Source organism: Physeter macrocephalus, chromosome 11 (genome assembly GCF_002837175.3).
Source record: "Physeter macrocephalus isolate SW-GA chromosome 11, ASM283717v5, whole genome shotgun sequence".
Lineage (NCBI taxonomy): Eukaryota > Metazoa > Chordata > Mammalia > Artiodactyla > Physeteridae > Physeter > Physeter macrocephalus.
The window spans coordinates 140,163,754-140,235,842 of NC_041224.1; the positions used below are offsets into that span (position 1 = coordinate 140,163,754).

General features: G+C 42.9%; 1 protein-coding gene and 2 long non-coding RNA genes across 5 annotated transcripts in view; all 3 read left to right on the top strand.

Moving 5' to 3' along the window:
* The first annotated feature begins 26,044 nt into the window (after positions 1 to 26,044).
* Positions 26,045 to 28,833, top strand: LOC114487152 (uncharacterized). Its single transcript, XR_003681940.1, has 3 exons — positions 26,045 to 26,091; positions 27,048 to 27,126; positions 28,045 to 28,833. It is a non-coding gene; the product is annotated as an uncharacterized lncRNA (long non-coding RNA).
* Positions 28,834 to 43,196: 14,363 nt separating this feature from the next.
* LOC114487171 (uncharacterized) lies at positions 43,197 to 56,473 on the top strand. Its single transcript, XR_003681982.1, has 5 exons — positions 43,197 to 43,356; positions 45,982 to 46,147; positions 46,358 to 46,446; positions 55,417 to 55,628; positions 55,968 to 56,473. It is a non-coding gene; the product is annotated as an uncharacterized lncRNA (long non-coding RNA).
* Positions 56,474 to 63,800: 7,327 nt separating this feature from the next.
* DACT1 (dishevelled binding antagonist of beta catenin 1) overlaps positions 63,801 to 72,089 on the top strand; it is a 13,260-nt gene continuing 4,971 nt past the window's right edge. The window contains exons 1-4 of one of the 3 annotated variants that reach the window (XM_055088473.1): positions 63,801 to 63,845; positions 67,100 to 67,232; positions 68,321 to 68,476; positions 71,590 to 72,089. The exon at positions 71,590 to 72,089 is cut by the window's right edge and continues 4,971 nt beyond it. In XM_055088473.1, coding sequence (XP_054944448.1) covers positions 71,688 to 72,089 — 402 coding nt within the window. In that variant the 5' untranslated portion in view covers positions 63,801 to 63,845; positions 67,100 to 67,232; positions 68,321 to 68,476; positions 71,590 to 71,687. Of the gene's footprint in view, positions 63,846 to 64,560; positions 64,906 to 65,187; positions 65,266 to 67,099; positions 67,233 to 68,320; positions 68,477 to 71,589 lie in introns of those variants that run through there. The other 2 variants (XM_024116861.3, XM_024116863.3) reach the window with 2 other exon arrangements.

Sequence of the window (72,089 nt, forward strand, 5' to 3'; positions counted from 1 at the left end):
TTGATAGTAAATATAGCCTAGAGACCTGGGTAGCTGTATAAAATCCATTACTAAATGTTCAAAGGGCCTTGAGAAGGAGTTTCTGTATTTTGTCTTGGCCCTCTCAGGTTTACCTGGGTTATGTTAGCACAGGTAAGGTGTCATTTTACCACTTCCTAGTCAAATTTTGAAAATTTTTCCATTATTTATCTACTGTGGAACTTGATTTGTTCCTGATGTAGAAAATCATGGGAAATTTAATTAGCATCCACTGGCTGGATCGTGGTACTCCTGAGCAGTTGTCAGGAGATTCTCAGAACCCATCTTTATGGAGAAAATGTCCCTGTAATTGCCAATATTGTTTTTCAGAAGTTTGGGTTGATTGTTATGAGCCAATTATAGCGAGTCTAAATTGAGCCAGTTTTCCTTCCAAGTTTGGTGGGGATACATGTCAATTTGGTAGAACTCATAGTTGGGGTAATAAAAGCTGCTTGTTAGAATGTGAGTTAGTAAGGGCATTCATTGGTTTCTGGAAGAAGGTATTGTCTATGAGTATCTCCTTTAACTGACAGGTGTTTTTCAATATCGAATAGCTTTTAGTGAATCATTAATATCTTTACCATTTTCATTAAGGTATCTTAAGAAACCAAAAATCTCCTTTTTTTGCATAGCATCCCAAAGTTATGAACAGTTCCAAATTCATATATATCTGTTTCATGTTTACCATTTCTCCATTTGCCAGAGTGCAAGTCAGAGAAATTAGTTCATTCACATGGGCAGATTGAACATTAGGCAATGGAGCAGCTTTGGTAGCTGCATGTTCAGTGGTGACAGTGTATCCTGCTCAGGAAATGCCTTTATCCTTTTAAAGATAAGAGCCATCTACAAACAGACTTAAATTAGAATTGACTGACCTGGGCATTCTTATGTATATAGTTTTTGCTTTTTCCTGAAGTATATAATTTACACAGAAAAGTGCTCATCCTGGAGAGTTCAGTGAATTTTCACAGGTGTATACATACCTGTCTAACTACCTCCCAGCTGGAAATAGAACATTTCCTAGCACTTCAGAAGGTTCCTTTGTGCCCCCTTCCCAGTCCAAACATACCCCTTCTTGTCCAGAGGTAACCACCATTCTGACTTCTACCACCATCTGTTAGCTTTGCTTGTTCTTGAATTTCGTGTAAGTGGAATCATACAGTGGATAGTGATTTCCTTTTGGCTGCTTTTGTGCAGTATAATGTCTCTGAGTACATCAATAATTTGTTATTTTTATTGTCATGTGGCATTCCATTGTATATATATTCCACAATTAATTAATTTATTCTCCTATTGACGGACACTTGAGCTGTTGCTACTCTTAATTCTGAATAAAGCTGCTATAAATATTATTGTATTCTGGTGGACAGATGCACTAATTTCTCTTGAGTATTTTTCTGGGTAATAGGGTAAGCAGATGTTTATATTTAGTAGGATTTAGGCATTCTTAATCCCCAAGATGTCATTAAACAGTCATGGATTCCTCTACATCTAGAAGGGGAAGTGAGTGGTGGAATTAAAATGTGAATGATGTTAAGCTGTGATACGTGAAGTGCACAGTGAAGAATTTCCTAAGCTGTACAGCAGGTGACAGAGAAAAGCTGAGTGTTGCCTATAAGTATCAGGGATTGCACAGCACATGGAATGCAGAGTTAGTGCAGAAGTAAGCGCTCATCAGTCTAGAGCAGAAGCTTTGATCAATTAGATGCTGCTGCCCTCATATGCGGGCAGGGAGGGTGGGTTGTGACTCCAGATCAAAAGAGTTGTTCAGATAGGCAACATGTTTCTGGTGTGAACCTCTCTACTAAATTAACACACCTGTTAGGCAACCTTGTCTTCCCTGAACGATTAGAAGGGTTTGGCACAGTTAGGGACATGCAAAGTATAGAGTTGCTGTGGGGAGTGTCTACCTTAGGAAGGGTTCTGGATTCATGTTTTTAGTACTCTTCTTTGGACAATCCTGAATATCCTCTCAGTTGTTTTTGAGTTTAGGGGCTTGAATATAATGGAATAGTTTTTATTTTGGAGGAGGACAGAGAGTGTCTGCCTATAGACAGATCATGACCAAAATTAAGTAGTTTCATATTTTATAGTTAGTTTGTAATCATGCAGTTACAAGTTTTCAATTATGTAGACCAAAATTACATAGAGTTGTAACTTTTCTCTAGACGCTTTGTGTCCTTTTTCAGTCAATTTTATTAAGAGATATTTGAAGCCTTCCTGTGAACAACTTGGATCAGGAGAATACAGCAATAAATTATCTACCTGTTGTATTAGAGTGGATTCTTATGGGAAAATGGAATCATTAAGGTAATTTACTTGGACACTGAGAAAAATATGAGTGTGATTCCATAAGTCCTCAAGCCCCATGATATTTGCACGAGTCCTCAAGCCCCTCAAGTCCTCAAGCAAGAAAGCAACCGATTCTTCTTAACTACTGGTTGCTAAAGAATGCTGCACATATAGCCACTGCCATAAATAATTACTTGTGGAGGGAATGGAGAACAAGGTAGTATTTGGGTAGGAATATGATGAATCTAAGAATCATAATTCTTTTGATTTCTCTGAGGTCTGAAATCAGTAGCATTTCCCATTAGGTTTATTAATTAGCAATGTGAGCATTGCAAGGACTGGTGCAGTAGAATTAGCCCATGTTCTTAAAAAATGGCTTTGAATATGAGATCCTTCAGGTTTGAGTAAGTCTTGGGTAATTTAGGCAGGTGTTTATAAGGATAGATCTGAATCTTAATAGGGTCAGTATTAATAAGCATAGCCCTTAGCCTTTGGATATGGTTCTTATTCCTAAGCTATGGCCCTTCTAGGATTTCAGTGGAATGTTCAAATTGTTTACCGGGCTCCTCCCAATTGGAGGGACTCTGTCTTTCCAGTATTAGGCAACTGTTGACATCTCTACTCAGCTCTTTCATACTTCCAGCTGTTGCTCTCCACTGGATCCTTGGATTTTCACACAGGAGTCAGCTAAGGATTTGAGAGTTTGTATGAAAATATTGCAACCCCCATCTGTGGCTCCCTTCTTTATGGACTTTCCCTGACCAATATTCAGCCTTTCTGAGAACCCTGAACACTGGTCCTGACTTCCAAGCCCAGCAAAACTGCCCCTTTGCTTGAGTGTATCCTCCACGCGTTAGGAAGTACCCCGGATAAATGTGGATCTCAACAAGTGTGTTTTCCTTCTTTCAAGGTATGAATGTTCTCTTGTTCCTGCCTGTTTTTGGTTCCTCCCCAGTGCCTTCAAATGACTGGTTTTTATATTTTGTCCATAGTTTGTAATTGTTACTGGCAGGAGGCTTAGTCTGTTATAAATACTTTACCATTACTAGAAACTGGAATAGGAGCAGCAGTAAAATGGTGAGTGAGAGGTAGCCAGACCTTCATTGTTTTTGTTTGTTTTTTTTTGCGGTACGCGGGCCTCTCATTGTTGTGGCCTCTCCCGTTGCAGAGCACAGGCTCCGGACGCGCAGGCTCAGCGGCCATGGCTCACGGGCCCGGTCGCTCCGCGGCATGTGGGATCTTCCCGGACCGGGGCAAACCCGTGTCCCCTAGCATCGGCAGGCGGACTCTCAACCACTGCGCCACCAGGGAAGCCCAGATCTTCATTTTTTAACCTTCTCCTTCCTTCTGTCTCCCTTCTCTGCCATCAATCTTTCCACCACTGTCCCTCACCTAGAAAGGCCCTGGACCTCAGTAAGAAGAAAGGAACAGAATAGCCTATTGGCATGAAGGGGTGGCCCAAGAATTTGGGGAAGAAAGATGATCTCCCTCTGCATGTAAGTCTCCTCTCATCAATGATATCCTGAAAACACTAGAGTGGTTCCAAATCCGGCTCTGCACAGTTTAAAAACCAAGATGCACAGGCCCCACTCCACACCCACCAAATCAACAGCGGGTGGAAGGGCCAGGTGATTCTGGTGGTTAGTCAGGATTGGGAACCATTACTAGAAGAGGCAGGACTTAGATGTCTCCTGAATGAACGAGTGAATGAATGCATATGCACAACAGGCGATGGTGAGGTCATTCCCACAAGTTAAAACTGCCTGCTCTTCCACAGCCCTGGTCTCCAGTATGCTGAGTTGTTGAGGGCTTGTCCGAGTGCTGTGGAAAGTAGCAGCCAGAGTGTGTTTTGACAGTGATATATGATGCCTTGCTTCACGGGAAATAGTTCAGGAACAGCCAGGAAGTCTGAAGTCCACTGAGAATGTGTTAAATGTGAGGTGTCCTGTTAGGTTTCTCAGTCTCTCAACAGTCTTGAAATTTGTTTGTCCTTGTTCCAGTTTATATGCTCCTGAAAAAGGCCTTTTATTGTCCTGTGTCTGTCACTTAAAGATATCCTTAACTCAGGAAACAAACCTCACTTATCTTTAGGAGTGTTTTACTTGGATCAAAAAGCAGCTGAATACAAATGCTGTATGATGCCTGAAAAATAACACCCAGAGGCACAGCTCTAAAGCGACTTTGAAATCCTCCCCTTTTAATACGAATCTTTCTCCTTCGGGAGGATAATTTTTTGAGAGGTAATAATCTGGTTCTTGGCATCAACCTAAGACCCTCTTGCTATTAATTGTTGTAAACAAAGCTCTTGCTTGTAAGATGAACATACATCAAGTTTCAGGGACTTTAAGCTTCCCAATAAGAAAAGGGACAATTTGCAATGAATTAATAGCCTCATTCTGTGACCACATTGGAGGACTTTGGTTTAGGACAGGGAGACCATCCACCAAAGGGCTTACTTGGGGGTGAAAAGATGTGGTTCCCATTCTCCAAGTGCTAAAGATGGTATAAGTTTTCCCCTAACAGATTTCTAGAAGGTACATTGTTATATCTTCACTTTTACTGCAGGTTTATTGCAGTAACACTAATCAATGTGTGTGTGTATTTGTGTTGTGATTTTTCTCTTCTGAAACACAATCAATAAACCAGTTTTGTTTTTAGTTGGTTCTCTTTTTTCTTGCTACACATTTACATCTGGATTTTCTCTTGGAGTGTAACTTCCTGTGAAGCAGCAATGATGATTTTAAAGAAAAAATGAATAAAACACCTAGCATAAAGTCGTAGTCCTTTAATATACAAAAGTTTTTTGATACTTATTAATGATAATCATATGCACCATTTGGGGCCTTGTGAAATCATGGACTCTTCAAGCAGAGCTTGAATTGTACTTCTTTGCCACCTATTTTTCCAATAGAAAAAACAACTAGATAAAAAGTATCTATTTAGAAACTTTATCAACATATTTTCTTTTTTTAATTGAAGTATAATTGATTTACAGTGTTTCAGGTGTACAGCAAAGTGATTCAGTTATATATATATATATTCTTTTCCAGATTCTTTTCCATTATAGATTATTACAAGATATTAAGTATAGTTCCATGTGCTGTACAGTAGGTCCTTGTTGTTTATCTATTTTGTATAACATATTTTCTTTTTCATGTTAGAGTTTTCTAAAGTTTTTGCCCAGCATTATTGTTTTATTTGATTTACTCATCCACATAGAATAGAGAATTAATTAGAAGGAAGAGAAGTGGAGAAGAATTAAAATGTGTTTTGGGCAACCAAAGAATTTAAAATGTATACTTTAAACTCAAATTGCATTGATCCTTTTCATATCTATTTGGACATAAAGTTTATGAAGGGGCCCCTAAATTCCTTGTTTTTATAGGATTCTTCCTTAATCTTCTCCCCTTTTTTCCTTTCTCCCTTAGAATGCTAAATATCCTCCTTCTATGGAGACTAAATTAGGTGCATCTTGAATTCATTTCTTAGAACATAAGAAGTCTTTCTCTTCCCCATAAGCTGTCAGTACCATTTATATTTTAAATGAAAGGCAATGCTTTTCCTGAAGGAGGAACTCCAACTTTCTTTGGGGATTATCTAAACAATGTCACGTGTCCTCTTTTCTCTGCTCCATCTTCACGTGAGAAAGCATAAATCATGTAACCCAACAAATAAACACAACTGACATGTTATTTCTCTTTCTATAGAGACATCAGCTCTTTAATCTATTTCTTGTGAGCGGGCCTGCTTTGGAGGACTGAAATCCTAATGTATACACAATGGTATTCTGTAAGTAAGAAAGGAAACTCTAATGGAACAGTATGTTAGAGAAATTTAATGTAACATGACTACATGAATACCTCTTGCTGTTTTGCTTCTCTCATCCCGTTTGGCTATAAAAACCAGAAAGCATTCCTGCAGAAAGGAAAAGAACAGCTAGCTAAGAAAATCTAACCGTGAAGGGCTGGCAATGCTCAGTGCCAAGAACCTGAGACTTTCTTTCAAGCATGATGTTTCATTGTTAAGGTTTTATAAGAAGTTAGCTTTAACCTATTAAGAAAAGGGTGATTTTGAAATAGGGGGAAAGGAACAATTTTCTCCCATTCATTCTTCTCTAGTGTAAACAAGGTATGAGGCTAATGCTTTCTTGGCATAACATGAAGCTCTGAACTAACAAAAGAGTGCAATTAAAGCTCACCTGGCCTCAGAGGTCTTCTTTCCATAAAAGTTAAACTCTGATGATTGGCACTCAGTGGCCAAGATTGGCTCAGGATATTGGCGGCATATTTAATTGATACAGAGCAGTTCTACCAAAATAAAAGTCATTAAACCAACTGGAGGAAGCCTAAGAGAGGAGCAGCAGGGATATCCTCTTTACATATTTTTTTTAGGGGTGAGCCCTGTGGATGGGGTCTGCTTGTGCGAATGTTTGGTTTGTGAGCCTCTCAAAGCAATCCAGGGGTATCTTTAGGAGGCTGCTTCAGAAAGACCAACAACGTGAATCTTGTTCCCAAAGAAAATGGGTTGTGCTGTGATTTTTTTAAAATTTATTTTATTGAAGTATAGTTCATTTACAATGTTGTGTTAGTTTCTGGTGTACAGCAAAGTGATTCAATTATACATATATAGTCTTCTATACATTCTTTTCCATTATGGTTTATTACAGGATATTAAATATTGTTCCCTGTGCTATACAGTAGGACCTTGGTGTTTATCCATCCTATATATAATAGTTTGCATCTGCTAATCCCAAACTCCCAATCCCCCCTCCCCCTTGGCAACCATAAGTCTGTTCCCTATGTCTGTGAGTCTGTTTCTGTTTCATAGATAAGTTCATTTGTGTCATATTTTAGATTCCACATATAAGATATATCATATGGTATTTATCTTTGTATTTCTGACTTACTTCACTTAGTATGATAATCTCTAGGTCCATCCATGTTGCTGCAAATGGGCATTATTTCATTCTTTTTTATGGCTGAGTAGTATTCCATTGTATATATCTACCACATCTTCTTTATCCATTCATCTGTCAATGGACATTTAGGTTGGTTCCATGTCTTGGCTATTGTATACAGAGCTACTATGAACATGGGGGTGCATGTATCTTTTTGAATTATAGTTTTGTCTGGATATAAGCCCAGGAGTGGGATTGCTGGATCATATGGCAACTCTATTTATAGTTTTTTGAGGAACCTCCATACTGTTTTCCATAGTGGCTGCACCACTTTACATTGCCACCAACAGTGTAGGAGGGTTCCCTTTTCTCCACACCCTCTCCAATATCTGTTGTTTGTAGACTTTTTAATGATGGCCGTTCTGACGCATGTGAGGTGATACCTCATTGTAGTTTTGATTTGCATTTCTCTAATAATTAGTGATGTTGAGCATCTTTTCATGTGCCTCTTGGCCATCTGTATGTCTTCTTTTTTGTTTATGGTTTCCTTTGCTGTGCAAAAGCTTCTAAGTTTGATTAGGTACCATTTGTTTATTTTTGCTTTTATTTCTATTGCCTTGGGAGACTGACCTAAGAAAACATTGGTGTGATTTATGTCAGAGAATGTTTTACCTTTGTTCTCTTCTAGGAGTTTTATGGTGTCATGTCTTATATTTGTCTTTCTCTTTTTTTTTTTTTTTTTTTTGTGGTATGTGGGCCTCTCACTGTTGTGGCTTCTCCCGTTGCGGAGCACAGGCTCCGGACGTGCAGGCTCAGCGGCCATGGCTCACGGGCCCAGCCGCTCTGCGGCATATGGGATCTTCCCGGACCGGGGCACGAACCCGTGTCCCCTGCATCGGCAGGCGGATTCTCAACCACTGCGCCACCAGGGAAGCCCTCTTATATTTGTCTTTAAGCCACTTTGAGTTTATTTTTGTGTTTGGTGTGAGGGTGTATTTTAACTTCATTGGTTTACATGCGGCTGTCTAACTTTCCCAACACCACTTGCTGAAGAGATTATCTTTTCTCCATTGTATATTCTTGTCTCCTTTGTCAAAGATTAATTGACTGTAGGTGTATGGGTTTATTTCTGGCCTCTGTATTCTGTTCCATTGATTCATATGTCTGATTTTGTGCAAGTACCACACTGTTTTGGTTATTGTAGCTTTGTAGTATTGTCTGAAGTCTGGGAGGGTTATGCCTTTTATCTTGTTTGCTTTGGTCCAAGTGATTCCCAACTTTCAATCAATAGGGAGCAGGCAGTGGAGCAAGGCATTCTGGGACTCAGGTTTGGTGTGGTAGCTGCACTGATAGCATCTAGGAGAGCCAAGTTGCTTTGTGTGGAATAAATGAATCCCCTGTAACAAGCAGATAAAATGAACTCTTTTTCCCAATCCAAGGCTAGATAATGGGTGGTAAGTATGCCTCCATTCTACAGTGAGGTACTAGACCCTCATGGAGGACCAGCAAAGGGAGTGGTGATAACCTGACCCCAACACCCACCTCAAAGATAGAAAAGGCTGATGCTAGATATTAGAGAGAACTTAGGCAGTTGGGTGTGTTTTCCCCCCAAGCAATATATCACCTGAGCCACAGTAGCCTGTAATGTATGGCTTTAATATATTACCAAGGGAAAATGTTCCAATGGGGGTGGTGGTGAGTTTGATGGGGCCCAGCACAGGAAGCTTCAAGGAGACCACTTGGAGACCTTGTTGTGTCCTGGGAGTTTGAGGAACCCCCTGGACTATTGTCTCAGGAATGTAAAGGTGAGATGCTGTGCCTATTACCCTGATGCAGCAGAGGAGAGAGAGCGAGAGCAACTGTGATGTATCAGGAACTAGCTACACTTCCCACCAGGGGGGTGGGAGAAAGTCCAGGGATATGTGAGTGGTTTTTTTCTTGGACCAGAAGTGGGCAATGTGGGAGAGAGCCCTGCTGGAGACATTTTGCATCTTCCCAGAAGGACGAACTAGAGGGGTGATGTGACCCCCAACCAGGGTTGGGCAATGAAATTCCCTGGGGCTGAGAGGAAGAAATAAAAACAACCAGCCAGAGGGAAATGCATTACACACGTGAAGAGAATTATAGTCTAATGTTCCCACTGTGATCTCTGAAGAGCTCAGAAATGCACCACAAGAAAGGTGGTCAGCTTGAACCATTCACCCAATTTAGGGAGCATCCACTTCAGATAGCTATACAGCAAGAGGAGATCCACCCCAGGTGATATTGGTGTCAGTCAAGTAAGATCGTTTATGCCGCTGTCCCCTCCCCCTCCCCCATTCTACAACCTTTCAGGAGGCTGGGCAGCCTAGTGAGTTGGGGAGAGCAGAAGTGGGAGAAACAGAAAAAGAAATAGAGAGGAATCTTCCCCACCGCAGGTCTTCCTGCTGCAGAGGCCTGGTCTGTGAGAGGGGAGAAGGTTCGACTTTAAGCGCAGTTCAGAATTCTCACAGTAACACTGGGCATTTAGATTTTTGTGATTTGTTTTTTTGTCATTGTCAGTGATCAGAGGATTTTTCGTTAACTAGGAATGAGTGGATAGCTGTGAGTCCTGCTTATATTACTTGTGATTTTACTTATTATCTAAGAATTAATAGTAATATAATAATTAATCATGCTATTATGCTATTATCACCTAAGAGTGAGTGGATAAGCTGTGGGCCCACATGAGGTGTCATCTGGGGGTCAAGGAACAATGAGACTCAGACAGTGGACTTGAATGGGACTTGAACAGGAACAGAGGTGTGTTCTGGTTGACCAGCGCATGAGTCAGTTCTGCTCAATCAACATGCCAGGCAGAATTAGGAAATATTACTTTATAAAAGAAGATGTTTCACTTCCCTCTTCCTCACCCTGACATAGATATTTTATGCTCCTAAAGTGCATTTTGGGTAAATAAACAATCAAATACATGGTTTCTGGAGCAGCTAAAAACGTCATTAGAGAATTTAGTGTCCATGAAAATGAAGGGGAATACACAGCCTCTTCAAGGTTCACAGTCTATGTTAAATGTTACTTTGTCCAGGATGCAGGCATGTTTCATAGCGATCATCCTCCCGGTGGGTAAGAATCCGGAAATAAAAATTAATAGGACCATTTTTATGCAGTCGGAGAGACATTATGTGTAGAGCTATTGATGGCAGGCACATGGCCACTTTAATAAAGTCTCACTTTAAACATCCACCAACACTTGATGAGATCACTTGTAGGTTTTTTTTAATGGTGTGTTAAGTTCTAAAATATCCAGTTGGTAATCTGTTTCTGAAGTAGGGCTCTTCAGAGCACGACAAGGTAATCAGTTCAGAATAGCAAAACTCTGCTGGCTAGTGCAGCTCTCTGAGGTCAGGTGGAACATCGGCTCTTGAAGAATGTAAACTGGTGAAATAAATTGTAGATAAAGATAAACTCGTTCATGCAGGAGGAGGAAGGAGACTGACAAAGCTGCTCAACTCTTGAGAAGCATCATTTCTCAATGCAGTCTATGGAGTCTTTGGAAGGAAATGGTGATTAGTACAAAGGCTGAAGGGTGTCTGATAATTAACGTTTTATTTAGGTTCTTATTTGATTAATGTCTGCTCATCCACTTAACTTCCTGAGAGCAAGAACTCCTTGTCTCTCAGATTTAAAATGCTGCCCAGGCCTACAATCATTTGGCCTCTTTTCTTTCTTTTTCTTTCATTGTCAAGGGTATTTCCCTGGGAAGGACATCATCTACTGTCTCTCTCATCAACAACTTCCTCTACTAGGCCACACACGCTGCCCACCTTCGCGTGTCTCTCTCAGGGCTTGCGGGTGGGGGTAGTGGAGGGCTGTGCAGGCGAGGGGCTCCTACACACACAGGCCTGCAGCAGCTTGGACACACTCAGGAGACACTGGCCCTTTGCTGCAAATCCAGAAGTGGTAACTGACCTCTAGTGAATATCCCTTTTATTTTGGTTGGTCAGTTTTTTTGGTAGAACATACTTCAAATTGCAGAGAAATGTAAGCCTTCTTACACTGTATCAGGGCGGCTTCGTACAGTGAGAAAATAAAATGCAGAAAAGCGCCAGGGTTTACTCTTTATCCTGGCGCCCCTTCTTCTTCGTGTCAGCACTGACAACTCTGTCAGGCTACTCTCCATTTCAAGAATAGTAAACAGACTGTGGGTGTGTGTGTGTGTGTGTGTGTGTGTGTGTGTGTGTGTGTGTGTGTGTTAAGCCGGGTATAGCCCATAAGGAGATAGTAGGAGATATTGTTCACAGAGGAGAAACAGAGCATGTACCCTTAACCCTGTTCTTCATCCGGTGTCCATGGGTCCCCATTCTATAACTTCCTTCACCAGAGTTTGCTTTTTAGGATCTTTGTATTTATAAACTATCCCTCCAACAAGCGATGTTAAACTGTTTTTAAAAAGTGAACGACTTCTGGTTTTATATTTTGGTTGTTGTGTTTGGCATCTAAATGGGAAATTCAGGGCAGGCCTCCCTCCTCAGAATGTATACCTAGGGGACTGGGCTTTCTTCCTTCAGGGAGACTCATGGTAGAGAGACCTTTTAACAATTGTTCATCTTAAAATGCACCTTAAAAATTTCAAGTGGGCTTCCCTGGTGGCGCAGTGGTTGCGCATCCGCCTGCCAATGCAGGGGAACCGGGTTCGCGTCCCGGTCTGGGAGGATCACACATGCCGCGGAGCGGCTGGGCCCGTGAGCCATGGCCGCTGGGCCTGCGCGTCCGGAGCCTGTGGTCCGCAACGGGAGAGGGCACAACAGAGGGAGGCCCGCATACCACAAAAAAAAAAAAAAAAATTTCAAGTAACTTGTACACACACATACACACACACACACACACACACACACACATTAATTTTACCAATGGGAAGGCAGATTTAAAGCAAAAGTAGTGAGATCTTCTCATTCCTTCCAGAATGTGGTCCAAGGTGAATACATTAAGTTTAGAGCCTGGGATTTACCTAATGGTTTTCAGAAGCCAACTCCATAGCTTTGATTAATGCTGCTTTATAATACCAATAATGTTGTACCCCAGTAAATCATCGGAACATTTTCCCTTGGTAATATATTAAAGCTATATATTACAGGCTACTGTGGCTCAGGTGATATATTGCTTGGGGGGAAAACACACCCAACTGCCTAAAGGCCGTGTTGTACACACTTGGGTAGAATTAAGCCCGGCTACCTTTTCATGGAATCTGTTTGCAGCGTTGAGTGTGTTCAGAGAACTTTTGTCTCCTGCCCCGCCGTGCCCAACATTGAAGACATGCTCCTCAAATTTACATTGGTTCTTTGTTTCAAAGGACCAAAACTCTGCTCAAGTGCAAATGCATGTGAAAAATTTTGAACCAGTTAAAAGTATGGATTTTGTAGTCCTTAAAATTGGTGGGTTTGAATTACAGCTGTTTCATTCAATGGGCTACGTGGTCTTGAGTAAGTCATTTAGACTTTCTATGAAATGGGGAGTGTATATGTGTGCGTGTGCATGTGAGTGCCTCTGTGTGTGTGTGTGTGTATGTGTGTGTGTTGTCTACCTTGCAGTGTCACCAAGAGGATGACCTGAGATCCTGAGTGTAAGTGGACAGTCCAGTGCTGGGCACCTAGTCATTGAGTGGTAGCTAGTTTTGAATGTTCTAGCAGGGACCTCCTGACCAGCATTTCTACACCCTACTTGGATCCTTACCACAACAACTGCTTTATCTTGAGCTGCTTTGAGTGACTAGGTTTATATAGGAGTCAAGGTTAATGATCCAGGTAATGGCCTTCCATTTGGAAATGGTATGGCAGAGTTGCAGGGCAGTGCTAAGTACCCTGTCCAGCAGGCTCCATCCTCCCTAGACTACCCTCCTTGCCAGGCAGTAATGACCAGCTTAGCTCTGCGATCTGAGCACAGTGTGGACAGGATCTCAGGGAGAGAGGAAGTAGTGGCCATCCTAGTTCTTGTCCTGTGTTTTGGCTTTTGGTGCTAGAGGTAGAAGAAAAAAAGAAAACTGGAGAGACAGCTTTTTTCACCAAGTTCAGGTAAAATAATTTGGTTTCAAGCATCTCAGATCATCTCTGCTAAACTTTGGTCCCAGCTGAGGCTGCACTGGTCTGATCTCACAATCAGCAAAACCCACAGTTACCTTTTAAAAAATGCCCCACTTGGGTTGCTATAGAAATCTACCTATGCCTCATGTGAACAACTGGTGGGGTAAATCATATTTATTGTACATGAAACATATCAATAATAACACAAATAAGGAATTTTTCTATAATTTCACCTGCCTGACACAGCTACCACTTTCACTTTCCTAGAATCCTCTCCAAGCTTTACCCTATGCATACATAATTTTATATAATTACATTGTTGCATAATTACAATCATTAATTTAGATTAATTTTATTAGATAAGTAATATATAAATATATATGTGCTGTAAAAATGTAAAACTAGAATTCAATAGAGCTAACAGGGTAAGTCTTTATTACCTCTCTCCAATCAGTTTTTGTTTTGTTATAATTTTGGGGTTTTTTTCAAAAATGACATCATCTACAAGTGTTGTCTGTGACTTCCTTTTATTCACTTAATATATCTTAGAATTTTCCTTGTTGGTACCTAGACCAACTGTTACAGCCTTCCTTTTTTTTTTTTTTTTTTTTTTTTTTGTGGTATGCGGGCCTCTCTCTGTTGTGGCCTCTCCCGTTGCGGAGCACAGGCTCCGGACGCGCAGGCTCAGCGGCCATGGCTCACGGGCCCAGCCGCTCCGCGGCATGTGGGATCCTCCCAGACCGGGGCGCAAACCCAGTTCCCCTGCATTGGCAGGCGGACGCGCAACCACTGCGCCACCAGGGAAGCCCCAGCCTTCCTTTTGTATTTAACATTTTCATAAACTTTTCTTCACGTTGCCAAATGTTTTCAGAATTATCATTATGAACAATGAGTGTGAGTGGAATTGAGACCCACATGGCTTATTTCTGGGACATGAAACAATCTAGCCACAAAAGCCGTTATCCCAGATGAGCAGTGCTTATTTGATACTGAGTTGGTTGGTGAATCATAGAATGGCTCACTGGGAAGACAGTGAGCCTATTCCCATTTTACAGATGAGGCAACTGAAACCCTTCCCCACTTTTTCCTGAATGGAACCCAGCAAATCTGAGGATGAGGACCATGTGCTAAGAAAGGGCCTGGGTCCCTTATGACTTCTTTGAGCAGTTCTGTCAGCTCTGGGTTGCCTACCTCTGGACTTCGTATTACATGAGAGGAATAACCAGCTACTTGGTTTAGTCGCTCTAGCAGGGTTTCTATCACATGCAGCCCAACACTTTCCTAACTGATACAGCTGTGTTCTCTCATTTATTTATCCACTTACCATTTATTGACTTCTGGTCATGTGCCCACAATGTACAGATTATGCACATAAGAATAATGGTTAGCATTTATAGAACACTTACTATGGACAATGCTTGTGTCATGACCTTCACATGTCTTCTCATTTAGTATTCACAATAACACTCTAAAGTAGATATTGGGCTTCCCTGGTGGCGCAGTGATTGAGAATCCGCCTGCCGATGCAGGGTGCACGGGTTCGTGCCCCGGTTCGGGAGGATCCCACGTGCCGCGGAGCGGCTGGGCCCGTGGGCCGTGGCCGCTGGGCCTGCGCGTCCGGAGCCTGTGCTCCGCAACGGGAGAGGCCACAACAGTGAGAGGCCCGCGTACCACACACAAAAAAATAATAAAATAAAATAAAATAAAGTAGATATTATTTTCCTATTTTTACAAATGAAGAAACAAACTCAGAGAGATGAAATAACCCAATCAACAGCACTCATCTAGTAAGCTCCAAGCCTCTCTGACATTTAACTGCAAGAAACTGCACCCCATTTATCCTTTAAGGAATAGGGACCCAACAGATTTTTTTGAGAAGCCAAACAATATGATTAAATAAATCTTTACACTGTGAAGTATGTATGGTTATTTCCATTTTCAAATGAGATTCAGAGAGATCAAATGACTTGAATGCAATTAATTCAGTTTGACAAGCATCCACTGGGCACTGGGTTCTGGAGACTTTCTCAGGTGCTTGAGGCTACACAGCCAGATGAGGCAAAGCCTGGCTGAACTGAACACTGCAAGGGAGGCAAGACTTTTCTGGAATTAAAGCAGTTGCAGAAGTTGTGCTTTCTCCGGCTGGCATCAATTACTGCCTTTCTGTCAGCAGAATATTCCAGATGGGCTGGTTTCTATAAAATCCCTAGGGAGAATCCCAGGGCTTAGGTTCTGGGGGAAAGGAAGGGAGGAAGTTGGCAAAAGAGACTGTTTAAAAGGGCCGTTTTTCAGTCTTCTCAAATCAGGTACAAAATAATGAACTTTCACAGAACACTTTCTATTTGTTAATTGTTCATTTCTCCCACGCACAGAGAGGAGAGTGAGAGAAAGGCAACCTTTGCCATGTGATTGGACTCAGATCTGTTTACCAGATCAAAGCCCGTGGGTAATGGAAACTTCAGAGGGGGAGAGGGTGGGCCCGGAGAGCAGTGCCTGCAGCATCTACTTAGCTGAGTGCATCATTCTGTACGCTCTGGAGCTTGAACTGCATGGCTTGGAAATGCTAGCTCTCTTCAGACTTGTCACAGGAGGGTTCTGGGGCACTGGAACTGCTCAGGGATGCTGGATGCTAGGAATGTTTATAGAGTGAAGCTGCTGGATCACGTTCCTCTCCTATTCTGTAGACGTCTCTTGTTTCTTAAGGGAAAAGTAACAAGTTCTTGGTTCCCCTAACATGTGTGTAGCTAATTTTGAAACTCTTAACATTTCCTGATGATAAGATTTTTTTTTTTTTTTTAGTAGCCGACAGAAATTTATTTCTTCTAGTTCTGGAGGCTGGAAGTCTAAGATCAGGGTGCCGGCATAGTCAGGTGAGGTCCCTCTCCTGGTTGCAGAGTTCTCGTATCCTCACATGGTGGAAGGGGATGATAAACTTTCTGAAGGGCTCTCTGTATATCTAATGTCTTCCAGGGAAATATGGAACCTACACTGTTATGGACTGCATAATTCATATGTTGACTCCTAATCCCCACGGGGATGGTATTAGGAAATGGTGGGGTTTGGGGGAGGTGATTAGGGTTAGATTAGGACATGAAGTGGGGCCCTTGTGATGGGATTAGAGCCCTTATAAAAAGAGGAGGAGACAAGGAATCTCTGACTAAACCATACACTGTAAGAGTTTTACTGAGAGCCATTTATAATTCAAAAAATTAAGTATAAATGTAGAGCAAAAGGGAAGGATGTATCACAAACTGATATCCTGGTCATCTCCAACGAGGGAAGTGTGGTGGGAAGAGGGCCAGGAAGACTTTTACTTTAAATGTATTGTTTGGATTTTTCTTACAATGAGTCTGTACTAATGTGTTACTTCTATAATTAAAATATTTTTTTCTAAAAAGAAAAAATTCTTTACACAATACTTGTTAAAAGTGGTTCTTGGGCTTCCCTGGTGGCTCAGTGGTTACGAGTCCACCTGCCGATGCAGGGGACACGGGATCGTGCCCCGGTCCGGGAAGATCCCACATGCCGCAGAGCAGATAGGCCCGTGAGCCATGGCCGCTGAGCCTGTGCGTCCGGAGCCTGTGCTCCCCAACGGGAGAGGCCACAGCAGTGAGAGGCCCGCGTACCAGCAACGGGAGAGGCCACAACAGTGAGAGGCCCGCGTACCGCAAAAAAAAAAAAAAAAAAAAAAAAAAAAAAAAGTGGTTCTTGCATTTAGTTATTTCAGACTACGAGGATTCTCATTAATCCTTTAAAAGAACAACTCAGCATAATGCCAGGTCTTGAAAAGTAATGTTTTTAAATGACAAGATAGTTTAGGATTAGAATTCCCCTATAAAGTGCAGGTTGTTTGCACTGGGAATGAACAGATAATACTTTGCAAACAGTGGTTGAATGATTTGTGATTGCTAAGTGCCCAGAGGATGAGCAGTCCCCAGTGCATGCTTGGTACTGTTATTAATGTATCTTTCATCTTTTGTGCACTCTGCAAATGTTAACTGGTTCATTCTCAACAGTGACATGAATAAATTCTTACTGCAGTTGTAACCTGAGGTATAGGGAGAGGTCAAGGGGATTTTTTTCACTATAATTTTTATGGAGGTTGATTTAACAGTGGATGGAATAGTCAGGGTCTGGGAGACAAGACTTCTGTTTAATCACCAGCAGGATGACCTTTATGTTTTATGTCCAGGGTCTCTGCCTCTGGGCCACACTTGGGACACAGGCGTCGCTGGCGAGGCTGGGAGTCCCTGTGCCTGGGGTCCTGCCTCCTCGGGCCCACCATTGGTAAAGTGTTTTAAAACACCCTTTCCCTTTCAACTTGAGATTTTTACTTTCTGATAACTTTCTCTGTTTCCTCTGAAAACCTGAGAAAGGTACTGTGGCAGCTGTGTTATTTCTAGGTATAGTAACTTATGGCAAAAATGACCCTTCGTGGTGAATTGTATCTGCCCTGGGAGAACTAAGAACCTGAGGGGAAGCCATAGCTTTGGGCTTACCTGAAAGCAGTGACTCTTGAAACTGGGCAAGTTCCTTGACGGCACCAGGAAGCTATGCCTGTGGAAGATATTGGCTCCTGTGCAGCACGAGGGTCTAGATGGGGGCGGGGATCCCACACCTACCTCATGTGGTCTCATTCTCTTGTACTGGAACCCTGGGAAACCAAAGAAAAGAGCCCGTAATGGCTATGTGGATTGCTGCATGGATCACTCCTGGGGAACAGGAACACTGCTGCTGCCCTGCTGGCAGGATTTCCTGTCTTATATCCCGAATCCAAGTGTGGTTGACTGTGGTCTTATGCATCTGGATACTGAGTTGAGTCTAAGAAGCTGCCTGCCCGGGTAGGTTTTTCAGATCCACTCTGCAGCCATTTCCTGAGGTCTCGTGCCTCTCAGAGGGTTGTTAGGCATCCAGGCCAGGGCCACTTCAACTTCCTGTAAAATCCACTGACCTCTCCCCTTCTCAGACCATTGGGAACCTCTTATTCTGAATCTCCCCCTGAAGCCTTTTTTATATTCCCATTTTCCTTCCTACTCTTAACACTATCTCTTTGGCCAGTATAGTCCTTTAAATAAGATTGGAAGAGCCATTGCTTTCAATCATCGTTGCCTTCTGCCCTGCAAATATTGCTAAGAAAAGGAAATACAAAAGGCCACCTGTTAGGAATGGTGGGCAGGTGATGGAAAATAAAACTCTAATATGTGAAAAAGTCATGCTACCACACCTGTTAATATTAATAATAAAAACTCTTTCCATTATATAGGGATTGGTTATTTGCAAAGAGTTTCCACAGCCAGTCTCTCATTTCAGCCTGACAATATTATAAGGGAATCAGGCAGTGGCAAGCCCTGGGAAGGAAGAGGGAAGACTTGCTTTGTAACATTTGCCTATTTTCATGGTGTAAATGCTCACGCCATGGCCAGTTCCAAACTACCAATGACTTAACAAGTCTGAATTTTTGGATATTTAACAATCAGCTTGGGAGAGTTGATGCAGTCTGGCTCCAGGACACCACTGGAGCCAAGACACATATAATCACCCTAATTTAAAGGTGAGCAAAGCAAAGCTCAGAAATTTTGTCCAAGGTCACAGAGATAGTAAGAAGCAAAGCTAGGAACTTGAACTCACGTCTGCTATTCTGTGCCTTTTTCTTGCTGAATCAAGTCTGTCCTTCACGGTGTTGGAATAGTAAAAAACTGAGTCTATTTACCACCTGTGAGAAATACTTAAAAATCCCTTCAAATGTCTGCTTTATCATCAGTCTTACTTCCCTCCCTCACCACCCCCCTTTAAGGAAAAATTCTCTCAGTGTACAGAATCCTACCCTCCCCACTCATCTGGAACCACACTCCACCAACTGATTCCTCTGTCTTACATCTTTGAATCATCTCTTCCTCCCTCTTCTTCCCTCATCTATAACTCCTTTTGCAATTTCTCTAATCCAAGACTGATGCCCTGCCTCTGACTTGCTCGCCATCTACTTCTGATGATCATGCTTCTTTTTTTAAAAAAAATAAATTTATTTATTTATTTTTGGCTGCGTTGGGTCTTCGTTGCTGCGTGCGAGCTTTCTCTAGTTGTGTCGAGCCGGGGCTACTCTTCTTTGTGGCGCGCGGGCTTCTCATTGCGGTGGCTTCTCCTGTTGCGGAGCACGGGCTCCAGGTGCCCAGGCCTCAGCAGTTGTGGTGCGTGGGCTCAGTAGTTGTGGCTCGTGGGCTCTAGAGCACAGGCTCAGTAGTTGTGGCGCACGGGCTTAGTTGCTCCATGGCATGTGGGATCTTCCCAGACCAGGGCTCGAACTCGTGTCCCCTGCATTGGCTGGTGGATTCTTAACCACTGTGCTACCAGGGAAGTCCCTGATGATCATGCTTCTTGACAAAGTCAGACTTATTTCAGCACTTCCACTCCTGACTTAGGTCACTGTCATTTGACTTGCACCCCCAAAGTCCCCAAATCTCCCCTCTCAAGGCCAAGTCCCCGCTTTATCTCAGTTGTCCTCTAGTTTATCCTTCTTTTGCACTTGATACTCTAACGATATTCTCAAAACGCATTTCTCACTTGGTTTTCCTGCTTGGTCAGGCTCCACGGTTTCTCATCACATCTTTCTGAGTGATCCTCCTCTTGGGAAAGGGAGCCTCATGAGCATCTGGACAGAGCCTGGAGCTAATGCTTGATTATTCAGTCATTGACTCTGGCACCCTCTCTCTTCCATTTCTCTCTACTGTTTACGTCAAACCTGACACTTGGCAGAGCTACCTGGCTGCCTTTGGAACCATCACATTTATTTCACTTTATCTGCCCCATGACTCTGTGAAGATGACGCACCCACTAGACAGCATGTATCCAGATGGTATATGAAAGGAATACACCAGAATAGCCTGTGTTTCTAGGAGAAATCCAGAACAGGGAGACCTGACGGAACTGGCCCCTTGACCCACCCCTCTGAGTCTTATGGTCCCTGACTTTACTATTCTCATATACTTCTCTCGAGTCCTTTAGATTTCCACAGTTTGGCCTGTTGGAAAGAATATAGACTTTGAGATGAGAAGGATCTGGACTTGAATTCTGGTGCTGTCACGTACTAGCATTGTGGCTTTGGGCATGCCCTGTAACCCTTCTAAGTCTGTGTTGTCATCTGAAAAAGCTAAGACCCTGTTTGTAAGAAGATTGTGAGCTGTGAATAACGAATGAAAAGGGTCTAGCATGGCTGTCCCTCAACAAATGACAGGTCATTATCACTGTCCTTCTAACCAGGTTTGTGTTTGGTGTCTCCCCACAGACTCTCTCAATCCTGGCCACTCACATCCCAACCAATTTGGATAACACCCCTCCTGGCTTGATCCACTTTGCTTCTCTCTGGAGCACCTGTCCCACAGATGGCATTCCTATCCAGACCCTGGCCTTTGTCTCTTTGACCTCTACTTTATTCCCAAATTGAAGACATATAGGAAAGAAGTTTTCACTCTATTTTAGCCCAGCTAGCTTTGTCAATTTCCTAGGTTCTCCTTTGCCTGGTTTATGACATAGTAGGGCCACATTTTGGTTTGGAATTTCTAAATAATTTCATGTAAACTGGAATGCTTTTTAGGTGAGGTTTAATATGTGTGCAGGTCTATATTTGTCCAGGTTGGCTGGCTATTTCTTTGACTGTTTATTTGTCCTTTGAGATCTGTGAAAAACGATCACTTCTTGGTTTGGAAAGAAATACCTATCTCTTTTGTGCTCCAAACCAGTGAGTTTCTGAAAGCTAATTACGTTTAGCTCAAAGAATATTTTTGTATTGTTTTGTTTAAAAACACATTTCCCAATGCTGAGTACTGAAAAGACACCTTCTCAGTAACTTCTGTTTGGGGGATGAATTAACAAATATAGAATTTCTACCTTAAATATGATATCATCTGTAGTTTTGCTTGTTTGTACATTTGTTTATACTTGTACCCTACTTAGGACTAGAAAATTGTGAAGATGCTTAAATCAGATAATTATCACGTATTTCTGAAAGGATTGAAAAGATTAAAAATCTTTTAAATTATTATTTGAAGAATAATGTATACTCATATTCAGTCTAGAGTCCATAAGATGTAACACTATTAGCATAACCTTTTAGATGACTTTTTGTACATGTACTAACAAATGTATGTGTGAAAAAATATATGTGTATGTGTATGTATATGTGCTTGTGTGTGTGTGTGTATTCACATAATGCTTTGCAACTTGCTTTGCTCACTTACAATGGACTGTTATTTCTTTCTGTGTCTGTAAATAACATTTTGGCTTCTTTATTTTTTAATCATATGTATAATAATGCTATTAAACAGAGGTACAGATTTAAGTCAACTCATCATTCTCATTCCTTACAACCACAGAACTTCTGGTGCTTATAAGATTTAACTGAATAGTACCTAATTATTTAAATAGACAGCTCTTCCTGCCTGATAATTTATGAATAAATAATTCATTAGTAACTGGGGACTACCACAAACCTAGATTTCCTAGGAAAGAGGGGGCTTATTGAATTAAGAGGATTTGTATACCTAAGCAGAAACAGCCTGTCATAGAAGAGAAAACACTGCGCTACAAGCCAAAGATCTTTGGTTCTAGTTCTGATTTTTTTCTGTTGAACAAAGCACCAGTATCACTGGGCTTCAGCAGTGTCATTAAGATGAGGATATTAATATCTACCTGCTTGACTCAAAAGGTTCTTGTGAGGGTTCATAAGATAAAATATATGCAAGCGCTTTAAAAACTATCATTTTTGCTAATAAGTGTTATTTAATGATTTCAGTGAGTTTGAGCAATTGAGAATAAGTTGGTAGCTTACACTAATGTAGAGATCTCTAATTATACCAGGTCTGGGAGATTTGATGGCCACAAATTCTTTGCTGTATCTTCTATTGAGAGGTGATGTCTAATTCTCTTCATCTTGAATTTTGACCCATAGAATGCAACAGAAGTAGTGTTCTTTGACTTCCAAGGCTAGATCATAAGAAGCCTTATAGCTTATGCCTTGGTCTCCTGGAACATTTACTCTAGGTGAATCCAAACAGCATGTAAAAGAAGGACCAAGTAATCTGAAGTCATGATGCTGTGAGGAAGCCTAAGCTATTAGCCACGATGGAGAGGGCATGAAGAGAGAGACGCCTGTCCAGTCCCAGCTGTTCCAGCCTTCCCAGCTTGGGTTCCAGACATGTGAATGAAGAAGCCATCTTGGATATTCCAGCATTAGCAGACATGACATGGGGAAGAGCCATCTTGGATATTCTAATACGTATACAGACAAAGTACTTATACTCAGTATATACAAAAAATTCTTATAACTCAATGATAAAAAGACAAAGGGTCAAATTTCTCTCTGCCAACCCCCTTGAGACTCAGGTGCAGACACTTGGTCACTTAGCAATCGGATGCACCTTCTCAAGTCTTTAAATCCTGAGCTGGTGATGTGAACATACAGAACCATTTAAAGTTCATGCTGGTGGCATCCAGAGTCTAGAGACTGGTGACTGAGGCTGCAGAGCCAGCACGGGTATCCTCAGAATCTGTTCCAGTGATGATGTGGCTTTGACTTTGGGTCCTACTGGCCACCTTGAGTTCTGGCCATTTTCCTAGGCTGATTCTCCAGCCTTCTAAATCATTCTATGAGTCACCAGATACCTTTCCAATAAGTTCCTTTTCTGAGGTCAGTTTCTACAGTTCGTAATCAAGAACTCTCACTAATTCAGCAGAAAAATCTTCTTGGGATATCAGTGAGAGAAGATCATATATGCAGCTTCCTTCCCAACTCAGCAATCTGTCTTTTTATAGGACCTTTCCTAATATTCTTTTTGTGTTATCTAACCAAAGGACTGGAATGCAAAGTCTCTGTAGGTATCAGCATGTCTGTAGGAATTTTTTCCATTTAGTGTTGTTGAGTTTTTCTCACCTTGGAAAATTAAAAGAGAAGCCATTCTGACATTTTTTGGTGTTCAAGTATAATGTATATTTTGTCTCAGAATGTAAAAAAAAAACTCAAAAAACCTTGTTTTGGTCAAATCCATCTGGCCAGAAGAGTGTCTTGCTTTATTAATTTTTCCCATGTTCCCAGAGTAAGATGCAGCAATTGAACATCAGTTCAGGCTCCCTCACAACTCTGACTGAATTTTAAAAAGAAATAAGTTGGGCTTCCCTGGTGGTGCAGTGGTTAAGAATCCGCCTGCCAATGCAGGGGACATGAGTTCGATCCCTGGTCCGGGAAGATCCCACATGCCATGGAGCAACTAAGCCCGTGCACCACAATTACTAAGCCTGCGCTCTAGAGCCCGTGAGCCACAACTACTGAGCCCGCATGCCACAACTACTGAAGCCTGTGCGCCTAGAGCCCGTGCTCCGCAACAAGAGAAGCCGCTGCAAAGCCTGCGCACTGCAGTGAAGAGTAGCCCCCACTCACCGCAATAGAGAAAGCCCACGTGCAGCAACGAAGACCCAACGTAGCCAAAAATAAAATAAATTTATAAAAAACCAAACCAGAAAAAAAAAAACTTAAAAAAAAAAGAAGTCAATGAGAAATAAGCTTTCTGCTTTAAAGGTGAAGTGTCAGAGAAGAGGAATGAGTGAAAAGTTAGAAGAGGGGGCTATAACAGGGGTGGAGAGAAGATGGGGACACTAAAAAGATATGAACTCTGGACACAGACCCAGGCTGCCTCTGTTACCATCATGTTCATATTCTTCAGGTGGTGCCCTGAGACCCAGCTCTACTGCTCCAAACCACCCAGGAAGAGGTGAGAGGCAGGTGGCCAGCTCAGTTAGTCATGGTCCGGGAGCCCTAAATGATATGCTTTCATCACGCCCTCCCAGAAGGAGGAGTGCCCAGACCACAAAGTCTCCAACCTCGCCCCAGAGAAGAGAGAATAGTGAATGGGCACTGGCTGTTGCTCCCTTTGGGTATGACACCCAAAGTTGCCTCCTTAACTTCTCTCTAATAAAAATCATCATGTAGGGACTTCTTTGGTGGTCCAGTGGGTAAGACTCTGTGCTCCCAATGCAGGGGGCCTGGGTTTGATCCCTGGTCAGGGAACTAGATACCGCAAATAAGAGTCCGCATGTCGCAACTAAGGCCCGGCACAGCCAAAATAAAGAAATAATAAATATTTTTTTAAAAGAAGTAACATTAAAAAAAACATCATGTTATATCTAATATATATTTAAAAACATGGGAAACATACACATAAGTGATGAAGCACAGTCATAAAATGGAGACCCTCAATCACACTACCTAAATTAAGAACTAGATAGTACAAATATGAATATTAAATTTACCCTTTCCTTTCCTTTTAAAATTCCTAAAGTGGAGGTCTTAATTCTGTCAAAACACATACATAGACTAACAGACTATAAATAAACCATAAACCAGCATCCTTGATAGGTGGATATCCAGTCTTTAATTACATACTTCCCATGACAGGATATTCACTGCCTCATAATGCAAGTTACTCTGTTATTGAACAGCCCCCTTTTAGAAGAGTCTTCCTTATATTGAACTGAAATCTGCATCCTGTGACTTCCATCCATTATTCTTAGCTTTACCGATGGGAGTCACTGTGGTTAAGAGTGCAGATTCTGGAACTGAATAGATCTAAGTTCAAATCTCAGCTCAGTCACTTGCTGATTGTGTGATCTTGGCAAGTAACTTGGCTTCTTTGTGCCTGAGTTTCATCTTCTGTAAAGTGGGAATAATAAAAACATCCATTTTATAGGGCAAGCTAGACCAGACCATAATTACTGGTCTGGGTTTGAGGACTGGTGAGGTCTTGTTTGAATTATTGTAGCTTTTATGTATTGTCTGCTCAGCTTGGAATTACAGTACATTGTTGTTCACAGAAACTGGAATTACAATGGTTTTTAAAAGGTAGAATTTTAGTTTTCCTTCAGGTAAAAGGGAGTAGGCAGTCCAGAGCTGGTATTTTTCTGCTCTGCTATTTTTAGTGCACAGTTTCAAGGTTCAAGATGGCCACTGAATTCAAACCACCATCAGAGTTCTAGACAGAAAACCCCAAAAGGGAGAGAGGGTGCATGCCAACAACCTTTCTTCCTTTTAAGGAGCTTTTCTGTAAATCGTAGTCAACAATGCTTGCTTACCTGTCATTGGACAGAGCTAAGTCACGGGGCCATCTTGGCTATAAGGCAAACTGGGAAATGTAGTCTTTTAGCTAGAACATTACCATCCTAAATAAAAGTAGGATTCTGACACCAAGAAAGAAGAGAAGAATGGATATAAGACAGGCAACTTGCAGTCCCCACTACACGAGTGAATCAAGCAGTAAGCAGTGCAGAGTGTATAGACATAGTGTAGAGTCAGTGTTCTCCAGAGAAACAGAACCAGTAGGATTCATTTTAAGGAAATGGCCCATTTGACTGTGGAAGAGGACAAGTCTGAAATCTGCATGGAGGCCCAGCTGGAGATCCAGGGAGGAGCTGATGTTGCAGCTGGAGTCCAAAGACAGTCTGCTGGCAGAATCCTTTTTTCTTGGGGGACCTCAGTCTCTTCTCTTAAGGCTTCATCTAATTGGATGAGACCCACCCACATTATGGAGGCTAGTCTGCTTTACTCAGAGTCTACTGGGTTAAATGTTAATCACATCTAAAAAAATGCCTTGACAGCAACTTCTAGACTGGTGTTTGACTGAGTGCCATGACCCAGCGAGACTGATACACAAAGTCAGCCATTACACATGGTCACAGATACAAGCAGATATGGCTGCTCTGTGCCTCTGTTTCTAATGGATTGAAGTGGATGTGAAGTTCAGTGGATTCACCAGCCCTGGAGGAACTTGCCAGGTCATACAGAGTGAAGTAAGTCAGAAATAGAAAAACAAATACCATATGCTAACACATATATATGGAATCTAAGAAAAAAAAATGTCATGAAGAGACTAGGGGTAGGACGGGAATAAAACACAGACCTACTAGAGCATGGACTTGAGGATATGGGGAGGGGGAAGGGTAAGCTGGGACAAAGTGAGAGAGTGGCATGGACATATATACACTACCAAACGTAAAACAGATAGCTCCCCTTGTTATAAGGCAGAAACTAACACACCACTGTAAAGCAATTATACTCCAACAAAGATGTTAAAACAAAAAAAAAAAAAAAGAAGAGCCCAGAGCCTTGGCTTGTCGCCTTTTGCATCTTTTCAGGCTCGGGCGTGGGAGGAATGCTTTGACACTCTGGGGTCACCTTGTCACCAGGGATTGGAGCCTCTGTTCTAGTCACAAAACGTAGTTACTTCCATGTTTTATTTCTTACTGAATCCTAAGGCCTAAGCTCACTTTCAGCACTACAGACCTAGTCGGGGCCCACTGAGAGTCACGAGTGGGTTCTGTCAGCTCTCTCACCTGGAACTCTCCCAGCATGGGGCTCAGCACAGGCCAGGGCTCAACAAAGCTCTACAAAGACCTCATTCTGATTCCTTACAAATATTTGATTGTCACTCTCATGTCTTCTCATAAGTATTTCTTCTCCTACACATACCTGGTTTCAGTCTTAGCACTTTGTAACCCTAAATGTGCATTGCTGTGTTGGCGGCTCCGGGGTGGTGGTGCTGGGGGCGTTGGAAATGGGATGGATTAGCGCATTTTCTCATTGTAACAGATGTTGGTGCGCAATGTAGCTAAATGCAGACTTTAAACCGTGGCATTTTATGTTTAAGTTGAATAATAAAAGCAGTTTGCTTATATGCACTTAAATAACTCTTGATAGAGGAAAGAAATCCTGTGTTCACGGGGGCATTTCTTTGGTGGGTGTGCAGCTCCCTCCCACCTCTGATCCGCTGAGGCCTGATCTGGTGACAGCTCATTTTGCAGGCAACACAACTGAAGAAAAGCCAGGTCAGAGGAAAGGAGGGGGGAGGGGAGACTTGGTATTTATTATTTGGTGATACTCTGTAGCTAAATGGTAGCTTTACTACACTTTCCCCCACATCCTCCAGGTATGAAGTCCAGGTAGAGTTGATGGGATAGAGGTAGAAAGAGATCACTATGATGTACTTGCAGTTATGTCTGGTGACTTCTCCTTGCATTCTTACATAAGCCAGAGAAGTACGTCTTTATTAATGGAGAGGGGTAGTGGCAAGGGGTGGGATGGAGGAATGCATTTCACAACTTTTATATATATATGTCTTCAATTTGAAACTTCCCTTGGTTTCCATAGCCCAGCTGCAGAAGGCCACCCAATTAGTTAAAAAGCAAAAAGGTTTGAGATCATGGCTGAGTTACTTCATGTGGACTAAAATAGAGGAAATGGCTACAATTGCTTTGCCAGGGATGTCCAACCCTGCATTAGACTAAAAAAGCATCTTACAGCATCAGACAACTTAAAAAGATGTAATAAGGGAACTGCCTACTTTGCACATCTGTTAAGAACATCTGGCTCTGGCCTGAGCCCTGGTAACTTTGACAGTTAGTTGGTGGCCCACAGATTGAAAAAAGGCAAACCCTCAACCTGTCAGCCTCGTCTGTGGAATTTCCTGGTGGCATAACTACCAAGCTTAAGGGTGAAAAGCAGCTGGGGCATTTGTGCAGCTGCCCACATCGCCTGTGCTGAGCTTACTTCCTGACCGCGGATTGAAAAGAGAGGGGCTTTTGAAGCCTCAGGTGCTGGCCTCAGAAAGCAGTACATCTGCACCCTGCCCCAGAGGGCCCTTCACCATGAGCATCTTGGGGGGGCGTCTAGGAGGCTTAATCCCTCAATTACTGCTCTCTTTCTTTTGTGGTACTGGGCTGTTGACGAGATGTGCCCTGTGGCAGGTTTGCATTTTCCAAAGATGGTTGTGACGACATCCCTCATCCCACATGCTTGTCTGCAGTGCTACCGTCAAGAGGCAGAGGCTTCTGTCCCTGCCCTTGAATGTAAGCCGGCCACAGTGACATACTTGCATCCAATAATGTGGCGTGGAGGCGGTGACTTCCGAGGTTAGGCCAGGAAGGCCATGCAGCTTCCTCCAGGTTTTCTCAGAAGACTTGCTTTCCGGACATCCCTCCTGAGGGGCTCTATCTCAGAGCTGGCCGCCCTGCTGTGGGAAATGCAAGTCGCGTGGAAAGGCCACACACGTGTGCTCCTGTTGACAGTCCCAGAGGAGGCTGGCCTGTGTCATTTCAGCCTTGGTACCAGACATGTGAGAAATGAAGCCTCCAGGTGAGTCCAGCTCCCACAGGGGTTTTGTAGCTGAGGCCCCAGGCATCACGAAACGGAGACACTTCATCCCTGCTCAGCTCCATCCGAATTCCTGACCCACAGCATCTGTGAGCACAATAAAATGGCTGTTGTAGTCCCCTAGGTTTGGGGTGGTTTGTTCCATAGCAAAGATAATCAAAGCATGTCCGTAAGAGACACTTTCGGAGGAATCTCAAGGCTGTTAATCAGCACGTCCCATTCTCTCTACTTCCACCCCCCTGCCCCACCCCAGGATCCTTCTAGGGGTGCCCAGCACTATATTACACAATGTGCGCTTTGTAAGAGAAGTACAGGGCTACCACTTGCCCCTCCTTTGTAGGTACTGGAAAAAGATGCCCATTCCTCGGGACAGTGCAATCCAATCCTGCCCCACAGCACACAGCCTCGCAGGCCAAGTGCAGGCTCCTTTCATCCCCCTCCTGAACCTGGTCAGATGTCTTCGGCAGCTTACAAACTGCACAGTTGTACACAGCGGCCCTGGAGAAGTGTAAAGGTAAGTCTCTCCTTAAGGAATTTACATTCTTATTGATGCAAAATATCTGTACTTTATAATAGGCAAGTGTCAAATGCTAAATCCTGTGCTAACACTGATTTTAGAAAGAGTTTTGTAAAAATAAGAAAAAACATGGAGTAGTAGAAAAAGCGCTGAACTTTTAAATAGGAGCTCTGGGTAGAAGAGCTGGGCGCGAGTCATGTTCTGCTGCTGGCCGGCATGGCCTTGCTTGGTGCCTGGGTTCTTTGAACTCTGGTGTCTTTCACCTGGGGAGTAAGAAGTTGCCCTAATTGGTGATGGTCAAACATTCCCACTGAGATATCCTTATGGCAGCGTGGGGTCTGAGGGTGTGGCAGTCAGAATTGGCTGCCAAAAGCCAGACTCAAAAACTGTATACACATTTTATTTATTCATAAGCCTCAGTTTTCAGGGGGAAAAAAAATTACCTGAGTAGAAAAGTCTTCCCCAACCACCATATTTAAAATAACACAGCTCCTTCACCCCTACCATTCTCTCTCTGTAGTGTATTAGAGATGGCCACAAGTTCTTTGATCCTCCTCCTGTGGAGAGACAGGGTCTCTGTCCACTTACATGTAGGCGGGTTCGGCGGTTGCTTTGAGCAACAGAATATGGCAGATGTGGTGCTGGGAGAGTTTCCAGACCCAGGCCTTAGGAGACTGGCAGTTTCCACTTCCTGCCTCTTAGAACAGTTTCTCTGGGAGCCCTGGATTTGATTACCTGAGACCACCCTGCTGAAGTGGCACTGTATAGACACTTCAATCAACAGTTCCAGCTGAGCCCAGGCTTCTGGTCGCCCCCCTGGAGGCCCCAGACACATGAACAAGGCCATCTTGGACCCTCAAGACTAGTCCATCTACCAGCTGCTGTCACTGACTAGAAGGACTCCCTATCTGAGCCCTGTGGGAATGTCGGGCCCACAGAATTATGCGATATTATAGAACAGTTCTTATTCCAAACCACTAAGTCTTTCTTTTAAAAAAAGATTTATTTATTATTTATTTTTGGCTGAGTCGGGTCTTAGTTGCGGCACGCGGGATCTTTGTTGAGGCGTGTGGGATGTTTCTCTGCATTGTGGCGTGTGGGTTTTCTCTCTCTAGTTGTGGCGCATGGGCTCCAGGGTGTGTGGGCTCTGTAGCTGTGGCGCACGGGCTCCAGGGCACATGGGCTCTGTAGTTTGCGGCACGTGGGCTCTCTCGTTGAGGCGCGTGAGCTCAGTAGTTGAGGCGCCGCTGGCCTAGTTGCCCTGCAGCATGTGGGATCTTAGTTCCCTGACTGGGGCTCGAACCCATGTCTCCTGCATTGTAAGGCAGATTCTTTACCACTGGACCACTGGGGAAGTCCCCCAAACCACTAAATCTTGAGGTGGTTTGTTACACAGCAATAGATAACTGGAACACCAACCCTCAACTGGCTTTATTTTCTTCACCGCCAGTGGTGTCCTGGATCTGGCTCATACTGGCTCATGAGAGCAGGTGGTTAAATTTTCAGGAATTCTGTGAGCCAGTTATTAAACAAAGCCATCATTAAAAATTAAATAATTCAACTTACAATGAAATGAATTATATTAAAAACAAGAGTAATATATCCTCAAAACTCATAACTTCCTAGTTCTTTTACTATGTGTTACTCTCATCTGTGCTTTGAGGTTGTTTATGTCCCTTGTGTCTGTAGGTGGTGGGACTGCCCTGCAAGAGTGCATTACAGCTCATCTCCTCCCAGCTTCATGGTCAGGGATATCACACTGGGAGCTTGAAAGTGACTGTGGTGAAGGTATTTACACCATGGAAATCATCGAATGCCTTCCGGAAAGCTGGTCATTAAATATGTTACCAGACACCATTACCTCTGGTCACTGCACTTAGAACCAGCTGATACATTAGGTATTTATTGAGTATTTCCTTATCGTTTTCCCCGTCAGTGGAATGTAAGCATCCTGAGAGGAGGAGCTTTGTCTTTTTTGTTCACTGTCATCTCCCTAGAGCCTAGGAAAGTATCAAGCACAGAGGAGGTGTTCAATAAATATTTTTTCATGAAAGCATTCTGCTCTGTAACATATGTGTAGTGAAATTCATAGGTCGCTTGCCGCATCCTCTTCTCTGGACTACTGGCTTCACCCTCAGCAGCTATGAGACTTTGCCGTGCTGGCCACAGACACATGGTTCAAGCTGAACCAGTAAGCATCCCTAAACTACACATTTGGAGTTAAGTGAGGAAACCCAAGATGTTAGTGGGTGTGTGACAAGGAGGGAGTGAGAGCACAAGCCAGCAATCGGAGTGGCTGGTACTTTGAAACTTGCAAGCTTGCAAGCTATTGGTGCCCATTTCCTGCTCGTCACGGGGACTGAGTAGCAAAGAAAGCTCTTCCAAGAAGATGAAACCATTTCTCAGAGTGATCCAGTTATGAGTGTCAGCCGCTCCCGAGGCCTTATGTATTCTCGACCTTGGGGTCTCCCTGTATCCTTGATTTCTGTTACTTGTAACCCCAAATGTCCTAACAAACACAACCTCCATGTTTTTTTTTGTTTTTTTTTTTTTTTTTTTGTGGTATGCGGGCCTCCCTCTGCTGCGACCTCTCCCGTTGCGGAGCACAGGCTCCGGACGAGCAGGCCCAGGGGCCATGGCTCACGGGCCCAGCCGCTCCGCGGCATGTGGGATCCTCCCAGACCGGGGCGCGAACCCGGTTCCCCTGCATCGGCAGGCGGACGCGCAACCATTGCGCCACCAGGGAAGCCCTCCATGTTTGTTTTAATATAATCTTTTTTTTTTTTTTTTTTGCCGTACGCGGGCCTCTCGCTGCTGTGTCCTCTCCCGTTGCAGAGCACAGGCTCCGGACACGCAGGCTCAGCGGCCATGGCTCACAGACCCAGCCGCTCCACAGTATATGAGATCTTCCCGGACCGGGGCACGAACCCGAGTCCCCTGTATCGGCAGGCGGACTCTCAACCACTGCGCCACCAGGGAAGCCCTAATATAATCTTTTAAATTACTTATCATCGGGGGGGAAAAAAAAAAACAGCAGTGGGCGTCTATGGTTCCCTTTGGTAATTTTGGAAGGATGAGTCATGTTTAGTCGATACAATCTGAAAACACGTATGTGAGGTTTGGCTCCCAGCAATTTGTCTCCTCTTTTCAGAGTCACAATATGTTGAAAATTAGGTTAAAATATAATTGTGGGTTGAAATAGCAACCTGTTTCATCAGTTTACAATGTGTATCAGGGTCGTGACTATGGAAAAGACACTAGGAATTGACACGGCAGGTCCACATTGGAGGGAGTTTCACTTAACTATTTCTTATTATATGGTCAGTTTGGGGGAGAAAGTCTGATTTGAGACAGTCTCTTTTACTATGTCAAAGAAATCCTGGTCAAAGGACTCTTTCATGAACAAAGAGGATTCACGATGTTTATCTGGCCACTTACCCTGAAATTTTTATCACAGGTAAATGAACTAAAGATCTTCTATGACTTGTATTCCCCACAATCAACACGTTATGGCTTTTCAGATTTCATTTTCCTCACAACAGCCTTCTTCTGTGCAGGGAACACGTTTGCAATCTGGCCTTCCACTTGACCATGGAGAGTGGTTAGTCTCGACGTTTGCAAGTAAGCCCACTTTGGGAGACACTTTCATGATTAGGTTGAATACTGAATTCACTCACCGTATCTGGGTTTTTCCTCTTTGTTTTGATGGTATTTTTTTTTTTTTCTTCATGAGGAAACAAAACAGATCCATTCTAAATTTGTATTCTGGTGATACCTTTTCTTGGTTATGCCAGCCTATGTTTTCGATAGGAGTGGTTTCAAAGCTACTTCGCATTTCATCACCATTTTGTCTAAAGTGACTAGTATCCAAACTATTGTCTTGTTGTTGTTGCCTATTTGTTAGATTATTTAAATTTATATTTCACACCTCACTGAAGTCAGAGAAAAAAGAAGAGCACTTTGAGTTGAGCCCCTGATGGTGAGTTCAGGGGCAGCACCCCTTTGCCCAGGCCACCTGCCCAGCCCTTTTTTTCTCCTTTGACTTAAAACAGATTTGGCTGCAACAAAGGGAGTGGCTGTTTCTTCGCACAAGCTGCACCTTCCAGCGTCCTTCTGAAACCCACCTCGAAGGAAGCTTTGAGCTACTCCTCACTTACTTTATTTGCTTTTCCTTGTGCTGTTATGAGTCAAGACTCCTCTCTTTTTAGTTGCCAAAAACTCTGTTGCTTTTCCTTCGAAATCTACACAATTATTTTAAAATATTTCAAAATACTCTGTTTTCCTTTAAATTTATTTATTTATTTTTTGGCTGCATTGGGTCTGTGTTGCTGCACGCGGGTTTCTCTATTTGTGACAAGTGGGGGCTGCTCTTAGTTGCGGTGCACAGGCTTCTCATTGCGGTGGCTTCTCTTGTTGTGGAACAGGGGCTCTAGGTATGAGGGCTTCAGTAGTTGTGGCTTGCGGGCTCTAGAGCGCAGGCTCAGTAGTTGTAGCGCACGGGCTTAGTTGCTCCGCGGCACGTGGGATCTTCCCGGACCAGGGATTGAACCCATGTCCCCTGCATTGGCAGGCGGATTCCCAACCACTGAGCCACCAGGGAAGCCCATTCCCGACCACTGAGCCACCAGGGAAGCCCAATACTTTTGTTTTAATTGGAGAATAGTTGCTTTACAATGTTGTGTTAGTTTCTGTTGTACAACGAAGTGAATCAGCTATATGTATACATATATCCCCTCCCTCTTGTACCTCGCCCCCTCCATCCCATCCATCTAGGTCACCACAGGGCACCGAGCTGAGCTCCCTGCGCTATACAGCAGGTTCCCACTAGCTATCTGTTTTACACATGGCAGCGCACACACGTCAATCCCAGTCTCCCAGTTCATCCACCACCCCCAAACACACAACCAAGTATAGAGAGTGACATAACAAATACCTGCCTCACCACATAGATTTAACCAATATTTACATGTTGCCATAATTGCTTTAGGTCCTTTTTCTTACAGAAATTCAATCTTACAAATGGAAAGAAAGCTCCTTTTGTAGCCTCCTCTTTCCAATGCCTCTCCCTTCCTCATGACTGGTTTAAAAATGTCATTACAAGAGTGACAGCTTCATGTGTTATTCCTCGGGGCTTTCTCATGTGAGAGGCACTGTGATTTAGGCCCATTTATATCTTCAAAATAACAAAGCCCATATTCGAAATGAGCATCCAGATACATATTCTGTGCTTTGTATGTGACAACTGCATCTACACTTTGTAGAGTGACTCATTGTAGTGGGGACTGTGCTAGTCCCTTGTTTCCAGGGCACATGAGGGTCTTCAGGCACCTCATGTCTGTCAGAACCTCCCATGGTTTCTTTCAGTTTTGTTTGTTTGTTTGTTTTTTGCGGTACGCGGGCCTCTCACTGTTGTGGCCTCTCCCGTTGCGGAGCACAGGCTCCGGACGCACAGGCTCAGCGGCCATGGCTCACGGGCCCAGCCGCTCCACGGCACGTGGGATCTTCCTGGACCGGGGCATGAACCCGTGTCCCCTGCATCGGCAGGCGGGCTCCCAACCACTGCGCCACCAGGGAAGCCCATCTTTCAGTTTTTAATTTCTCTTATATTCCATGGTTTCACCAGTTTTCTGTTTATGCTTCAAACTTCCCCCAACCCATGTTCCCAATTGAAAATCGTTACCCTTTTTATAAGGTCGATGAAGAATGGCACTTAAAGTTACAAAACCAAGGGCTTCCCTGGTGGCGCAATGGTTGAGAGTCCGCCTGCCGATGCAGGGGACGCGGGTTCGTGCCCCGGTCCGGGAGGATCCCATATGCCGCGGAGCGGCTGGGCCCATGAGCCATGGCCGCTGAGCCTGCGTGTCCGGAGCCTGCGCTCCGCAACGGGAGAGGCCACAACAGTGAGAGGCCCTTGTACCGCCAAAAAAAAAAAAAAAAAAAAAAAGTTACAAAACCAAGAATGTCTGGGACCTCTGTGCTAAAGAAAACTCCAGAGGCACTTTGGTGAACAAGCAAGGGGGAAACAGCCAAAGGCTAAATCCCCTGATTCCCTTACGTGTGTGATCCTCCACATACACGAATAGGTTGTAATGTTTCAGCCTCAGATCTGAGCTGCACAAGGCAGCCTGCGTACCCGCTTTCAAGAAGGGGACTTCCATTTAAGACAAATGAAGATTCTGGAGAAAAATTGCAGACAACCTGCCACAGGGAATAATCTCTCTCCAAGTTGCCATCTCCCAAGTCTCTGATTCTAAAGCTACAATATATGAAAAGTGTGTGGGAAACAGTCGAGCTAATTCAAATGGCACATGTCTGAGCTATCAAATATTTGTAAAAGGGACTCTCTTTCTCTAGGAAAGAAAACTGTACTGAGTTTAAGGGGCCTTTTTACCAGCAGACAACTTTCCCTTCACCACATAGCAGGTGGCCTTCAAGGGCAGGCCCTGCATGGGCTTTCTCTAGTTCGCTGCGGTGCACGGGCTTCTCATTGCAGTGGCTTCTCTTGTTGCGGACCATGGGCTCTAGGTGTGTGGGCTCAGTAGTTGTGGCTTGCAGGCTGTAGAGCGCAGGCTCAGTAGCTGTGGTGCATGGGCTTAGTTGCTCTGCAGCATGTGGGATCTTCCCGGACCAGGGCTCGAACCCGTGTCCCCTGCATTGGCAGGCAGATTCTCAACCACTGTGCCACCAGGGAAGCCCCCCTGCCAGCTCTTGTGTGGGACCTAGTGGGAAATCATAAAAATAAGAGCAAACATGGACTTAGCATGCGCCTGGCACTGCCCGAGATGGTTTATATCATTTTATCCTCATAGCAACCCTGTTGGGCCCTGAGGTCACACAGGAGTGAGTTGGAAGGGAGGCAGTGTGACCTGGAGCCTGGGACCCTGTGGTGGTATTGCCGCGTTCCTCTCCACCCAGCTCTCATTCAATTGCCACAAAACCACCTGGGCAGCCAGACACGTCTAATAGCTAAGTGTCTAGCAAAGGCTGCATTGTCTTTGGAGCCTTAAACACAGCCCTTTTAATTGGAATTGCTTCCTAATTCAGCTTCATATATCTTCTCTCCTCGCACACAAAAGAATCCATTGTGTTGGTCTCAGGGACAAACTGGATGCTCCTTTGATATGCTTTGCATGTAAATGTAAGGAACAAGACTCATTTGATTTCATTATATGCTTTATTGATGCGCCTGCAGCATTTTATTGTAGGTTTTTGTGACTAGAATTTCTAACAAAGGAGGGAGTGGGCTTTCAGGCTGGCAGCTCAGCCTAAAGAGGATTTACCACATCGGGCTCTAAAGAGATGCTCACTTGTGGCTGGTGTCATTCCTAAGCTTTTAAAAGGGCTGGAGGTTTCAGGAGCTGCTGCTATTCTATGACTATAAAAGTGTTATCAAGCATGGGACGAATGCTCCTTGCCACTATGGGTGGGGGGAGGTGGGGAGGATTTACTGAGCCCCCGAAAAGAGAGGCAGGATGACTTGGTATCACTGGGGGAAATAAATGTGCTCATATGCCAGGACTGACAGAGCTGGTACCTAATCCTTCCTACCTGCAATGATAGGCTCCTGGGACTATAGCATGGGGTTAATTATTCCTAACATTCTTCATTATAATTCTAAATGAGATAATGATTAGAAATAGTACCTAGTCATTGAACTGTAAATGCCCAAGGCATTCTTTTGCTGGAGAAACCAGCATTTTTTCCTATGGCGTGTTAATTCCTTTGGCACTATCTTCTTTTTTCTTCCTCCCAGGTTTAGTTGGTCTTTTAAATAATTGGAGCCTCTACAACTCTCTCGTGCCAGATAGAAAGAGTTAACAACGACTAAAAGCTGACTAAGCACCGGGTACTTTATTGTGTTGTACTTAATCCTCATGGTAGCCCTGTGCCATTGGGATTTTATTATTTCCATTGTATAGGTAAGGGATGGCACAGAGTGGCTAAGTCTTCCACTGGTGACACAGCTAGTATGCCGAGGTTTCAGGACTTGAATCCACGGAGTCAGGCTGCAAAATATAAGACATTGTCTCCTAAGACCTTGAGCTTTCTTCCCTTAACACCTGGCTTGGAGGTCTGGCCATATCTCATCTAGAAGCCTCTGAGGTCTATAGCCTTCCTGATGGACATCACTTTTAAATGGCCCCATCAGCCTTCTCTTTGTCAGTGTTCCAGATCAATCTGTTCATTCTACTATCTTTTAACAAGGCCCATCTGGGACCACACCACATCAGCCAAGGTTTTGTTAACTGAAAAAAAAAAAAAAAAAAACCCCGCCCAATGTGAGAGCTGTGAGTTCAGTTTTATTTAGAGTCACTGAGGACTGTAGCCCAGGAGACAACCCCTCAGATAGCTCTGAGGAACTGCTCCAAAGAGGTAGGGGGTAAGGTAAGTATTATATATGATTTTGGTGAAGGGGAAAGTGCAGTCAAGCACACGTCTCGGTAGAATGCTGCTGCCAGTCACAAGGAGCAGATGTTTCCGTTAAGGATTTTAGTGCTTTTCTAGGCATAAGAAGGTACAAGAAATTGGGTTCATAAAATTTTCTCCTGAAAATACCTATCTGAAGGCCTGTTCTGTCAGTTTTTCCCAAAGCACAGAGTGCCTCATTCCTGATCTCCTTTCAAGGTGTGTTAAAAGTCAGCAACTGGACTGCAGTGGCTAGTGACCTCATCCTTTTAGGACCAAATGGAGAGTAACATTCTTTAGTTTGCAGTTTCAGTGGGCACTGCACTTCACGAAAACTAATTGAATATAGTTTTTTAAAATCAGTTCTTCACTATGGAAAGTCTTGGGATACAAAAGTATGTATCAGTAGAACAGAAGTCTTAGGTTGCCTAATTATATACACCGCTAAAAGCTTTACTTTGACTTACTGTAGAAACCCTTCAAATACTGAGCTCCCTGGAGCATTTCAAGTGAGATTCAATTGATGACAAAATTGATTCATTTAAGAATGAAGGCATAAAGAAAGCAACACTCTTTAAGTAAATTCTTTCATATATATTCATATGCTTCCTTTAACCTACAAGCTCCAGTGCTAAACATGACTAAAGGTTTTTCAAGGCTTTCACACATCAGTGGAGCCCAATTCTCTTCCCATTCTCTTTCATTCCATTTCTAAATTGAGTATCAGAATGATAGAAAATCAGTCATCAGATAATGCTTTTTAGTGATTCACATACTGCTTTCTTTTATTACTCTTTCAAAAAATACCTTCAGATTTTCTAGCTGATTGGAGAGCTGGATGAGAGCACAGTAGGGTCTAAATACTATTATCTTTCAAAGATATAGCCAAGAGCCAGAGTCGCTGACTAATTCACACAAGCACTTTGGAGGATAATCAGTAACCTTGAGAGTATGTTTCTGGGTTTGTTGTTGTTGTTGTTGTTGTTTGTTTTGTTTAAACCAGCTATGATTATGGATGTGCTTCAGATGATAATCAAGTGAGTGGTGGCTTTTATTTCAGATCTAAAAAGCAATTTATTACTGCCTTTCTCACTTATGTTTCCCTGTCAAGTAGGCAGTCCCATGCTGGGCTCTTAGCAGCTGAGCATCTTCAGTTAGCTTTAATTATCATCTAGCTCATGACTTCCTTGGTAGGCTGGGTTCCCTATTTGGCCCTCACCCCTAATTTTCTACCCCTCTCTATTAAGTTTTCTATTGTTGTGTAGCAAATTACCAGAAACTCAATGCCTTAAAACAGCATACATTTAGGATTTTACAGGCACTGCTTAGCTGGCTTCTCTGCTCAGAGTCACACAAAGCTGAAACTAAGGTGCCATCTGGGGTTAAGGCCTCATCTGAGGCTTGGGGTCCTCTTTCAAATTCACATAGTTGTTGGCAGTTCATTTTCTTGCAGCTGTAGAATTCATGACAGCTTGCTTCTTCAAAGCCAGCATCGCTGAACTCTAGACTCTCTTTTAAAGGGCTCACCTGGTTTGGTCAGGCCCACCCAGGATAATTTCCTTTTAATTTGAAGTCAACTGATTATAGACCTTAATCACATCTGAAAAATCTCTTCATTTTTGCCATATAACATAACAATCATGGGAGTGATGTCCCATTGCATTTGCCATATTCCACTGGTTAGAAGCAAGTTACAGGTCCTACTGACATTCAAGGGTGTCACTGGGGGGGGGGTCATCTTAAATTCTTCCTACCACATTCTCTTTCTGAATAAGAACAGAAATGAGGCTAGTGAGCACCCAGTAGCCACTCTCTCATGCATTCAGTACACTTTAACGTAGATTAATGCTCAAGAAAATGTCATGTCACCTATTTACATCACTGAATCATATCCCAAAGTCAAAGATCCCTGTTTCGAGAGTTTAAGGGTTTTCCTTTATTGGGCAACTTTGACATTAACAGGACTATAGATCCAGTGGAGGTGAAAGGTGTGTGTGGTCATTTTGGATGTTTAATTGTTCTTTTCCAGAGGATATCAAGGAACAAAGAAAGCTGAATCTATTATAGAAATGTTCCTCCACCTCAAATGGAAAAGCAAAGGTGTTTCAGGATAATATCAATAAGGGCCACAGGTCCAAGGGAAGTATTCAGCCTCTCCTGTGTTTGGAATCAAGTGAGTTCTTCCTGTTCCCTAGCGTCCTCAAAGGGAAAATGGCTCCAGTCATGACATTCGTAGTAAGGTTGGGCCATGGCTCTATTAGTGTTAAAAATGTTTCTCCATAAACACTTTAAAGTAGTATAATTTTCATTACCTGTACCCTTCTGCTTTCCCATTAACACCTTCTTTTCATTGTAGGTCTAGCCCTGGAAATCCTGGTAAAGCTACAAGTAGACTAAAAAGTATCATTCACAGCACAGTGACATGTGTAAGTAGATTTTGTAGAATTTAAGATTCCAAAATTTGTACATTTGGAGATGTACTATTTGGAAGAGAGAATTAGAGGAACACCCACAACACATGTGTGCACATGTATGCATGTATAGTCACACCTCTCACACTTTCTCATTGCTACTCAGGTATGACCCTAAAATAACAACAATACTAATCATTTATTGAGGATAACCATGTTTCAGCCATGTTATATTGCTTATCTATCTATCTATCTGTCTATCAATCATTGCTAATGTAATACAGATAATGTTGGGCTTGCCCTACCTTTGAAATTTACATAAAATTGGTTTGAATGTCCTAACTTTCTGTGGAAATCCAATTTTCTCACCAAGATTGGGATAGATTCTTGTGGTCACTGCTAGCTCTGATTTCATGTTCTTACTGCATTCTCACTCTCATTAATATCTGGCCTTTGGAGCTTTTCCCTTGTCTGTCCTGCAGACCCATGGACCCCATAAAAGAACACAGGTTGTGCTCCTAGAACAGGACTGGCTACATAATTTGTAGAGCCCAGTGCAAGAGGAAAATAAGGAGACTCTCTGTCAAAAATGATTAAAAATTTCAAGATGGTGACAGGAGAACCTTAAACCAAGAATGTGGCCTTTCTAAGCTTGAGGGTGCGACTGCACAGGTCACGTGCCCACGAAGGTAGCCCTGTCCTAGAATTTCCCCAAATACCACTCCTTACAAGGCATTCAGATGGACTACATATTTATTAAAGTGCCTAGGGTAATAGCAGAAGAACACTGGGTCTAGGGATCACAGCAGCTCACAGCAGAGAACTTCAGATTAAATGGTTCCCTCAAATTTCTGTCCATATCTACTGAAATTTAGTTTATCTATAACTTCCTCTTTTTTTCCTAATATCTTTCTAAACCATGGCCCATGCCCAGGGTTTGAGTGTGGGTGCTCATCAAAGCATTCTACCAGGCAAAAACTTGACCTACTCCTAAGAGAAACTGTCTCCTTCCCTAGGGATCGAAGTAGGAATAGTTGTATTTTAAATAGCAAATTATTCTTATTCTCACTGCTCAAATTATTCTCTTTTGTGCAAGGTATTATTATTGTTATCATTCTCATTTTACAGGTAAGGGGTTCTGATGCTCAAGAGAACATAGCTGGTGAAATGATATCTAGCTTCAACATTTATATTCTTTCCACTATGCTTGCTGCTCTCTAAATCTGGAAAATTTTTGAGAAATCACAAATTAGCCCCCGAATGTACCAGTGTATCTCTATGGAGGTGCAGTCTGCTATAAATCTTTCAGTGGTTCCACTAGAACCCAACAGTTTGGACTATTGGTGTTGGATTATCATGTGAAGCAAGGTTAGCCAGAGGGCTGTCGTGGAGGAAGGTTAGACTATGTCCCTCTTCCTTTCCTAGGCAATATGGGATTTAAGGACTGTTTAAGATCCCTTTCTTCAACTCTTTATGGAATTGGAGACCATCAATATTACCTTTATGCTCTATGTACAGTGAAAAACATAGTTATCCTCTTGGGACTGTCAGAGCCACTCTTGTTACTGAATTTCCCTCTTTCTCCACAAGGGAGGAAGAATCCTCCAATACTTGGCAGACATCCTCGGAGATATTTTGTGCATTGTTGGTGTGGTCCGTGTACTGTGGTCAGTCCATTATTCGGTCTTAGGATAACCTAATTCAAAACCACCCGAGCCATCAAACCATCTATGTATTTAAGCTGGGTACATGTGAACATGCTGCAGTCCACTTTTTGGACCAAATTTCAGTATGAAAATGCCTCCTTATGAATAGAGTGATTATATAATTCATCATCCAAATCTGGACAGTTTTAAGAATGAAAGGGTACTAAAAAATTAATTATATAGTTTTAAAAAATGTACATTTATTAACCAACAAATTAGTTTTATTAGAATGGTGGATCTATAAAGTCTGTTCAAAAACTATTTTCAAAAAAGAAATTATTTTTCAAGAATAAAAATAATAGAACAGTGTACATGAAGGAAAAATTTTAAGTTATTTATATCTATTATCTGAACTTTGAAATGATATCATCTGAATAATTAGTCTCGGTATATATTAATGTGCTTTAATCAGTTGCACAGTGTTCTGTCTGATAATCAAGCCGATTGTATTTTTCTGATATTTTTTTCAATATGTTGTTATTAAGTTAAATGTTCACATATAACTGCTCACAATCATCTTAAAGATTACATTTTAAGGTTTATAAATTTTAAAATTGTTAACACCTTAAATCAGCTCTTGTCTGAGAAAATACTCTCTATAAATGCTGAGATACTTGTTAAGCTCAGAGCAAGCAAATTCTGCTAAGTAAAATATATTTTCAATTTAAATTTTTAGTTTGAATTTTCAAATTGAATATTTCAGCCAAATAATTTCACAAAGACTGTCTTTTTGTCTCTATTTATGATAACTATTACAACAAATAATTTTATAAGCAAAAGCTCATTAGATAAAGTTTTCACCATTTATGAATCTTTTGACTTTTGCCAAATTTAAATGCCCCCAAACTGTAGACCTTCTCAAATTTCTTTCTGAAACAAAATATAAATGTGTCCAGTTAACAACAGGAATTTTATCAAAAGATACTTCCTACAAGATGAGATATTCCCAGGTACAATCACAGAATTTCAAATCATACTTGGGGATTATTCGAACTCTCCTTTCTGGGTTGTACACTTTCTCTCTTGCTTGTATAGGGATACATTTCAATATCGTTTTATTTGTAAGCTTTGTTTTTAGTAATTGTGATCTCATTAAACTTCAGAAGCTGAACTGTTTGGCATTCTATTCAATAAATACTTTAAGTATTTCCAGCTAATTTTGAATGAAATGGAGCCAAATTTAGAAAACTTGTTTATAAAAATGTTCAGTGCCATTGAGGGGCACTTAAGTTGAAATAGAAAATAGTTCTTCAAGACTCAAGCATTTCTAAAATCTTATATCAGACAGGAAGGAGAGAAAGCATGTAGTGCCATGCTGGTATAATTTAGAGTCTTTAATATCAGGTTTGTAATTCAGTAATGCTATATGTAGGTAATTATTTTCCTAATTCAATCTTCTATGGATATAACTACTATATAAATTATATGAGCACTACACTAATTGTTATACACTTCTGTTCCATAACTGGAGAACACTGTCTTTACCATGACGGTCTGCTCTACCAAAACTTGAATTATTATCACAAAAAATTTTTATTTTAAGTGTCAAACTTTTAAATGGAATTTTCAGTAGCATTCACAATAATATCAGATGTGGAGGAATCAACGTCTAAAACCTCTACTTTGATTCCATGAATTGGATGAAAAACAATGTACCAATATTGCAATTAAAAGAAGTAAATGATGACACTAACATAAAACTGGTGGCATTTAATTGTGATTCTAATATTAATGGAGATAACACATAACATCTCTTGTTTTACTTTTTCTATGTACACAAGAAAACTTGGAATTGAAAATATTTTGGAATGTGTTTAGGAGAACAGTCATTTGATTTAAACACGATCTAAACATATGATTCACACGGTGAGTATAAATGCACCTTCCGAAGCTTTAGTGGTTAACATTTTTCCCAGCGCATTCTTCTTAAAATAACTATTAAGCATCGATATTGATGCTTCCTTAGTAGATTTAGTCTTCTGGCTCTCATGTGGTCAGTGATATCACTGTGACCCCTTTTATAGAGAATGATAAACGTCAACAAACGTTTTGTCCAAGAAACATGTTCATCATCAACTTTCTTGGATGTTTAGTACTTAATTTTCTACTAAATATACTCCTTCATTTTTATTGAATTCATTGTGGTCAAAAGGATTTATTGCAGTATAAACATGTTATCAACAAAATAAACAGTTGTAGATTTACAATAAATGGCTAAACTACCATGTAAGAACTTAATCTCTAAACTCTCTCACATATGTTACAGTAGCGTATCTCTATGTCTCATGTTTCTTATTGATCCCAGCATCTCTCTGGCTCTGATGGAGTTCTCGTAAATCTACTCCAGCTTATCTTAATGCAACAATTGCTAATTATACTTCATTTAAAAATGAAAAATCGAGAAAAAATTCTAAACCACATGAGATACTGGACAACAGGCATAAACCAGGACAGTCCCAAACAAAATGAGACATAGAGACATCCTGCTGATGAAGAATGTAAGCTCTGCTCTCCAATATTCTAGGATTTACCATAAACCCTGCACACTTGTCAAAATATCCTCAATTAGTGTTATTATAATGTGAGACCTTATGAATTAATTTTCCATGCCAGGCTGACCTTTATAATTATTTTTTTAGGTTAAAAAAAGCTAAAGTAATATTTAATGAGGTAGAATCTGTTATAAACATCATCAAGTAAAACTTGCATATTAGAAGTAAAAATTATTAGTTTGTTTTTTATAAAGTAGTTAGGAAGTTAAGTTTCATTGTGTTTATCTCCATGCTTTCGAGATACTGTTACTATTAAAAACGCCTTGTACTTAGAACTGCTAAAATAAAAATAGTGACAATACCAAGTGCTGGTGAGGATGTGGAGAAACTAGATTTCTGATACAGCCATTCTGGAAAATAGTTTAGCGGTTTCTTATCAACTAAAAATGCATTTACCATAAAAGCAATTGTACTTGGGCATTTATCCCAGAGAAATAAAAACTTATGGTCCAACAAAGACATGTGCATGGATGTTTACAGAAGCTTTATTTGTAAAAGATAAAAATCAGAAACAACCCCAATGTCCTTCAATGGTTAAACAAGCTGTGGTACATCCTTACCATGGAATAGTACTCACAAGAGAAAGGAATGAAATATTGATCCATGCAACAACTTGGATGGCTCTCAAGAGCATTATGTTGAGTTTAAAAAGCTAATCTCAATAGGTCACATACAGCATGATTCTATTTCCGTAATATTCTCAAAAGGACAAAATTATAGATATGTAGAACATATTGACGGTAGCCAAGGGTTAGAGACAGGGGTGAGGGCAACTAAAAAGAAGTAGCATGAGGGAGTTCCTTGATGGTGATGAAACAGTTTTGTATCTTGTGTATTGTGGTAGTGATTATATGAATCTACACAGGTGACAAAATTTCATAGAACTACACACACACACACACACACACACACACACACACACACACACACGAGTGCAACTTCCTGGTTTTGTTATCACACTGTAGTTACCAGTGTTCTGAACTCTTTTTCTGGTATATTGTTTATGTCTGTTTCATTACACTATAGCTATGTAAGATGATGACTGGGGGAAACTGAAGGGTATTTTTGCAACTTTCTGTGAGTTTATAATTATTTTCAAATAAAAAGTTAAATGAAGAAACAAAAATACATTTGCCCCTTTTATGTTGTATCTGGTATTATGATATCTGCTTACCTGGAAAGGAAAAGTAATGATCAAATGATTTCAAGTTTCAATTATCTTTTTTTCTTTCTTCTTATCTGTATTTCTTATTTGTTTTGTGGTGAATACATATTATTAACATAATAAAAATAATGAGGAGATAAAGTAAAGGTTGGACTACTAATGTCAAGGTGGATTGAGATGAGGGAAGAAGCAGCAGCAGAGATAGTGGCCACCAGAGAGACATCAGGGGCTGTATTTTTCAACACAGGGCATAATGCATGCATAATGGACGCCCCCCAATAGGTGCGCAATGATAGTTTACTGAATGAAAGAATGAATGTTCAAAAGGTGTTAGACACAAGTCAGAGCAGATGGAAAGAGGTTCAGAGAGAGTCTGGAAAGCCATCAGGTAGCAAATAGAATGGCTTCCAGGGCACGTAACTGTAATCTGTTTTTTAAAAAAAGAACTGATAATCTCTAAATGTGGAAGAAATTTAGGTCAGAACTGTTTAGACCAGGCTTAAATGCTAAACAAAGTGTCATTGAGTTCAGAGAATAAACCACTTGGACCGCTAATACTTCCTTGGAGCTGGTAAGCCAACATTGTGTCAGGTAGGAAGGTAGCTTTTTGCTCTAAAGAGCTAAGTGGGTCTACGATATGTTGAAGTCCTGCTAGGCATAGGTTCCATACCATAGAGGAAAGACCAACATCCCATGTCTCTCAGAGCAGAACTGTGTGAGTTTCAAAAATGATCTGAGGGTTTCTTGGAGTAAGTCATTACCTTAATCCCACAGGTCAAGTTTAGCTCGTGACAAGAGAAGAATGGAGATTGGATTCTTTGCTGGGCCTAAGTAACTTGAGATTGTCTGACGGGGACTTCCATTAGCCCCGTGTTCACTAAAGCTTGCCACACCATCAGCAATGGTTTGCACCTTGCCTCAGCGTCTTCGTGGATGCCAGGTGAGAGGCTCAGCCTGTGCCCCGTGCATGGTGTGGGCTCTTCATCAGTCACGTGTGTCAACCACACAGGCACATTTCAGTGCTGCCTTCCCTCTTGTAGTAATTGTCATTATGTAAACAATCTAATCTGAGTGCTAATACCTGTAATTTCACTGAACTGACAGTAATGATTCTTGAGTGTGCTGTTCCACAGACTTGCTTCTTTCCCAGGTGAGGAGTGGCAGTGATGAGCATGCCTTCTGTGGCTACACAGAGTCCACGGGTTTTCCAAGTCTTCAGAGGAGCACTTCAGTTTTCAGGTCAGCACCCCTTTTCTTCATCAACTATGAGTGAAAATCGTAATAAAACATACAACGGGTTGTAATGGAGGAGCAGCGTACTGTAATTGGAGAGAAGAATTACAGATTTTTAGAATAATATTTGATGGTGCTTTGGAACATTTTTATGGTTGAACACTTATGTCCTGGAAGCAGGACTCTGTGAGCCTACCTACTTTTACCAACTAAGCCACCCAGTTTCACTTCTAGTCTGCGGTCAGTTGTCTTCACGGTCAGTCTCCTGGCTGAGACATATACGCAGATCTTCTGGTTCCAACGCTCGCGTTTTAGAGTTCAGAGAAGCGGAGGCCACAGGTATAGGAGGGACAGAGCTGGTCCCAGAACGTGCCTCACCCTTCTCATTGCAGTGCCGCTTCTCCCAGGCCGTGCACCACCTTTACAGGCTGCAGGACACCAGAGGACCAGGGACCAACTGTTAGGAGAGAGGCCAGGGGACAGTTAAAAGTGATATTACTTTGTGGCATTCGAAGCTGCGAGGAGTGATGGTAGCCAGATGTATTCATTTGATCCATTCAGTGATTATTCATCGAGTACTTTCTCATCGAGTACTTTCCATGTGCCGGGGACTGGTTTAGGCACTTGGGAAACGGAAATGAACAAAATTGCAAAATTCCTCGTCCTCATGGAGGCCACATTGTAGCAAAAGTAAAAGGAAACGCACAGTCCTAACTATGTCCCAGTCCCGTCCTCAACGCTGTACATATATTAACTCATTGAATCCTCACAATGACCCTTTGAGGTCGGTACAATTGTTAATCACATGCTGCAGGTAAAGAAACTAAGGAACAGGGAATAAAAATTGAGAAACTTGCTCAAGGTCATGCAGCAAGTAAATAACCAGCCTAGGATCCAGCCCTAGCTATTTGGCTCTGAATTCCTGCTCTGAACCACTACACTTGACTGTCTGATTCATGAGTGAGGTTAGAGCCGTGGTTTTCTTTCTTTTTTTTTTCCTGTAAGCAGCGGAAGCCTCCCTCTTTTTAGAAATGAACTTCCATGTGGAGTACCAAAAAGTAAAATAATAAAAGTGGCCCTGTTCTGGATGAAGAGAATGGAGAGGGTGGAGAATTCAGACTGTTCTCGCTGGATGGCAGGAGCTGATCAATAGATGCCTGCTTCCAAAGAGCCTCTGATCCTCCTCGGTTCCCACCCTGTTAGAACCGACACCCTGCACCAAGGCTTTAGAAAGAGCTGGAGTGGATGTACGGAAAATGGGCCAACAGACATGTCTGGGTCAGCCCTGGGAGGTTAGAGGCGTTGTAGTATTAGTGCCAGCAGAATAACTCAGGAATTTTCAGTCTATACCCCGACAGTGTGTGTTTGGGGGGCTCTCTCCCATCCTTTGAGAATAACTGATGCTGTGGTGCTCTTCTGTGACTGATGGTAAAGGGTCTGATAAGGGGAAGAGTGGGAGGTTGAAGGTACATTGAAAACCCAGGGATGCTTTTCTTCTTCTCATCATTCCATCTTTTGCCTCCTGCCTTGACTATCTCTGACCCTGCATGATGGAGCCGCAGACAGTGCCAGAGAGAGGCCTCACAGCTCTCCGGCTGATGGTGTGTATCCCTTTGAACATCCACTGAGGTCAAGTTTTACAGACTTCTAATGGCTACTGTGGCAGTATCGAGGCAATTGCTTTCTAGTGGCACCATTATTTCACCATCTTTTTTTGGTGTGTGTGTGGTATGCGGGCCTCTCACTGTTGTGGCCTCTCCCGTTGCGGAGCACAGGCTCCGGACGCGCAGGCTCAGCGGCCATGGCTCACGGGCTCAGCCGGTCTGCGGCATGTGGGATCTTCCCGGACCGGGGCACGAACCTGTGTCCCCTGCATCGGCAGGCGGATTCTCAACCACCGCGCCACCAGGGAAGCCCCACCATCTCTTGAAAGAGTAGAATAAATATTACCCCTACTCTTCCCAAGGAACCTGCCCAAAGTTGCCAGATTTAAAGATTCAAAGGGCAGTTCCTGGGGTATTTTGTTTCAGAAAGTCCTGGAATGGAGCAGTTTATAAAGTCATTTTGCTAAGCCTTTCTTTTGCAGCCACTCCCATTCCCAGCCCTCAGTAATCAGCTGGAGCTTTGGAGATCACTTGCCCTGGCCAGCCTGGAGGTAGCTTTTCCCCAGCTACTCCTCCAGGTTCCTTTTCACTGGCCTCTGCTTTGAATTGTTAATTTCCTCTCTGAAGGCACTGTCTGACTTTGTTAGCAGGTCTGACACTGTCTGGCTGCTTGCAAAGAGCAACTAGTGCCAATAAGGTGCCAGCACTCTTCTCGGCATGGGAGACATAAAGGGGAAAAAAATCCTTTTTCTAACCTCAAGGTGCTCACAGTTTAGTGGGGAGACAGCCAGGTAAACACGAAATTACACCGTGGTGTGATATCGTATTGTAATTGTCAAAGGAAGGCTGTAGTGGGAATGGGACAGAAGGATGCCTCATGTGCTTGGGAGAAGCAGGGAAGGCTTTCCCAGCGAGGCAACCTAGAGCTGAGACTTGGAAGGAAAGGAAGAACTTCAGGGATATGTACATCAAGTTGGAAGAAAACCACTGCCAAGGGCTTTGTGGCATCACGCCACATGCCATATCTAAGGCACTGGGCTGTGTTACCAAAAGACAGAGGCACTGGATTCCTATTCCTACTTCTCTATAATCAGGACAATCAAAAGTCTTAGTTTAGAAGTTGATCATTGCTTCCTTTGAATTCTCGCCAGAACCTCCTTGAGAACTGGTGCTTTTTAAAATTTCACTTTCCGCTTTCCCATCCCATCTCACCCCCAGGAACAAATATAATGACTTTGCCAATTAACACTAAATAATGGGAGCTGAGTTGAACAATGAAAGAATAAAATGGGAAATAAAAGATGGAAATTAGCCATCCAGATTGGGGAGAGCCTTCAATATCAGGCTAAGGAACGTGGGCTTTACTTGGTAGCAGAAGCAAGAATCTGATGAGGACTAAAATGTAGTGGAGACAAGTTGGAGCTAGAGAGAAGGTTTAGGCCATCATCAGTATGCTGCGAAACATTAGTTGAAAGCAGCCAGGTGGTAGAAACTTCTCAGTGAAGAGAGAACCCGAAAAGAAAAGAAACGAGAGCTGCACATATAATCTTGAAGACACAACAGTTAGAGAGCAGACCCAGAAAAACCTATCTTAAAGCATTGGCTTCCACGTATGCGGATATTAATAGCACCACCCAGTCTGTCTGCTACTAGGAGTCATTGAAATAATGCAAGAAAAGTGCTTAACACAGTGCCTGGTGCAGAGCACTTAGTAAATATTACTCTTCATTATTAGTATAAAAGAGTGATTTTTTTCTTTTGCATTGAGATAAGGTCAACTGATGTACAAATACTAATTGTTAATATATGCATTGATGATTTGTTGCCCGGTAACTATGATTTTTGAAGTGACAAACTCATTTCAGTGTTTGCCTTTTAATTAAAATGGGTACTTGGGCATTTTAAAATTCATTTTTGAAGGAACCCCCTGCTGAGCTGCAGCATCTCAGGCACAGCAGGGGTATACCGCCATTTTTAAAAAGCCAGCTAACAATTAATGTCATAATTTTATATTTATCCTGCTAATTACGGCAAAGACAAATCCCAGTTTGTCCACGACTGTGCAAACAAACAAAGAAGGCTCAGCACCAGGAGGCAAGTTACTTGCAAATTTGCATATTAATTACTGTTTACCACCTCTGCTCCTGTGGCTGATTACTTCTAACAAAGAACAGACGTATACAGTGGCTTGGATTGTCTGAGACAACCTGAAATGCAGCCCGCCACTCTCTGAGCAGGCTAGGAGAAGGCTGCTGTGCTTACTAGTGGTGACATGACCAGAAGGGAACAGTCCACACTCTTGGCTCAAGGGATCTTTATGTGAAGAGCCATTAAGATTTCTGAGATGCATTTTATAAAGCATAACAGACAACAAAAGTGATCCTACAGATTTTCACTCAAATAAGACCATCTTTGCTTTAATGTACTTTGGAGCAGTATTACTCTTGATGTGTGCTATACAGTGTGAAAGATAATATCTATTTTTCTGTGTGTTCTTTGAAAGGTTACTCGTCCATTATGATTAAACTCTGGCTACAGCACCCTGGAGTAAAAGATTTCCTTAGACTCATGAATCTACTTTCTTTCCTCAGTTTTGGCACCAGTTGCCAGGAGGACAGGGTGCTCTGGGTGGAGACACCCAAAATCCAGTCCCGTTTTCTCCTGATGGTGTTGAATGGATTGGGACAGTCTTATGTCTGTCTAAACTGGGAAGGGACGTTTAGTGTGTATTGGAGAATTTTAACTTGGTTGTAACTGGAGACAAAAACCATATAAGTTGATATAAAGACACTAAGCCTGAAAGAAATTCTTTGTGCTCACAATTCGGAATAAGCAAAAGCAGCCTCCTCTTGAGACAAAGTCCTGTCCAACAAAACCCTTGATGGAGGCAAGAGAAAAATCAATGGAAAAATTTTAATGCTGACATAAGTATAATATATTATGCATGGTAATCTTCAGACTTTGAAATCCACTTATAGGCAAACATTTGAAAAAGCAGGGGCTGCTTTACAAGGTGACTTCAGCTTCCTGTAGTTGTGTGAAAAATGTTCAAAGTGTAAGAACAGGACAACTCCTGTCTGTTTTTAGTCTCTGAAAGAAGAAAACAAATACCTGTATTGGTAATGGCTCAATAGCCACTCCTTAGGAAAGTCACAGTAATATTACAGTAATAATAACAATAATAATAGCTAACAGCTATCAAGTGCTTACTCTGTTCCAGGCGCTTAATATGCATGATCTCACTTAATCCTCAAAATGAGGAGGGTTTAATTTTTCATCCCCCTGAAAATAGCTGAAGAGACTGAAGCTCAGAGTGATTAAGAAACTTGCCCCAAATCACAAAAGTAGAAAGTGGAAGAGCTGGGATTTGAACCCAGGCAGACTGACTCTACAGGCCACCATGCTATGCTGCTTCTCATTTTATGTATTAGGAAAGCTGTAGTTTATTTTCCTAATGCCCCAGGTTTTGTTGTAAAGTTGGAATTCTATTCCAGTTTTCTGAGCTCCAAAACTCATTATCTTTACAGTCCTCCATGCTACCTTCCCTAATTAAAACAAAGCATTAGATTTGAAATATCCTAATATATTAGAGTAGAGGTCAGTGAACTAACGGACCAAATCTGCCCACTACCTGATTTTGTAAATAAAGTTTTATTGCAATGCAGCCATGCCCACTTGTCTAAGTGTTATCTGTGGTTGCTTTTGTGTTACAGGTGAGTTATTGTGATAGTCAGTGTCAGGTCCACAGCCTAAAATATTTCCTGTCTGGCTGTTCACAGAAAAAGTTTGTTGACTCATGACTTATAGGAAACATTTCTTTTCTTTTTCCTAACTAACCTGTGGCCCAAGTCTTCAGCAGCAGAAGCTTTGAGCAAGAGAACAGGTGAAGTGATGACTAGCCTGGCTAACTGTGCTTATTTTAAGTCTGAGAGTGTCTGGGGCCAGTAGAAGGGGACAAGTGAGCGTAAGGACAGAGGCTGCGGGTGGCTTGTTATTGGTCCTTGCTGTTTTCTCTCGACCTGTCCCAGAATCCCAAGAAAAACTATTCCCTCCTGTATCCCCAGCACCTTCAACACTGCCAGAAATATAGTGGATACACAGTAGATAATTGCTGAATTAATAGTCAGAAATATCTTGCAATAGACCATGAATTCTGTCTCCAGTCAGTCTCCAGGATGGAGTTCAAGCTCCTTAGCCTGACAGTTGCGATCCTGTCCCCTCCCCCTACGTATCATAACTCATTTGCCTATGCAACACTTTCTATTTTTTCAAGACTTAACTCCTGACCATTTGACCACTCAGGAAGGTCAGGTTTGCTAGGTGGGCCAGATCACAGCTGGCTTTGGAAGAGGACTGATGTGTTCAAAACGATGCTTATGACATGCAAAAGAACCTGTAGGGGGGAGAGACTAGAGGCTAAGGGATCAATTAGGAATCTATTTGAGGTGATAATTGTGTAGACAAGGGCAATGAGAATAGAGAGGAAGGGACAAATCGGAGAGACATTTGAAAGGAAGCATCTTCAGGAATTTGATGACTTAGTGATCTGAGGGATGAGGAAGAGGGAAGTGTAACAGACTAAGAATTTTAGTGTTGGGACTAGTAGATTGTGTTGTCATTGACGAAAATAGATACTCTCAGAAGAGAAGCAGGGTAAAGGGAGCGAGACAAAGTGTATCTGGAATTAAGATTGGGATTATCCTTCTGATGATACCTGTGTGGAATAGGATATGTGGCATTAGTGCCACTTTCGAGGTGAGGCCTAGAGATTTTGACCCAATAAGAATTGACAAACACAACATTGTAAATCAACTATACTCCAATAAAAACTTAAAAAAAAAAAAAGAAGGGACAAACTGACTCATTGATTCATTCACTCAACAAATATTTGAGCAGGCATAGTGTGCCAGGCACAGTTCTAGGCCCTTGGGATATATCAGTGAACAAAACAAAGATCCCTGCTTTTATGGAACATGCATTCTAGCAAGAGAGACAGGCAATAAATAATGAACATAATAAATAAGTATATAGTGTAATAATGTGTTAAGTGCTATGGAAAAAAGACAAGGTAAGGCAGGGTAAGGTGGCTGGAGGCTCTGGGGGCAGGTGAAGGCCTTTGCAATTTCCCAGATAACATCTAGAGCTCTTTTTCTCTGATCAGTGGTTTGTTATTCATTTTCTGACCAAAGTGTCAGAAGAAAAAATTGTAGGGCATTGGCTACTGTGTGATATTTTAATAAAGATTCTTTGTATGCCACATCTGGTGGCAATTAAAAAAAAGGGAAACTTCTCATGGTTCCCATTTCCTGAATGAGTAGCGCTGCAATGAAATTTCGATGAGTTGAGGCTGATAATTTTCAGCAATTTAAATGTTGTTGCCTTTCTTAGAAGGAAGAGCTTTGTTTGTAAACAGCTGGGTCAAAAGAAAACATAGCCTCATTATTCACATTCTTCTGATAGGCTCCCAGTCAGAACATATGGGGCAGAAGGGATATACAGGGGCCTGAAACATAATCACCTAGCTTTGGGGTTTTGTTCTTTGTGATGATGGGGGAAAGGTAAAGAGCTAATTTCATTCTTTCTTAGAAGACAAGTTGGACGGAATGACAAACTTTTTGTAGAGATCGAGAATTCAAGCAATTACCTAGTGATGCATAGCAACATATCTGCATGCTTCCCTTCTTGGATTATTAAGGGTCAAAGTCCCCGCTTGGGTCACACGCTAAACAGCTCTCGGTTTTCTGTGTTTCTTCAACAGGATATAATATGCCAAAGATCCACTTTAATTTTTACTGCCTTCCATTGCCAAGATGCTTATTTAGGGTCCTCAGAGGAGCGGGGATATTTAAAAAGGAAGGAGGGAGGAAAGAGAGGGTGATGTGGTTTGGACAGTGTCAGGAGACACAGTTGGTCCAGGTGAAGAGAGTGGTATGCGTTGTCATTCTAAAATGGCCTCAGCTCTATTGAAAATAGAGAAACTTAATTCTTTGATGTGGAAATGAGCTAAAAGGGGAAGGAAAAGGTATACTTGTAAGCTCTGGGCTTTTTTTTCCATGTTGCTTTTCCTAAGCCAGTGAAATCCCCCAGGTGCAAAGGGCAGCCTGATGCTTGAAGGGACACCGGTCATGCAGCAGCCCCAGATTTCCCTCCCTTTGTAGTTGACTGAAGCAGCTGCAGCCACAGCAGCTGGCAAGGTAAGATCCTGGCTTCCTGGAAAAGTCCTGAGAAGAACCCAGCGTCAGTCAGAGTATATTTGGGTCTTTTCCAGGTGCAGGTTGACTAGGAAGAAGGGCTTGAGGTTGGAACAGTTTTTAACGTAAAACTTTCTGCGCTCAGAGAAGTGGGCTCACATGCATCCATCTTTGGAAATGAACCATTTTTTAAAAAAAATTTTATTGAAATATATTTGATTTACAATGTTGTGTTAGTTTCAGGTGTACGTCAAAGTGATTCAGTTATATATATATATATATATATATTCTTTTTTTACATTCTCTTACATTAACGGTTAATACAAGATATTGAGTATAGTTCCCTGTTCTCTATAGTAGGTCCTTGTGGTTATCCATTTTATATATAGTAGTGTGTATATTTTAATCCCAAACTCCTAATTTATCCACACACACTACCCGCCGCCCCCCGCCCCCCTGCCCCGCCCCGCTCTCCTTTGGTAACCATAAGTTTGTTTTCTTTGTCTGGGAGTCTATTTCTGTTTTGTAATAAGTTCATTTGTATCATTTTTTTTAGATTCCACATATAAGCGATAGCATAGGAAAGGAAACATTTTCAGTTAGAAGAGCCCTCACTAAAGTATGTCTTCAGTGGAAATGCATTTGTTTAATATTACATTAGTGATTTCTACCCCTTGTACCTACCCAATTCAACAAGCATTTTATTAAACTCCTAGTAGGTGCTTAGGACTCTGTGAGGTGCTACAAACTATCATGAAGGAGTAAACCTGAATTAATGACAAAAGAAAATGAAACCATTTTTTAAGAATCTTCACAGGAATTCCATTATGGGAAGCAATGAGAAAGCATGGATGGATCCCACATTAGTGATACACGCTGCCATTCCTCATCCTTATACGCAGCACACACACAAACACACACAGATGTGCTCAGGTAGGAATGCTCTTTGGGTAAAAATACCCACGGCTTTTTACGCAGTGCCAGTTGGCCTGGCTGGGCTACCCCATGGTGTCCTCTCATTGATGAAATGCCGATTAAGTTGCTTTGTGCTCCATAATGGACCAGTGGGTCATTCTCTGCTTCTTGTCAACTTCAAACAGGCTGGGCAGTCTGAGTTTGTTTTAACTCTACTAACCCCAGATGCCTTTTGTCTTTATCAGACTTTATTCTTATCTTTTCAGAAATGGAATGGTTCCTCTTTTTCCTGTTTCCTCAATATTTTCCTAAAAGACACAAACTTACAGAAGTTGTTTCTGAAAGTGGAGCTGACTGGAAAAGTACCCGATTTTGTTTCTAAATATCTATTTGTAGAATTTTCCAAAGCCAGTCCGTCAGAGACAGGGGATTCCATCTCAATCTACCTTGAAAGGCGATCGAATTTAACAAGCATTTGGTGAGTATCTGCTTTGTATCTGGCTTTGTTCTGAGGGAGTTAGAGAGGAAGTAGGATTTGTCCCTGCCCTTGAGGAGTTTAAAGTCAAATTGAATAAGAGGCAACACCAATTAAGCCAAGAATTTACTTATGAGTTTTTGAATTCACATTCTTGGCTTCAGTGTTTCCATGTATAATGGCCAAAAGGGTCCAGTAGTTTTAATCTCTGTATCATAGTAGATTTAGTGGTTCATGAAAAAAGGCCTCTCTAACCCAAATGAAGGAAACTCAGTCTAGACATTGGGGATGCTTTAACTAATTTTCAAGCTAATTTGGCTTAATTAGTTCTTTTCCTAATAGTACTTTGTTCCAGACTCTATGACTTTGAACATTAAGCACTCACCCAGCCACTTTCCCTGGAGAGGTAAAGCTGCATCAGGCATGAATCCAGTTCTCAAGGAGCTCACTGCCAAGCTCAGCAGGTGAGACAGAGAACGAGGGAAAAAGGCATTGGTGCACAAGAACAAGAACCACGGGACCAGTAACTGGCGTCTTGTCCAGAGAGGCTGTGAGAATCACTCCACTGCTTTTTCTTCAGGGTAACTTCATCTCCCCACATCATGATGTACTGTAAGGATTGTGGGAAATGCTTTGCCCCCTTTGGATGAAAGGTGTATTATATAAGGTCTGTAAAAGGTCTTTGGATACGTTTAGAAAAAAATAAGTGATAGCAATGATAATAATATCTAGCATTTATTGAATGCTTATTATACGCCTGGCATTAAACTAAAGATGGGAATACGGCTTTAATCTGTAACTCTATTTTATATCCGTTGAGCCCCAAATTATCAAAATATTTCTGTCTAAATGTGCCCTGTTCATAATCTGTTTTTAATTGTTAATCTGGGTGATGGCTTCATGGGAATTCATCATACCATTCTCTCTACTTTTGTGTTTTGAAATTTTCCATAATCAGAGGCCATGCAAAAAAAAGGAAGGGGGCAAATAAACTTCATTAACCTAAATAATACCTCAGATAAACAATGAAGGCAAAGAAAGAAGGAAGTCAACCGTTCTTCAGCATTTATAATGTGCCAGATCCTTCATATACTGTCTGTGACTTAACTGTGATCCCATTTTACAAATAAGGCAACTGAGGCTCAGAGAGATTACAGGACTTTTTTAAGGAGTTGAACGCTGCCAAAGCTTATGTATGCTCTTTCCAATACACCATATTGCTCTATGGGTCCGTATAGTTTCTAAGGGCAGGATCCCTGTGTTTCATCTTGGCAGCCTCAAGTGCCAGTGGGTGAAATCACAGTTCAAAACCAGATAAAATGTTTTGAAAACAATATGACATGTATGCTTTAGGAAAAATTTCGAAGCAATATATGAAAACTGGCAAAGCAATGGTTAATGATAATTTGTATCTGAGAGGAACGTCCTTAAATGTCCATTCTGTGTGGGGGAGGGCACAAGCACGTATAACATTGGGGACATTGGGGTAACCAACATTTATTTCCAGACATTTCACAACCTCTCTTTAAGGTTAGGTATAAGGCCCATTTCACAGATGAGTAAAACGAGGCTGAGAGAGGTCCAAGTTGGCAACACCAGTGTATGGTGGGCATTACCGAGCCATGGAGTGGGGCGCAGCTGGAGTTCAAATCCAGCCTGGCCTGACCCTCAGTGTACATCCTCTCACCACAACAAGTGAGTGCTATGTTAGAATCGGATTCTTTCTTCTGTGGAAACAGCATGTATTAAAGGTTAGAGAGGGTCAACCAAATTCCTCCATGGGGCCTGGGAGGGGGAAGAGTTGGGTGTGACAGAACGGCAGCGTTTCTTTATCACGAGGCAAAACTCCCCCCACTCTGTTTGGATTTAGTCTGCAAGGACCAAACTGAACAGAAGCGAATTGTCCCATCTGTTGTCAAAACCATCCTCCCAGACTTCAAAGAGTCCCGGCCCCGGAGGGAGAGACCCCCGGGGCGCAGAGGGAGATGGAAGCGGAGCCCCTTGGCCTCCTGTCGGCCGCTTCAGTCTCAGGGGGCTGGAGCCGCTGCCTGTCATCCCAGCTGACTTCTCTTTGAATCTGCGGCTCTTCACCACCCCCTGCCTTCCCCTCCGCCCGAACAGACCCAAGGCCCGATTTCTGTTTGAAGTGGACGTGCTACTCTTCACACGGCGGGCGCTGCCGCGGAGGTGCAGCCGGATTAGAGGAAGCGGCTCCCTGTGGGGCGAGGCCACCTAAGCCTCAGGCGGCAGCCAGCGCTTTCAGGCGCTCTCGGGGCGATAATGGCATTCTGGACTTTTCCACAGGGGTCCTGAGGCCCCCAAGGGATCTTAATTAAAGTGGCTTTGTGGGTCTGGGAGGCAAACACCGGCCCAGAACTCAGGGTGGGAGCTCGTTATGAGTTCTGGTTCGGTTTCTCCCTGGCCTCAGAGAGTCTCTAGGTTCATAAGAGCAAAGGAAATGAAAGAACTGGACCTACTGTCTAAATCCTAAAGCAGAAACGTCTGCTTTCACCTGAATAACCAGAGCTCTCCAGCAAAGCATCACCTGGTCATTTCCCTTTGCTGGTGTAGAAATGATGATCGGGAAACCACACTGGAAATCGCTCAAAGTACCATGCACTGGAGCGAAGCTTTCTCCTTTCTGAGATTATTCTGAGGAAAAGGTAATAAACAGATCTGTAAGGAAATTCGTTATCTTAAAGTTTACTTACATATATTAGTTACTACCTTTGAGTGAATGATATTTAGATGAAAATTTTGTTATTTTGCTATAGATCAAGTATCCCCCTATAGACATTTCAAATGTAGCTCTAAGGAGAGTAATTTGTTTTTATTTTTTTATTTTTTTTTTTTTTGCGGTACGCGGGCCTCTCACTGTTGTGGCCTCTCCCATTGCAGAGCACAGGCTCCGGACGCGCAGGCTCCGGACGCGCAGGCTCAGCGGCCATGGCTCACGGGCCCAGCCGCTCCGCGGCATGTGCGATCCTCCAGGACCGGGGCACGAACCCGTGTCCCCTGCATCGGCAGGCGGACTCTCAACCACTGCGCCACCAGGGAAGCCCAATATTTTTTTAAAAGATAATAAAAAGTTAAATATAAGATCCCCTTCTCTGTAAAATCTTTTATAAAGGTCAATAATTTTGAGGCATGTGTGTGATTTCACTTGAGTATTGCTTTTTGGATAGAATCATAGAATATATCTGCTTTGAAAATATTATTTTAAAAAAGAAAAATGAAGTGTGGGTGCCGTTTTTTAATACAATATCAATAATTATATTTACTTGTTAAGATGACAAAATTAGACAGGATTAAAAGAAATATTAGCCTCCAAGGATAATTTATATTGATACCTTTCTCTCTGTTCTTAAAATATGAAATTATTTATACATCCCACTATATTATTTTGCAAATTGTGGTAGTTTCACAATTTGGAAATGTATCTATCTATATCTATCTATAGATATATATATATATCTCACAGATGCGTGTAATTATTTAATGTGTCAGTTTACCTCCTAGACCTTAAGCTCCATGAAGGTAGGGACTATGTCTGATTTGTTTACCATTTTGTCCCCAGCTCCGGACATGTATTAGGTACTCAAATATCTGTTGAACACATGAATAATCACTCAAAGAGGTGCAATGTAATGATGATGGTATATATTTGATTTTATCTTATAAGAATGCCTGCTTTAAATTTTTTTCTGTTAATTAAGAGACTCAGGTTATACACTTGGACTTTGTGAATTTAAGAAATCACTAACGCTTATCTACAAAAAAATATGACTGAAAATGTTCTCTGGATTGTCAAATCAGATGTGCAATGGTTTGCCAGTTCATGGGATTGAAACTTTCAAATAATTGGTGACTGGTCCCAATCAATCAGAGTAAGGGCAAAATCCACTGAATATAATTGTTTAAAGAGGCCACTTGTAATTGAAACACTTTTAAATTTTGCCTAGGGATGAAGTAGTCTTATTTCATGGTGTTGTTACCAGAGCAAGTAGTTCTAGGGTATTTGCACGGTTGCTATGCTGCGCTTTCCATCTGTAAAGATAACCAGCTGAAACGGCAGAGCTAAGGGACTGAAGTCCAAAGCTGGTGGAGACATCAGTGATTGAGAGTGTGGGGAGCGCCAGGCACTGCCAGACAGATGTGCTGGGAATCCACCCCCAAACTTCATGGGATCACCTTGCGCTCGCTCCTTCAACAGAAATCTGGTGCCGGGGAACTTCTTTCACAGTGCTGAAAAAGAGCTAAAAGATAACCTTTTCTTCCAGGAATAAGGATGCCTCTGGTTGTGCACGAGTCAGTGAGGGTGGAAGAAGCTGTTTCATAGCCTTGCAGACAAGACCAGCATTGTCAAAAGTTTGCTGTTTCCGCTGCCATTCCCTGATTCCCCTCTGCCCTCAAAAGATTTGTAAAGTGGTCAGGGCCATGATGTTGCCCAGTTTTGCTACCAACCTTCTTTTCTCTTGATCTTTTGTTTCAATGTCTGCTTTCTTTCCCCTACGTGCTCACTGAAGCCTGATTGTGGGGTCAGGCTATAATTAGTTTATATATGAAGTTTAATTCACTGTGGCTCTTCTGGCATTAGACTCAGATGGGCTTTGATGTCTGGCTGGAGCTTTGATCCCAGTCCCTCGAATGGTGGCCATCACCCCAACTCAAAGGATTGCCCTTTATTTTTTTCCCTCCTATTCGGAGACAGCTTTTCCCAATTACATCATTTGTGTTTGGCCATAAAAGCTGCAAGGCATCATTTTGTTGCTTTGCTCTATAGCAAAACGTGCAATTGATGCTCCTTACTTTGCTTGGCTGCAAAGGAATGTTCACTGCTGGATAAGGCATTTGTACAGTGGTGCTCAGACTTTGTGAGGGTGCCTGGGAGTTGTTCTGCCCAAGGGCAAAGCGTCAGACTGTGTGATCTGAGGGACCCTTTCTGACTCTGCCCAGGAAATATCTTTAAGCATAAGCTACACGACTGTGATATATTCAGTCGAGACTCTTTTTCATGCTGGCAACTTTATCTTACTCTCCAGATCTTCCGGGCAGCAGATCCACCCCGTCTTTAATGTCACACTTTCTGAGCGTGGATTAGCAGCTTGTCTGAGAAGACAGAGGCCTCCAGGGAAAGCAAAAGAACTAAGGAGAGCTGAGCGATACTACAAAGAAGATGAAGTGGCGTTAGAGGAGGAAGAAGCACCAGCACTTGCTTTAAAAAGAAAGGGAAAGAAAAATCAAATCGGAGGGGTGGGGTGGGGGGGTTGGGGGGGACACTTCCCTGGTGGCGCAGTGGTTAAGAATCCGCCTGCCAATGCAGGGAACACGGGTTCAATCCCTGGTCCAGGAAGGTCCCACATGCCGCGGAGCAACTAAGCCCCTGTGCCACAACTACCGAGCCTGAGCTCTAGAGCCCGCAAGCCACAACTACTGAACCCGTGTGCCACAACTACTGAAGCCCGCGCACCTAGAGCCCATGCTCTGCAATAAGAGAAGCCACAGCAATGAGTGGCCCACGCGCTGCAACGAAGAGTAGCCCCCGCTCACCACTAGAGAAAGCCTGCGCGCAGCAATGAAGGCCCAACGCAGCCAAAAATAAATTTTAAAATAAATAAAAATTAAAAATTAAAAAAAAAATAGAGGGAAGTGAGATCCTGTCTCTGACAGGAGGGAGCAGTGAACAGTGGGTGATTACCTTCAACTGCGTCCCAAATACCTGCAACCAAAACAAAGAATCAAAGAGGAAAGAAAGCCAGAGGACTAAATTGGAGAGGAGAAAAATTGGCTGTTAGGTTAAGAAGAGAAGAGGGGCAACCCAACCAGGCACACTTAATCTGACGACATTGGGAGTTTTCCTGGAAAAACAATTACAGCATTGAGCTCCTTGCTGCTAACTTCACTTGACAGCCTGAGTTTGCTTTAATTGGCGCGTGAATGAGCAGCATTATTTATTAATGTGTAATGGACGCTTTAGAAAGCATGACCTTTTTTCCGATTTGCGACCATTTTATTGGCGGAACCATTTGAATACATTACTTTTAATATTGAAACTTGCTGGGAACACTTTTTCATGGAGATGTACAAGCTGTTAGGGCAAATGGTTGGCTTTGGACTAATGAGCCAGCTCAAAGTGGCATTTGGTGGGTAGGGGGCTTGGGAGGTGGGGAGGTTTGGAGACACAGCGACTTGTCTGCTTTAACAAGATTTATTAGTAGTGTGTAAAAACATGTTTCAGCTTTCTTTTTCCCCCCTCAACTATATAAATATAGTTGTCGATGTGTGACATAACAAAGGCCACAGTAATAGATTCCACCCAGCCAGAAGGAATCTAATTCAGAGCTAGAAAGCAAGAAGCTTGCCTAGAAATGAACAGCATGAGACAATGACAGAGGACATGGGTGAGTGGCATTTGGTAGACAGGATTAGTCATTATTCTTTAGTGCCTTACAAAAATTAGGGAGGAAAATTTCGTTCCTGTATTATCAAGTATGGTGTCTGGCACACAGTAGGCATAAAGCATAGGTGAACTGAATGGAATTAATTTTGTATGTTGATGAGCACCTAAGCATAATTCCACTTTTAGATCTAATATACAATCTGGTTAATTATGAATCATGGTTGTAGTTATAGTTCCAGTTAGTCTGTGAGGGGCAGCAATGGGGAAGTCAATGGAGGGTGGCAAGAGAACTCTTGTTTTTGTTTTTTGGTACATGTCAACTTGACTCTATTTGTTGCAGAGATTAAATGGGTACTATTAAGTTAGTTGGAAAGTATGTAAATGAAAAAAACAATTTACAACCAACCTGCAGTTTCTTGAATGCTTGCAAAGGCATTGTCCTGAGTACAGTAATACTAAGAGGATATTAAAACAATCACTGCCTTCAGGGAACTTTAATAATGTACTTGGAGAGACGGGATACACATAAACACCTACGTACATAGATGTAAGTGTACATACCCATGAAAATAACCATACAAATAGCATTTGGTAAGAATCAAATATTCATGCAGTTAACAGGAGTTCAGAGGAGAGAACTGAACTGATCTTGGAGGGAAGAAGGTTGGACTACGCAGAGGGTTCTGAGAAATGGAGAATTCTTAGCAGGGCTAAGCAGCTGGGTAAAGGTGTAAGAGTCTGAAATAATGATATAGGATGCACTCCTTCACACAACACTTTGCCTGAACTTCAGCAAATTGCGACTTGCTGGATTCAATTTCTGAGGCTCTTGGATGTACTGCTGTTTAAAAGAGATATGGTACTTTTCCCTAGACAAGCCAGCTGGTGGCATTTCCAGACCCCTATCCCACTGAAATTCCCTGTGACCAGTGTCCCAAGCAGAGATGACCATACCACAAGTGCTACTTCAGGGGAAAAGTTTATTAGTCCCTCTGGAGGAAAAAAAATAAGATACAACTCATATAACCTTTACTATGTATGTGCCTGCCACGTTGTAAACACCCCTACTCCCATATATATTATATACTGTATATTATTATTATTATTTTGTGTGTGTGTGTGTGTGTGTGTGTGTGTGTGTGTGTGTGTGTGGTACGCGGGCCTCTCACTGTTGTGGCCTCTCCCGTTGCGGAGCACAGGCTCCGGACGCACTGGCTGAGCGGCCATGGCTCACGGGCCCAGCCGCTCCGCGGCATGTGGGATCTTCCCGGACCAGGGCTCGAACCCGCGTCCCCTGCATCGGCAGGCGGATTCTCAACCACTGCGCCACCAGGGAAGCCCCTATACTGTATATTATTATAATTCTTACAACAGGCTCCTTCTGTTAGTAGCTCCACTTTACCGTTGGGGAAACGGAGGCACAGAGAGGTGAAGTTACTTACCTGCACAGCTAGTCTTGGCTGGAAAGGGGATTCAGATTCAGGCAGTCTGGTTTCAGAGTCCTCTGACTCTGCTCGCAGACTAAATAACAACAATAAAAAACTCAAACAAAAACCAAAGCGCGCAGGCGCGCGGACTCACTAAACCCGGCGCTTGCAAAAGAACTGATGCAACCGCTTGCTGTAGAGCGACATCCTCCTGCCTAAATTTATTGATAAATGCCTTCCGTGAAAAGATTAAAACAACAGCAACAAAACTAAGAGTGAAACAGTTTTAGGACAACGTTGCACTGTGCCTTGTAGTGCCTGCCTTTACAACTTGGAGTCCAAAAAGCCAAACCCAAGAAATGGTCTTTGAATACATTCGCAGTACCTTGCTGGGTAAGGTGAAAGAAACCTAAATCAGCCTGAGTGGGTACGAACAGTGGACGGGTGGGGAAAGGGTTAACGTTGTGTGCTTCAACTCGGTCGAGTTTCAGAAAGTTCTCTGGGGAGCCCAACTGACGCGTCCCTTCGCGGACCCTGCCTGCGAGGCCGACTGTAACAGGATGCTGGGGCTCGAGGTGCTCGCCCCTTGCTTTGTGCGAGGGAAAAGAACCAATAAGGAGCGAGGCAAAAACTGGGTGCTGTAAACCCGAAAAGGGGGCGAGGAGGCCCGCGGGAAGAGCGGAGGAGGAGAGAGGGAGGAGCGGGGAGGGCCCGGCGAGGAGGAGGCCGGCGCCGAGCGTGAGCGGCGCCCCTGACACTAGAGGGGGAAGCCGGGGGGGAGCGGGCCTCGCAGCCGAGGGGCCGGCGCGGGGAGGCGGGCGCCGGGCGGGGGTTCGCCGGGCCGCCGCGCGTGACGTAGCGCCGGGCAGGGCGTTATCAGCTGCGGGGCCGCGGCGAGGGACGCGTGGCGACAGCGGACGGCGCCGCCCGGTCCCGGACGGCCGCAGCCAGCGGCAGCGCACGCGGGTTCCGAGCGCTCCGGGTCTCCGCCCTGCCGCCGCGGCCCGGCCGCCGGGAGGCATGAGTCCGCGGCCGCAGCCCTAGCGCCCGCTCCTCCGCCCGGGCGGCCCGGCTGCGGGGACGGGTGCGCGCTGCAGGGTTGGGGGCCATGAAACCGAGTCCGGCCGGGACGGCGAGGGAGTTGGAGCCGCCGGCGCCGGTCCGGGGCGAGCAGCGCACGGCGGAGCCCGAGGGGCGCTGGCGGGAGAAGGGCGAGGCGGACACGGAGCGGCAGCGCACCCGCGAGCGGCAGGAGGCCACGCTGGCCGGGCTGGCGGAGCTGGAGTACCTGCGCCAGCGCCAGGAGCTGCTGGTCCGGGGCGCCCTGCGCAGCTCTGGGGGCGCGGGGGCAGCTGCAGCCCGCGCCGGGGAGCTGCCGGGGGAGGCGGCGCAGCGCAGCCGCCTGGAGGAGAAGTTCTTGGAGGAGAACATCTTGCTGCTGCGGAAGCAATTGGTAGGTCGTGCCCGGAGGTGGGGCACGGCCCTCCCTGAAGACGGGCCGGGGGTCGGGCAGGTGGCCTGCGGTGGGCGCTGCGGTGCCTCTGACTGGGGAAATCCTTTGGCTTCCCGGGACCCCCGCCCGGTGCCCCCCTGACCCGGGTTCCCGAGGGCGCCTGCGGCGCGTGGGCTGCCGACGCCCACGCGATCCCGGCGTGTGCCCGCTTTGTGTCAGGTGAGGGGCTGGCAACCCCGCGCGGACGGCCGGGCGGGGGAGGCCGCTCTCCCCTCCTGCTCTGCCTTTGGAATTCTTGGAGTCTCCTGGTTGTTACCTTCAAACTCTCCAGTTAGACGAAAGCGTGCCCTCTCCCCGAAGGTTTGCAAAGCCCCATTTAAAATAGCATTTCTTTGGGTAGCTTCTTGACTTCATGTCCTCCCGCCGAGAGGGGACAAAAGCCGAGGAGGGGGCTTGTGGTGCGGTTGACTGTCCAATGCCGAATTTTACGATTACACGGAAGCGGCCGCGGGGAACCTGCCCCTCCCAAGGCTTTCCCCAGCCTGCCAGCTTTTGCCGGGGCTGCTGCTTAATTTAATAAAGAAGCCCTTTTGTATAAAGGCGGCTAAAACCGCTGCAAATGATGGAAATTTGGCTGGAGAAAGTGCCCCCTCCCCTCATATTTTACACGTACTGCTCGCTGTGACTTGAGGTGGAAGTGGGCGAAGAGAAAAACCTGCTCTCAGGGAGCATTTATCATTGGATTTGTGTCAGCGTCTCAGACGTTTTCTGCCGTCTTCATTAATGGGGAAGAAAAAGAACTTCGGCGCTTAATGTATTGATGGAACAGCTTTTGACCCAGCCTCAGAGTAATGGCGGCAGCTTTGTTTCGGTGACCTCAAAAATGTAGTTTTGAAAACAGGAGAAAAAAAAAAATCCTTATCTGACCATGTGATACTATCTGAAACTAGACGCATGCTAGATAATGTCCCTCCTACGATTACCAACGGAGTGATGCTGTGTGGTTATTTGTCAAGTGTTTTCTTGTATTATCTCTTTTCAGATAATTTGTCTCTTTTTTTGAGCATCAAAGTGATTTGACTTGTTTGGTTCATTTTTTCTGAACTCATTCTAACAAACAAGCATGTTATGTCTCCAAGCTTTTTAAGTCAAAGAACAGACAGGAGGGGTAGATTCATATGCATCTGTTTTGTAAGGATGTACAACATGTATATGGTGGTTTGTGCAATACCTCTGTTTTGGCATTTTGCTGTGTTTTTTGGTAGCAGACACTGATTTGAGCCAGTTCTTGCTGCTTATGCCTGTCATTGACATTGTGGGCATTGTCTTATACAATAGCACCTTCTTGTCTTCATGAATCTCACAACTGTGAGTGGTGCATTCCTGTTGACCCCTGGAGGGGAGCAAGGCAGCATGTCAGGAGAATTCCCGTCCACTCAGTGTTTGTGGTACTGTTTTCATTTGTAGACTTGGCATTTGTGATTTGAACCAGATGCCTTTTGAGTTTTGTTTTTTTGCTTCCCCAGCAATAGGAAGCACTAGGTGGCGGTGTGAGTTAGCACTACGGTCTGTCACCTTTGGAAACCCGAGCTGAGTTCAAATCTTGATGGACCTTCCCTTGAGGGTTTTGGATTCTGCCAGCTCACATTATACTTGGCACTGGCTATTAGTATTAGTCTCTCACTTTCAAAGGCCCTAAGACTGATTAAACCCCACAAAGCAACTAATAGAAAACAAAACTCTGCAGGACATTTGGCCAGAAAATCTCACCTAAGTAAGATTATAGTGTATTGTAGGAAATCTGTTATACTCTGACAAATTAAAGAGTCTACAGTGAAGTACTGTTCTGTAAAAAAACTGGCTGTACACAGAGGTTTTTTGAAAAATCTCAGTGGGTTTTGCTCATACAACCTATAAAAAGTAAGTTTTTATATATATATATATATTAGTTTAAACTAAAATCAAGTCTTGTTTTTATGAAGAAACTATATCACCACAAAATGTGAGAAAGTGGAATTCAACGTGGGACATATTCTTGAAGTTTTTATTTATTTCAGGTCATCCAGTAAAAATTTTGGTTTTGGAAGATTTAGGGAACTCTTCAGATGGTAATTTGAATACTTAGAGCCAGACTTTCTGGTTCTTTGTCACCAAAATGTGTTTGTTTTTCCTTTCTCCCTTTCTTCCTAATCAGAATTGTTTGAGGAGAAGAGATGCTGGTTTGTTGAACCAGTTGCAGGAACTCGACAAGCAGATAAGTGACCTGAGACTGGATGTGGAAAAGACATCTGAGGAGCACCTGGAGACAGACAGCCGCCCCAGCTCAGGTGAGTGTCGGGGCCCAAGGAGGAATTCTGTGGTCATGAGTTCTGCCTTGGCCTCCTGTGCGTAGCATTCCCAGACCTGCAAATGGCAGTGGAGTTTGTTTCCAGTGCAGAGAGAATAAAACGAAACAAAACAAGAGAAGTCTGCCGTTCAGTTGCATAAGAGGGGGAACAAAATCAGGAAACAAATTTTTTTAAAAATTTGTTGTGTTGAAGTATAGTTGATTTATAATGTTTTGTTAATTTCTACTGTACAGCAAAGTGATTCAGTTACATGTATATATACATGCTTTTTCATATTCTTTTCCATTATGGTTTATCACAGGATATTGAATATAGTTCCCTGTGCTATACAGTAGGACCTTGTTGTTTATCCATCCTCTGTATATTAGTTAGCGTTTGCTAATCCCAAATTCCCAATCCATCCTTCCCCCACTCCCCTCCCCCTTGGCAGCCACAAGTCTGTTCTCTATGTCTGTGAGGCTGTTTCTGTTTTGTAGATAAGTTTGTTAGACAACAGAATTTTTAATAATGAGATTGATCTCACTGAAGTCTCCTGAGTTTAAAAATAAAAGCTTCTATTCAGATTTCTGGAAGAGTGCTCCTCCTTTGAAACTTGAGAAAGTCAGAACTGGGCTAGAAAATTAGTCACACTTCAACTTCCTGAGACCACTTCAAAAGTTTGTTCTTTTTTTCTTTTAAACCATTTGGCTACTTAAATAGATTTGTTTTTCTCTTCAAGTTATTCTTTCTGAAATGTTCGTGAAAAAGTTGAAGTTTGACAGATCTAAGTCTCTTTCCTTGCACATCTTTAAAGGTGGGGTCTAGGAGTAAGGTCAGTTTGAGAGTGAGGGTACTCTCAGCTTTGAAACATACCCATAGTTATGGGCTTTTTGCCTTTTTCCAAAGATTGCTGGAAATGAAACCATAAAGTCGGGACACTAAATCTAGTGAACCAAAATTGGTGCCCCTCCCTCTCATATTCTCCCTTTCCTACCTTTTCCACGTGATTACCCCTTTTTCCTTTTAGGCACAAATGTGTGTTATTGCTTGATATGATCTTAATCCCAAATGGTGTTTTTTGTTTGTAGGGTTTTATGAACTGAGTGATGGGGCTTCGGGATCCCTTTCCAATTCCTCGAACTCCGTCTTTAGTGAGTGTTTATCCAGTTGTCATTCCAGCACCTGTTTTTGCAGCCCCTTGGAGGCAACCTTGACTATCTCAGATGGTTGCCCCAAATCTGCAGGTAAGACGTTTTACAATTGATAGACATTTTAATTGGAAGGGGTCAAAGGTCTTTAAAGGTTGTCTAGCTTCTACTGATGAAAAACAAAGGCTCAGAGAATTTCATCAGCTTTCTGCATTTAGTGCCATAGTTGCATCTAGAATCAAGATCACCACTATTCCAGTCCTCTTTGGGTATCACCTGGCTTTATATTCTGATGATAGCAAGATAGCTTATTTTTAGAAATGCTGTCCCAATATTATAGGTCTTGAGCTCTGTTTTTGAGCTTTTGCTGTTCAGTTGTTTGCATTTTCTTTTCAAAATTACTTTGGATCTGTTTTCTTCTTCTTTTAATCATTTAAAGCTAAAGCTTACATTAAGTTAAATATATCTGTCAGCCTGGCTAAGAGAAAGTGCCACTGCTTGGCACTTCTGGTAGCAGTGGCCCCTCCGTGTTCTCCAGAACGCCTTGCATGATGGCAGCTCTCCTTTTAGCAGGTGGATAGGGTGAGATCCCCTAGACCATGTTCCCCATTTTGGGCTATTCTTGCAGTGACCTCTAGAGAGGATCATGCCATTGTTGGTACAGGAAGAGTTTCTGCATTTCCACTATGTGTCACACACTGCTGTGTGCTCTGCATACATTTATCTGCTTTGAATCCTCCCGATAGTTCTGCAGGGTGCAAGTGTTGTTAGCTCCATTTTATGTGTCAGAAAAATGAGGCCTGCTGAGGTTAGGTTAGGTAAGTTGCTTAAGGTTATGTAGAGAGTAAGTGACAGAGGCAGGGTTCAAGCTCAGGACTATCTGCCAGGTCCATGTTTTTCCACCACACCAAGGGAATCCAGAAATTGTTGTGTTCAACCTTCTCAACAAACAGAGGAGGAATTTGGTTTTATATGCCTTTGTCAGAGGCTTCTCATTGGCTGAATGGCAGAGTTGTTGCTGAAACTCGGGACACCTTCCTTAGTTCTGCTTTAGTACGATTCCTCAGAAGATCAGAGAAAATATGGAAGTTAGAGGAGTTGTGGGTCCTGGCACAAGTCACATACAAACCCTTGGTTTGTATGTGTTGTCCACTTGGGTAAAAGGTTGAATTTCTGAGGTCCAGGCAATGCAAACATAACACTAAACAACTGAGGCTGCTAATTGGCTGATGTCTTTGTACAGTGTGTGTTGTTAGCAGCAAACATTTGGTGAAGCACAAATCTGTGTTATCTAGAGTATCTGGGCCTCAAGTTCATTGGTAATTGCTCTCTTTCACTCTGCAGATCTGGTTTCAGAGGGAAATTTTATAAACCTATTAAAGGTACTTTGGTATAGGTTTTCCTTAAAGACAGACTCCTGCCATCCCAAATGCCACATCTTCACATAATTGAGACAGTTGGGCTGGCCCTTGCCGGCTGGGATGCCTGTCTTGTTCCTTAACTTTATGGAGGAAAAAGAGATGAAAGATGTCGTGTAGGTAAATGTGGCTTAAAGTAAGACAAGGATAGGCCTTGGGGTAGTGAGGAGTGATGGGCAAGGATATTAGCTTGAGAGGTTTCCCCTTCTTACAACAAGCTATTTATCGGCAGTGGAGGTGGGATTGGGGACATGGCACTTTTATTTTACAATAACCTTTTGTTTACAAATGAATCATATCATTTTTGGGTCTAGACTGTATTTCTCCCCCCTTCCCCGCCCCCTGCCAACTGCTAATTATCATTGGAATTCATGGAGCTTTCCCTTAAGTTAACAATTAACATAGAACCTAGCATGTAGTGGGTTTTCAATATTTGAGTGAATAAACAATTATAATGGACAACAAATTAAATAGTGACAAAAACTTTGGTTTTCTCTAACTAAAGTTCATTCAAGGGATTTGATATTTATAATGTATGCCAAGACGAGCGCAAAATCATTTAATTAAGCAAGAAAGCTTGATGTCATTGTATTTTGGCATCTACATTTTTGAGATGTGGGAAATTTATTCATTAATACTACTCAGTCTTTTAAAACATCATCAATAATTCCCTCCTAAAATATTGTACTTTATTTTTTAGTGTCACTATTGAAAACATAGGGTGATTATTATTTAAATTTAATTAGTCTCTATTGAAATTTGATTAGTTACCCTGACCTTTCATTTGACAGTTATACTAGAACACATGTCATTAAGAATTAGGTCTAAGGTCTTCCCTGGTGGCTCAGTGGTTGAGAGTCCGCCTGCCGATGCAGGGGACACGGGTTGGTGCCCCGGTCCGGGAAGATCCCACATGCCGTGGAGCGGCTGGGCCTGTGAGCCATGGCCGCTGAGCCTGCGTGGCGTCCGGAGGCTATGCTCCGCAGCGGGAGAGGCCACAACAGTGAGAGGCCCGCGTACCGCAAAAAAAAAAAAAAAAAAAAAAAAAAAGAATTAGGTCTAAAAAATTTAAAATGAGGAGGAAGCCCATAGAGAGTATAGTTTATCTGAAGTATTTTAAAGGGAAACCAGGAATAGAATACAGAAGGGAGAGTGGCCTAGAGAAAGAACGACTCAAAAAACATTTATTTTTCCAGTAATAATGCAGTACATATTTACTGAAAATTTAGAAAATAGAAAATAAAGAAGAAAGTAAACATTACTTGCTTTCCCACCACACTGAGATGCTAGTGCTCTATTAGCATCTTGGCGTGCTTCATTTCAGACTTTTTTCTTTGCATATATCCAGTCTTAATAAAACCATAATCAATAGCCTGTTATTATGATTTTCACTCCACTTTAAAGTGTTTTCCCCATATTATTCAATAGTTTGAAAGCATTTTTAATGACTGAATATTTTTCCTTCAGAGTTATAGCTTGTTAAAAATTCCTTTGTTAATTATTTTTTCCGTCACCCAGTAGTGCGAACTGTATGTGAAATAGTAGAATAGCTTGTGGAGTATTTGTTGATTCTTTGGCATTCTCCCTGTACCCATGAATTTGTCTTCGTAGAAACTGGCCAGAGTCGAGATGGTACTGACCAATTCATTTCTTCAGAGTGTACCTTTAAATGTTTTTCATATCTCATAGGATGGTTGGAATATAAAGAAGGCCACTGGGAAGACCAGGCCTCAGAGGCAGTAGGCCATTCCCCCTCCACATCACAGTCTAATTCCCTTGGTGTCATTGCAGATGTGAATCCCAAGTACCAGTGTGATCTGGTGTCTAAAAACGGGAATGATGTGTATCGCTACCCCAGCCCGCTTCATGCTGTGGCCGTGCAGAGCCCAATGTTTCTCCTATGCCTGACCGGCAGTCCCCTGAGGGAAGACGAGAGGCTCGGTAGTCATGCCAACGACATCTGTGTCGGATCTGAGCTGGATGCCGTCAAGACGGACACTTCCTTACCCTCTCCAAGCGGTTTGTGGTCTGCTCCCCATCCTTCATCGAGTAAGAAAATGGATGGTTACATTCTGAGCCTGGTCCAGAAAAAAACGCACCCTGTAAGGACCAACAAGCCGAGAACCAGTGTGAACGCTGACCCCACCAAGGGGCTTCTGAGGAATGGGAGCGTTTGTGTCAGAGTGACTGCGGCCGTCTCACAGGGCAACGGTGGGAACCTTAAGAATTCGAAACAGGTGCCTTTGCCCTCTGGCGGGATCCCCTCTTTGGACAATGGGACGTTGTCCCCA